Below are 61,972 nucleotides of genomic sequence, written 5' to 3' on the forward strand. Positions count from 1 at the left end.
ACTGCAAGTGGCATAGAGTCTCAATGGTTCATACACTGTTGTTTCATGGAATAGAAGCAGAAAAGTATTTATGTTCAGGATCTTTTAGGGGTATTCCAGATAAGTACGTTGTATCTATATATGTTTCAAATGTATATATACTGAAAAAGCTTTAAGCTTTTGTTTGTGACGAAGAATTTAACATGATTGTATACATGACACCTGTGTTCACTATTGCTCAATGCCATTATTTTACTAGCTGTAGCATTATATTTTTGTTAATCACATTTATTGTCAGGGGTTTTCTTAATGTCGAAATTATATGTTTGGTTTTGCAAAATATTTTGACAGTAACATCTAAAAATATTCAAAACTTACCCCTTCACTCAACTGCAGGATTCTTTTCTTTCTTGTTGTTTCCCAAATTTACCTTATCCCATTCCCCCACTTTGGATTATTACTGTGGGATTCTGCCAAGGGAAAACATCTGGTCTCACCTATGAGTCAAATCCACTTGGAATGAAAAGATTATGGAAAGGTATAGTAATCCTAGAGAAAAGGGTCAAGGAACACTGACTTGCTGCTAGTAATGAAATTAACTTGTGTGCAATGCACCAATTAATTTTTTATAACATAATTTGGAATGATAAAATCATAAAAAGAAATAAAACAGTACCAATGAAAGCACCGAGAGACAGTTAATCAATCCTAAATTTCTAGTATCCTGCCTTCAGGCTCACTAATTACCCATTTAAAGTGTGTTCTGATGACATAATGCTTTTAGTTTGTTTCACTGTGTGAATGTCTTGCCACTCATTCTTCTTTTGCATGAATTCTATTCTATTCTATTCTATTTTGTGAAACCCCATCTTGTGTGTGGCATTTGAATTCACTGCTCTTAATAAAATATATATTTTATTAAAATTTGCCTAGACTCTTACTGCTATTTTCTTTGACTATTCTGAGTTGAAAGGGCATTTGTAGCTATATCAGCCCAGGAGCAGACTAGCAAATGAATTGTGAACCACAGAGTCACAATTTCTCCCCTGCTGTTCTTTCATTCTGGGGGAGAAGTATCAATAGATTTCGTGGAGTAACTAATTCCCCCATGTGCTCTCTGATTAGGGGTGGGCAGAGGACAGAGTCAGGGTTTCCTCCACTCCCATCCTCTCCTCATCCATTTGCTTTCAAACGGAACCATTAGATAAGTAACCCTTGCTCTCCTCTCCATGTCAAGAGTCTCAGTCTGAATCCTTACTCACTTTTACTACTGAGTAAGGCTGACAGCCAAGCTAGGAGATTGATTTCAGATACCTTTAGGCAAATCTTACCTAAGAGAACCTTTGGGCCGAGTTTTAAGTGAAGCAAGTAGAATTTTGAACAAAACTTAGGTCAACTTTTTTAAAAGGCACTTCAAAACATCTTTCCAAATACTGATAAGAGAGAAATAAATGCAGCAGCCTCCCCAAGAACCAGAAAAATGGAGATCCATAACTCCAGCCTCAAGTGCCAACCCTCACTACTCACATCCCAGTCTTGAGCTCCCAGCTCTCTCCCCAAAAACCTGGGGCTTTGAAATCACTGAAATCTTGTCTACACTACAGGTTACTTCAGTATAATTTACGTCATTCAGGGTGTGAATAATCTACACCCCTGAGTGATGCAAGTTATACTGACCTAAGCACCAGTGTAGACAATGCTGTGTTGGCGGGAGAGCTTTACACAACTGCAATTCTTACCGTGGGAGGCACTGTTACTCAGTTGTTAGAGATGGGTCTGGGACTCAGGAGATTTGGAGATCCAAATTTGAGCAAGTCACCTCAAATTTCTCCATCTGTAAAAAGGGAATAATTATACTTAACCCCTTTGTAACACCCTTTGAGATCTACTGATTAAAAAAACCTCACTATATAGGAGCTGGTATTATTACTGAACAGATTCTCAAACCCTGATAATTTTTCAGAGAATAGGCCTCAATTCAACAAAGTTTTAAAAGCTTACATCCATCTCTTAGAAAATGGTAGTTAAACAGATGCTTAAAGTTAAGCACATGATTAAATGTTTTGCTGAATAGGGATGGATTGCTAAATTAGCGGCCTGGTGAACATTTTAATTTGTATATCTTCTCCTACTAAGTACTGTTTGTGTCCTGTCAAATAGACTTAATATACTTTCTGTAAAATTTGTCAAGAACAAGTAAATTACTCATGGCCCAGAGGATTTTACCTAAATAAAGCACAGTGTAATTACATTTAATAATATATACAGTATAAGACTGGGGCAATAAAGCTAGCTCTCTCCAGTTGTGTGACACATAGCGTACTACAGATGTTCTAAGACAAACAATCAAATAAACAAACAAATGCTTGTTTGAATTTAAGATATTTTGCCTTTGCTGTTTTTATTCATATGAAACACAGGATGCAGAAATAAACTCAGAAACATTGCCATGTGACAATTATTGATTCAAAAAAGTAATTCTTATTGTCTTCATTTTCATTCCCATCTCTGTGGGGCATATTCAATATCTAAAATGGATTATTCAGTTTGACAAATAAGGCTTATTGATTTATGACAAGGTCAAATTTTAAGCTTCGCAGTATGTTCTGAAGTTCCAAACAAATTATGTCTGGAAAAGAACAGAAGGTCTAGTTTTAAGAGGATATATGTGATTGAACTATTACTAAAAATAGTAACATAATGTATAACAATAATATTTCTCTATAAGGTGTTTTTCTCTAAATATTTTCCACTACATTGCAATTCAGCAGTTGAATTCCAGGTTAAATTAATTAAAATAGTGAGATGAAAAATTATATGAGGATTTGTATATGCAGTTTATGGAAATGAAACTCAATGTATGTTATGCTGGGTATTTCTAATTTACATAGATGTGCATTAACAAGAGGGCAGGATTTGTAATAAAGCAAAGAATCTAAACATGACTGTTTAGTATATATTTATACAAAAAATATATTGCACTGCTAGTCACTCAGGGCCAGATTGTGATCTGTGTACTTACATTGAATAGTCACATTTTTTTCCTCCACAGAAAATTCCAATGAAAATTTAAAATAATTTAAAAAAATCTTTCTCTGAAATTTTCCACTGAAAGTTTGACTTTTTTGTGAAAAATTAAAAGCTAAAAAATTATGGATAAAAACCAAATATTTTGGCTGATTGAAAATTTTTCACTGAAAATGTTCAGTTCAAAATTGAAAAAATAAATTCAGAAATGTCACTATGGTGCCTCATGGGAGCGGTGATCTGAATACTTCATGTCCACAATTCCCATATAGTACAGGGCTCCCTGGCCAGGGATGCATCAAAGTTCTTCATGATGCACCAAAGTTTCCCCTCTTGCTTTTTGGTTTTCAGGTGTGAGATTTTTTGACAAAAAGCAAATACTTTTTTTAAAAAAAATTAAAACAATAAATAGGCAATAACCCAATTTTCCTTTGATACAAAATTTTCAAATATTTTCAACTACATTGACTATTATTTTTTACCATGAGTGGTCCCACTGAATACCATTGGAACACTTGAATAGTAAGGTATTATTCAATGTGGGCCTCAATGATGGTTTTCAAGAAAGAATATGGAGCTGCACTCTAAATTTTGGGCCAAATTCTGGCGGATGTACGGAAAGTGTCACATTCTGTTCTATCTCTGTAAAATGTACTCGTCTATATGCTTCAGAAGCAATGTAAAGATTCTCCCCCACACCACACACACATCCGAACCCACACAATTCAGTTGAGTTCAGAGGCGGCAGGTTGCCCCGTAAATCTCATCAGACATCTTGCAAATACCCTGGCCATTTGTGTTTATCCCATTTTCAGTGAGAGAGAAGCCCCATGTGCAGTCCCATCAGGTATTGTGGTCCTGCTACAAATAGGAATAATTTATAATGAGGGCCTGAGTGCGTGGACCACTGTGTGGTCAAGTCAGCCAGCTAGGTATAAGTGCATTTGCGTACCCACTTCCCCTTAACCCCAATCCATTATACCTTACCACTCATGGAGCAACAGTCTTGAAAGGACACAATCTAGATGGCCAACGTTCATCTTGTGCTTCTGCTGCTGCTTTAATGCTTTCTATCATATGCATGTTCACCTTGCCAAACATATTTTCATCCTTTAACTGTAATTTGGATCTTCACCTGCATATGGATAATGATAAATGGTCTTTGCTATGGTATCAATCACTGCTGCATGGAGAAGAAGGAAAGGGTAAAGGTTTGGAATAAGCCTGTCTTTGACTCAACACAATTTACATTCTGCAAAGCAACATTTAGAAATGTTTACAGGAAAATTACACAGAACATTTTCTAATTCAAATTGAATGTAGTAGAGTCTGAAAAAATATTGTTTTGCCTTCAAGAAAATCATCATACCTCTATCAGGGCCGGCTTTAGGGAAAATGGTGCCCTGGGTGAACTTGTATTTTGGCAGCCCTGGCCCTGCTTCTCCCTGTGTTTCCCTCCCACCTCCCTCTGGCCCCTGCTGCCTCCCCATCCATCCTCCCATTGCTCCTGGTTCCCACTGCCTTCCTATCTAGCCCACCATCACCCCTGGTCCCTGCTGCCTCCCTGGGTCCTCCTCCTCCATCACCCCTGGGCCCCACTGTCTCCACCCCATTGCCCCAAGCTCCTTTCCATGGCCCCTTTGACCACAGCACCCTGTTGTCCATGTTGCCCACCCACAAGGCCAGCTCTGACCCTGACACAATTATTTAGATCAAGGCTAGCTATGGCAATTATTCTATGTTGACATATTTTCACTGACTGTATATGACAAATTCTAAATATATGGCACCCTTGCCTCACTCTCCTTTACTATTGGAACATTTTCTAATTTGGTTTATTTTCTGTCTTCATTTTCACTTTACAGAGCTCTGGATTTTTTGTCATTCTTGGCCTGATTGCTGCCCTTCTCTTTTGCTCCCTGGCCTTCCCAGCTGCTCGACATCCTGATAGACACAAAGAAAGAGGAAGATGAATAAGTGAAAGAAATCTCTTGCTTGAGGAAAGGTCCTTTTTTTTTTCATATTGCACCTCAGAATTAAAATGAAAGATACAATGGGGGCACTTAAAATGTTTATTCTGTTTTCAGGGATATTCCCTATACTTAAAGTGGAGAATACTGCTAGCTAATAATATCTCTAAAACTGGCATGAAATTTTTAAGTACTTCACTGTATCTAGTCTGAATAATTAGGAACTTACTGAATAAACTTGTGTAGCCTACAACACCCTCCAAACTCACCTCTCTCCTAATTAATGGTGTGTGGAGTTATGGTAGATGGACACATCTGCAGTCCTGAGTTCCAACCCAGGAGTATATGCTGAAGTCTCTAGATACAGTACCACAACAGGAGGTACTCTCTAGCCAGCCCAGTTTCGCAGACCTAAGATGGTTGGATAGCTGGGGTAAGCATCAGAAAAGCACTCAAACTTTGAGGTGCTATCAAAATGAACATGCACCTCCAAACATTTTATGGATTACACATAAATGATCATATTTGTTACTGAAGTCTTTGCTCAGTTTAGAGTGCTGTGTTTTTGACAGAGGCCTTGAATATATTTTTCATGAGACGGATGGAGAAATATCAGGATTTTGACTGAGTGTCCTGTCAAAAGCTAAGTAAGATCTTTCCCCATACCCACTAACACCTCTCTCCAGGCACATTCCTGCTATATTGTTGAGTGCCTGTAAGAATATTTCTTTAGACAGAATTACATTCAATTTTAACAGGAGTTTTAGACTTGCATTAATCTTTGACAGCACATTTTGTCCATGAAATACTGTTGTCCTTTATATATATATATATGTGACATTTACCATTTGGAGTAAATTGCTCATACTTCTGATTGGGTTCATTCGTGTATTTTGTTAGGCTGAAAATTAAAATATATAATTTCTAACCATTATATTATTCCTACATACACAATACCTTCTAAGGGAAAAGCAGCAGACAGCTTACTTTGAAATTAGTTATGTAGGCTGCAGGAGTACCTGTCAGAGCACTTGTGTAGATGAATTCAAGTTGCTTAGCATTTAATGAACTGAGATCCTACTCACCCAGCCAAGTACACTTGTGCTGTATGCCTGTCTCAAATGCTCATCCCATTCACTATCCTATGTGTACAGAATCTGCCAGCTGATCTTCAGGGTACAAGTAATGCATCTTATCATGCTGACTCCTTGTCATTAAAACAGAGGTACTGTAGTCTTTATAATGCCTCGCACGCTGCCATTGGAACACATTCATTGTTTGCACTGTTGAACCTGGTTAGTAGAAAGACAAAGAAAAGCATGTCTTTTCATGTATTTGTGAACAGATGCTGGGCACTTGTGCAGCCATGCTAAGCCAGGAGTTTTGTAAAGGTCTATGCATTTTGGAAAATAAGTCTTACATTACAAGAAAATGTTGACTGCCTCCAGTGGTGATAGGGAAATCAGTAATAGCAGCTGCTTTCTGAACAGAGTTAGGAAAGGCTGTGGCGATTTCACAAATTAAAGCTTGTGAAAGACACAAATGATAAATGAAACAGCTTTTTGTTCATGCCAAGAACACACCCTGTGTGTTAGAAAAAGAAACAACATCATAGAAAGATGATGGTACAGTGTATCTGTGTGAGATAGACAGACCTAAAGGAGGAATCTTAAGAATGCTAAACAAGGACTTGAGTGATACAGTGTCTTAAAGGTAAAACGTATCAACCTCTTGATATATTTTAGGAAAAGTATATTGGAAAAACATTCATGGCCCTGGTTCTGCAAGACCTATGCATGTGCTCAACTTTGTCAGTTCTTTACGCACAATGTGAAGCACAGGAGCAAGTCTTTGCAGAATGAGGTTCTAATACACTAAAAGGCTATCTGAAGCAATGTTCAACAGTTTTAAATTAATTAAAAATGAATACTGTAACAATAGCATGAGAAATGTTAAAACTGTACATTACAGAACAAATAGCCTAAAAGCAGAATGAAAAATTCAACAGGAACAACCTCTGAAACAAGATTTGTTGTAAGAAAAATGCTGTGTATTGATGTCAAAGATTCCCACAGTTGAAATATAAATACCCAAGCAAGCAAAAGCTGATGATAACATCACCTCTTCTAAACAATCTGGAAGACAGATAGCTATGGGTCCTAGAATTTCTGTTAAAGTAGAAATAACGAGAGTCCTGTAGCACCTTAAAGACTAACAAATTTCTGTGCGCATAAGCTTTTGTGGGCTGCAACCCACTTCGTCAGATGCATGAAATGGAAATCACAGATAGGAGGGATATATATACACCCAAGGGTAAGAAACAACAATGGGGAGGGCAAATGCTAACAAAGTCAAAGTTCTGCTTTGTAAGTTTCTATGTTAAAATAGAATTTTAATTACTCTATATTCAAAAACAAACTCCTGGCGTCTCAAGGGAAAAGCTGAGTCATTCTTCATGTACATTGCAAAAAAAGAGAATAGCCTGTGGTAAGCAGAAAACAGCATTAGTTATGAGCAGTCTGAATATAAATAACACAAAAAAGGGTTTGCAGTTAAAAGGGACTCCCCCACAGAAAGCGAGGGATATGCAAATCTGAAAAATTAATGCATAAAAGACAGTGAAGTTCTAGATAACATGCAGATGTTACCTACTCTAGTTGGACTTATGGAAAGTGATGTTGTAAATGTGGCTCTTCCACTCATTTGTCAAATATCAAATCTTGAAAGGAAATATAACTGTGGGGCTTGCACACTAAAATTGGATAAAAAGCTTTGGATGGCTTCAGTGGTTTACTTCCTACAAGCTCAAGAGACAAAGAACTGGATGCATTGACTGGCCTCTAAGTACTCTTTCAACTGTATATGGCCTAACTCATCACAGAAAGGCTGTTGTTTAAGTATGTCAGGGTAGACTGCTACAACACTACCGCTGTAATACCACCTTAATAAGACTACTTCTGTAATACTGTCTTTAGCTATTGCTTCCTAGAACTGAACTGATGTTTCTAGTTGTCTCAAGAGACCAGACATTTCAAATAATCACACTAGGCTGGAGAACTTATCTACATGCAAGTTCTGCTTTGTAAGTTTCTATGTGTACCTTCTTTATCTAAGTGAGGACTTGGTTATTCTAAGTTCAACACTTCAGAGAGTTCAAGGCTGAATAATAAAAAGCCTGTAAATGACTAAAACATACAGACTGTGATTTACAAAGGTCCTAAAGATGTACAATTGCAATTGACTTTCAGTGGGCATGGGTGTCTAATTCCCTTCTGCCCTTTTTGAAAATCCTAGCCATAATATGTACATAAGTTTCATGAAAAGATTCACCCTACATGTGTGGAAATAGTTTTGAATCAATAAGTGGCTAAAAAGTGCTGAGACTGGGAAAATTCATTACACTACTTCAGCATAGTGTTTCTAACAGGCAATTGTGCTTACATGCAGTGAAAAGATAGCTAAAAACAGCATGCTTACCTAGAGCAATTTGAGAAGAGATTTTTCAAATAATACACAATTTATAGCATCATGTGAAACAGACAACTTCACAGACAATACCAAAAGCTTAATTTATTAGTATAAACGTCATTTACTATGTGCTGAACTATTGGAGAAAGGGTCAATTTAACCGCTGGCATAAATCCATTGAATTATGTAAACCAGCAGGGAACTTCTTCCAAAGAGTTTAATATTTAGTTTGGATAATGTAAGCGTTTCTTTTCAACAAAGATTTGGGTTACAGATGACCTGTGGTAAATTTAAAAGAAATTAGAAGTAGTTTTCAGTCATGAAGGGCCTGATTCAAATCTCATTGATGTAAATGGAAAGATGCCCGTTTTCTTCAATGGGCTATGGGTCAGTTCCCAAGGGCATACCTGAGGTTGATATGTGATATTTGTGTGTGTATGTGTGAATGGAAAAGGAATTGTCATTATCTGGGAAGATAATTTTGAACAGGATTGATATTGAAATAATTAAGTCATTGTTGCAATGTCTAACATATCATTTTTTGTGTGATCTCTTGCTGACAGGTATCGTTTGATTTATACATAGTTTGTCTAGCAATAGATAAGCCCCTGCGGTTGAGTTATGTAGAGCCATATCGGTGCCAAACCTAGCTGCCCCTCCCCCTCCTCCCTGCAGAATAGCATAGAATTAAAGTAAGTTTGTCAGTTCGTTATAAGACTTTGATTTACTGTGATTTGAGTTATAGCTTCTGGATAAGTTTATCATAATGGGCTGGAAAGCAGCCCTGGGATTTGACCAGCTGAGAATTTCCCTGTTGTAGGGGAGCAGGTATAGCTGACTTCTGTGTCAACTGTCACTCAGGTCCTGTGCACAAGACATGTCACAGACAGCAGGGACAACATGGGGGTATGGCTAGAGCATATTGTGCTCCAGCTTTGCTTAGCCAATGTTCAGTCCCTTAGGGACTGCTGGCAGCTAGAAGAAGTTAGAGCAGCCCTCAGGCTCAGGATGGGGCAAGATCTATCTTGAGAATCAGGGAGCTTTACCAGTTTTTTGACAGCCCTCCCTCACTGCTGCCTGAACGAAAGTTTGGTGCAGCAGAGAATCTAGGCTATGTTACATTCAATCATTTGAACTTTCTAAACACCATCTTTGCTTTACTTTATGCAATTTCTTATTTATCTTTAAATTTTAATATTTAAAGATTAATTACATTGTTGTCACATCTGCCTTTTGAACAGCATTGGTCTTCTTTTTCCTGCAGGCAATGACTTGCCTGAGGATGGATTCTCATTTAGAAGTATAATTTTGCGTTGTTTCTAGTATCTGATCCATGGCATTTTCCTTAGGGGTTGCTATATATCAAAAGCCAAAATTAGAAACTTGAACAATATTCTGATTTGGGGAGGGGTATACAAACCCTGAGAAGTGTGCATTAGTTAATAGTGTTACCTCCAAGGGAGGGAGAAGAGCACAAGAGGTTTTAGATGGATTTAATTAATTACATATGCTATACAGGTATACCTATGTAAATACATACAATTGCACAATACCAACCATTGATTATTCTGTGCTGAATCTTCTGTGAGAGCACAGTGAAAAATTACTAAGAAGAATTAGACTAGCAATATTGACACAGTTGATGGCGTGGAGAGAATGTACTTAGATATTCAAATTCAAATTCAAAGTAGTTCAGGCAGTTCCAGATGTAATTATAATTTACTTTTGAATCTCAGAGTGCAGTGCATGTTGTTCTTTAAAGTAGCTGAGAGGGCAAAGGAAAACTAAGGATAAAGCACCTGCTGTTAAACAGTTAATGTAGAGTTGGACCAATAAATAGTCAGTGTTCAAATTCCCACATAGCTTTCACTGAAAGGAACAAAACATTTTTATCTTTCAGAAGCAGTGACTTAAGACTATGATGTGATCTTTCAAACAGTACAGCTTTGAACTGTGACATTTATTCTGACTTCAGTATTTGTTCCCATTCCTAGCTTCACACCAAAGAGGAATTTCATTTTGATTCACAGATATTCTTTTGTGACTTATAATGCAGCCTTTACCTTTTTTTTCTCTCCATATAAAAGCTTTTTCATGGAATTTGCTCCATTAAATTTCATGACCACTTCTGAAAGCAGAAAGTGTTTTATGATAACTTCATCTCTGCAACAAAGAATATATGTTAACAGGAATGGGTTTCAGCCACTGTGGATTCAAATATAAATAGTGGTCATTAGGCTAGTGATAACACTCATATGAAATCATTACAGAACTTAGCCATCGGACATAGAGGGTGAAATTCTGGCCCTATTGAAGTTAAAGGCAGTTTTGCAATTGACTTTAATGGGGCCAGGATTCCACCCTGAGTTCTATTTAATGCTCCCAATTTAAAGGCTAACTGGGACAGTGAAGATTTGTGTGACAATTCATTTCCCCTCCTTTCACCACAGCCACCAAGTCATATGTATCAGGTAAGCAGAGCAGCACAGGAATAAAGGGAAGAATAAAAGGATCCTGCAGTCTGATCAATGCAGGTGTACCTTAGGGCTCCTGAAGAGTTCTGATGAAGTCAAAGAAACTGATTGAAGAACTGGGACCTGTGGTGTGGAAGCAGCACAGTCAAGAAGAGGCTGAAGAGGTGGTTTTTTTAGTAATGCTACTTTGTGAGCATAAGGCCTAGAACAGATGGAGGCATAAACATAATCACTAAGATGGGAAGGGAAAGGGACATCTCCCCTCAACTTCCCTGTCACTTCCCCCCCAATTCTGCCAGCTTCATGCCAGGAAAGTTAAAAATGGAAAAGCTTCCCCTTTCTCTAAACATGCCCTCCTCCTACTCAAGGTCCTCTGGATCACACAATTGTCTGTTTCTCCCCCTTACCTCCTGTCCTAGGTTACATTGCTGTTGGCTGGCTCCTGGGACAAAACAGACCCCAGATATGTAGGGTAGAAGCTCTCAGCCCTTCCTCCGCTTGCCCTGCAATATAGGCTTCTCTCCCATATGCACAGGGGACTAGGAAGCATCAGGAGGTAAAGGAGTGAAGGAGAGTAAGAGAGAGAGAGTGAAGGCAGGAGACCCTGAGGATGGAATGGAGGAGAAAGGAGGTGAAGGACTAAAGAGAGATCTAAGGGAGGGGATATATCTTTAGAAGAGACAGAAGAAAACAGCTAGATGCTTTGTGTGCCAATTGGTTAGTGTTAATAAAGGGCTTTGAAGATGAAAAGTGGTTATATAAATTGTATTTTTAAATGATAGATGAATATTAGATCACTGACCAGTGATACATATTTAGACATTCTGCATATTTTGCAAAACTTTCTAGAACTCTTTTCAATGGTTCTAGAGAATTTGCAAACCAGAAGGTGTTCCTGCTCATATAAAAATCTTCTTTAAAATGGCATAGCTCTTCTAGTACTATAAAATCAGGTAATTGTTGGGTTTATGAGTTGTGCATGGATGAACGGTACTTAATAGCTTAATAGCTAAATTAAACAGCCTCTATTATTGAAAGAAATGAAAAGATGTCAAGCTAGTGAGAAAAAATATTGCCTGAACTTAGTGAAAGTAAGTGATGGAAATAATTCCTAAAGACACAACAGTTTTGAGATAGATTGAAAACTGAAAAGAGTTCATTTTTCATTTTGTTGCATTTTTCAGAACTGTCCACTTTCTACCATGACACCACAGTATTCTTGGTACTATTTATTATATCTTCTGTATCTTTCAGCATGTTTCCATCATGACAGCCATGACCCACAGAAGCAATTAAAGATAATTTCAAATGTTACCTGACTCTGTGTTCTGATAACTAGCCTAGCCCAAGAGTGGGAATGTCTGGGACAAAAATAATCTTTTTGAGCCCTCCAATTCTTTCTGTCCTGCAGGGTAAAATCCATTGAACACCATTAAGATCCTATTTAAAAATACCCACCCTCACTTTGGGACTGGTGGAATGACACTGATTTTGATTGAGACTGCCTATAGAGGATGGCGTGTAATCTACATCCTAGCCTAAGTATGGGCAGTGTATAGTAGAAGCAGGGCAAGAAACAGTTCCAGCTCTGAGAGTCCCAATCTAGTCTCAGCTTCTTGTTCATTCCAGGGAGTAGAGAAGGGCACCAGTCTTTTTACGGGTACAGATTACTTCCTTCTGTGTGCCAGCTCTGCTGCCCTGGATGGCATGTTGGTTCCCCCTATTCCCCATCCCTGCCCACGCATTCCTCACCAAGCTGAGTGGGGAAGGAGTAATAACAGCTTGGTGGTAGCAGCGGCTCTTATTACACACTTGTACATAGATAGGTGATATGAATAGCCTTTTACTCTCCTGCATCGGTGCACAGCAGGGCTCCCAGCATACCACAGAATGAGTAATTGTAGTAATATGATTTAAATCATTTATATGTGCCAGCATACCAAACAAATCCAAAGAAATTACAATATCCTTTTTTCTATAAAAGGATAAATAGAGCATTTTATTAACGCTTTTTGCAGCAACAAAAGTGACACAGTCCACATCTTTTCATTAAACACAGCAAAAGCCATGGTCACATTTTACATCACTTTGAGGCACAAAGCAAAATATTTTTTCCCTTAAGGTCAAGGTATGATTTGCATTTAAAAAAAGAAGAAGAAACAATCCTCAAGTTGTATATTGCAGTAGCAGGGCCTCCAATCACTAGCACAATACAATGAACAGATCAAAAATCCAAAATGGATTGTTACATACAATGATAATCATTTGATTTGAGGTGGGAAATGGATCATCATTGTCATTTTTAGAGCATTAAGAAGTGATCTGGTGTTGCTAAATTTAATTTGGTTTAGTTTGGTTTAATCCCAACAATCCCAAATGTCTACAACAAGCTAAATATAAAGGTAATATATTGACTAAAAGATTATGCACTTTATAATGCATTGCACTTATTGCTTGGTACACTAATGTTGCAATTCTTCTTGAGTTATGCTAAGAGAAGACAAGCATAATGAAAGTAGAAGTAGTGCTCTTCATAAATCCATTACTAGTTATTTGCCACTTTGGTTTATTGTGAGGATTGTTACTCATATTCAGCATCCACTATAATTATATTTGACAAATACAGTTTTTAATTCAGGGATTTGTAAAATAGCAACATTTTCTATAATTACACTATCTTCAATAAACTTTTATGTATTTATACAACTGTGCTACAGTGTGTCAAAATAGGAAAACTATCAAGAGAAGAAAGATACTTAAATTGTTCTCTGTTTCTTTCATTTAGTTCAAAATATTCTGCAAAACAAATACATCCATTTTGTGTAGGGCTACTTTCTCATGGTAATTTTCTCTTTGGATTACATTTGTGGGGTGGAGGGCATATCTTTTTGTAGGCTATATCTTTTTCTTCTAAAGTGATTTGCAACCAGTACAAAGTAATTTACTGTAACTAAAAGTACACTGAAGCATTTCTTGCAAAAGTTATTTTACAGTCTGCATGAAAATTCAGATTGAACATTATATATTGTTTTTATACTGGTTGGTAAATGTAAGGAAGAACATGATGCATACTATAATTTCATTATATTCTGTAAAGAATAAAAATAAGAATTTGTGTCTAAACATTTGATATAAAACATCCAAATAATTCCTTTATTTATCACAGAGTAGCCTGCAATCACAATAAACATACAATATGCCTAATTTTCTTCTTTTAGAGCCCGATCCAATTCCCATTGAAGAGAAATGTATCAATCTCTTATAGATGTCTAGGACTGAATCCTTTCTTCTGGAAGAAAGTCCGTGTCTTAGACCAAACACAGAATCTCTGCATTGTACTGAGTAAATGTGTATACTTAACACAATCAGTTTATGATCTCTTCCAATACAGTGTAACAAATATATAAGTGCATTTTTTAAAGATCAAGTAATTTTGGCTTTCTAAACAGACTATAAGATGTGCCAACTTGGTTGGTTAGTTGTGCTTTAATCCTTAATTATGAGCTTTAGCTCATGTATTCTGTAATTATCTAGTTGCCTCTATAGTTTTGACCAGGAAACCCTTAAAACTCTAATGGTTATAGAACGGATACACCCGAGTGGAGGTGATGACATTTCACAACTCATACAGATTGCACTTTAATGGTAATTTTTTTTTAAAACAGTTAGGCCTTCCTGTCTGATATGTGTTTACATGTTTATACCACATTTGTGTGCAAACAATCACAATGAATTTAATCACAAACACTACAAAATATATCCAATATTGAAATTTGTTATGAGTAATCTTCTCCTTCCTTATAGCTGTATGAGTCTTGGACTTCCTCTTGTACAAATTCTTCTTTCTTCTCCCAACCAGCTGGCCAACCACCGTTGAGCTGGGTCGTAGCACCATAAGACTTAGTGGTACCATAATTTACATAATTCTGAGTAATGTCCCCTGTCTCTTCATCAAGTTCATCTTCATGAATAAAACCACATTTCTCTTCACTTGTCTGTTCAGGGTCTGCCCAAGGTTGTTTCTCTCCTGAAGCAAATATGCCATAGAATATAACTCCTCCATAATGCACTAAAGCAGCAATAAGGAAGACATACTGCCACTCTTCACGTGTCTGTAAAGAAGAGGATTGCTAAGTCAAAATAGCACCACAGACTTGTTATCTGTTCTGAGCTGAAAGGGCTGAATAAGGAACGGAGGCTATAATTTTCAAAAGAGCCCAACTCCCAGACACCTAACTGCCTCAGGTTCCTTTGGTAATCCTAGTCTAAAATCTCAATTTGTCCAATTGAAGTAGATTTCTGTTACTTGTCTAACTTCTGTGAACATCAATTAATAAATCAACTCCTCTACCATGAATCCATACACACAACTCAATGTGACAAGATAACCAAAATATCTAACCTGATACACTGCTGTGTGCAGTACAAAAAAAAAATGGAAACCCAGCATATTTAAGCATGCTGAGAAATATCCCTTTGCTTGAGAAATCCTGCCTACTGGCATCTAGAACAGGAGGGGAAGTGGCTGAGGGAAAAAGAGTGTTGCTGGTGTGGTCCTGCCATGCAGCTACCTTAACGTACATTATGGACTGGACTGGCCCCAGTATTGGGGAAATGTAAAATCTGCTCAACTGAACTAAAGAATCTGGGCTGTTTCCAGTTCTAGGCCTCAATCCTGGACCCACTGTAAACTATGACCAAACACCAATTGACATTAAAGAGGATAAGTGGGTGTCCCTAGTAAAAAATTTCAATCAATTAATAAAGGAAAACACCATTATATTTCAGAGCATCATGAAACAAATGGACTGTTTCCAATACATTAAGCTTTATTACCTCTTTCCCCTACATTACACTTGTTCTCTCTTCCATGAGTACTTTCAGTCATGAGCTCTTCTCCTTTTGTACATTATTTTTAGTTATGAAAACTTTCAAGGACTATTTAATCCAGTAATGTTTTTTAAATATTGTTTTTTTAAAATGTCCAAATTCATACTTGAAATATGTGTCAAACCTGCTATTAATTTAATCTAAACAATTTAAACACTTGTTTGTGTGCTGGAAAGTGGTGTTTCCCTTATGGGAGTCTTCTGAAGGAAGTGGTTACGTTAAGAGAGGGTAATAAATATCCACATAAAAACAGTTACAGTCCAGGGAATTCAACAGAGCTGAGGAAGCCAAGGGGCAGGAATCTCCTGGCTGAGGCAGCATAAGATGAGGGTTGCTCAGAGATTTCCAGGAAGTCAAAAGATGGCTAGTGGATAAAGCCAAAAGTTAATGATCACTAAGACAAGTGATATGGAAAGTTGTTTTAGGAATGGGTTTTGTCTTTAATACTAGTGGGATTAAACTGATCATCTTGAATTTAATGAAAATTATTTTGAAAACTGAATTACAGGTTACCTTGTTCTTTGTCATTGCTCCAACAATTATCGGACAAACCATTCCTGACAAGGTCCCAACTCCATTAGAAATTCCCATTAGAATGCTGGCATACCTTGGGGCTATGTCTAAATGGTTGACATTGAATCCTGCAACACAAATATGAACTTGCTTTTCCACCATAAAATGCATCAATGACTACTTATATAGTGCCATATTTGGGGTGCTTTACAGGAAAATATAATGATGAGGACCTTACCCTAAGAGGCTCACTATATGAAGTCAGCCTAAATATATGAGATGGATTTGTGTTTTAAGTTTAAACTGAAAACAGCTTATAAAATTATACCAAAACGTATTTCTCCTCAAAAATCTGCTTTTTTTAAAAAATAAACACTGTGCAAGGAAAAAGAGAACCCATAAAATTATTAGATTTTGGGGAAAGTTCTCAGAGAGGGACTTGCAGTGTATTTCACATCCCTTTTATGCTGTAAATTAGATTTTTTTTTCTGTGTCACTTCCAATGACAGCCTGTATCACTTCCTCTTCGTGTTCTCTATATTTCTCTTCTAGCTCACACAAAGCATCAGGGTAATGACTGTTTTTGTGTGGGAGCATAGGATAAAAATTAATAAAAGGATACTATTTTAAAAGATTTTGTGTTTGCTTGATTTTTAAAAATTGCATTTATTTTCTGCAGTTCCAACAAGCAAATTCTTTTCAAATTTATGCTATCACTGTTCAAAGAGTCCTAAAAAAACCAGTGTTTCTAGGAAGTTACAAGGCTCTAAAATTCCCCCAAACAAACACCAGAAATATTTGAAAACAGAATCTGAAGACCAAGACTCCATAGAGAAAAGGTAGATGGTGTGAGGAGAACAACCATTTAAAAAAAAAAAAAAAAAAGGAGGATATATCCTTTCAGGGCACAATTTCCAAACAGAAGGTCTATAGTAAACACTGGACGCACCACAAATTTCTCTTAGTTTGGTATTTTGTTTGTTTCTTACTAGATTTAGAGGGGGTTTATTATAATGGAATTAAGTAATGTTTCAGTAGAAGAACTAGAGCTGATAGGTCTTGCACAATTAGTGGGTTTTAATGAGAGATTTGAATAAGGAGACAGTAAATATTTGACATAAAAGAGCATGGAGGCTGTTCCAGATATAAGGACCTGAGTGCACAAAAGGAGATAAACAACTAAAACAGGGACTTAGGTGCCTAAGTCCCAGTTTTGGGACCACTGTGATGCACAAAACGCCTGCTGAAACCCTGTATGCTCCTGAATTCACTCAACACCTAAGTTTTTGCACTAAAAGTTCCCTAGGTGTGTATGTTCCTGCTTCAGGGAATGCACATTGCTGCCTCCCTCTAGGCACTTATCTCCATCCTAAGCTCTAGAGTGATTTATAAACAAGGGGAAGAATAGGAGTTCAGCTGCCTAAATCTCATGAGGTGTCCAATCTAGTAGACTTGCTCAGAGGATGCCTACTAAATTAGGCTTCAGGCAAATTCACACACAACAGCCCCTAGGTGGGAAGAGGAGGACAAGGAGCTCCCTCATAAATGTTAGCCCGGTGGCTAGGGTACTCACCGGGGATGTGGGAGACCACCACTCCAAATCCCTTCACTGTTGGAGAAGGGATCTGAACAGAGATTTGCTACCACCCCAGTGAGATTTTAATCACTGAGCTATGAGATAGTCTGATGGAGGCACGCCTCAGTGTCTCCTGTTGAACCTGTTCCACTGTGGATAGAGTCACTGGAATAGGGGGATTGGATCCTGGGTCTCCCACATGAGTACTCTAAGCACTGTAGAAAACTACAGAGTTATTTTCATGCTTCTGCTCGTGCTCTCTCTTTCTCAAAGTCATTTGGGCTAGAAAAAGCTAGAGAAATGTGAGAATGACTCTATAGCTTGGCGGTTGGAGCATTCAGGTGAGAGATCCAGGTTCTGTGCGCCAATGACTGATTAGGAGAGACTGAGGGAGTCCCACATCAGGATATTCCATAGCTCAAGGGTTAGAGCACTCACATGAAAGAGACCTGTTTAAATCCATTTTCCTAGTGGAGCGGAGACTTTAAGCATGGGTCTCCCCCATCCCAGGTGAATACCTTAGCAACAGGGTTAAAAGTTATAAGGGAGCTTCCTCTCTGCCTCTCTCCGCGCCAGCCTCTTGCTAAAATGGTGTCAGCACCTGACTCCAAGAGAAGGTTCACAGCTGAGAATTGCTTGCAGAGATAGGTGCCTCCAAGCAGATAGGTGCCGAGCTCCAAAATAGGGGCAGAGCTTTGCACACACCCCTGTCGTCAGCATCTCCCATTGGGTAGCTTAGGCAACACCTGCCTAGCATGCTGGCTTTTGTGAATTGTTGTCTAAGGTGCCTATCTCTCCCACTTCATTGTATAGGAACTTAGGCACCTAACTCAAGCTGTGTGAATTGCAGTGATTTTCTAGGGATCTAAAAGTTAGGCATTGCGATGCTGAGCATCACAATGCCTAACTCCGTTTGTGCATTCAGGCCAAGAAGCCTCCTATGCAGATAGGAAAGGTTGTAAAGATGACAATGGGAAAATGAGGCAAAGGCAGATGACCCAGGTAATGCCAAGTGCATGAGAAGGGAAGTATGAGATGGCAGTATAGGCAGGAATGGAGCTGTGCCGAGCCTTAGAACAGGGAAAGCAGCTTCTGAATATGCAATATGTCAAGAAAACAATAACCAATTTTATTATTTTGTGATACGCAGTAGAAACAAAATGTAAAACTCAAGATAAATTGTAAGAAGGCAGATTCCAAAGCAAAATTTACAGTAATATCTTTTGTATTTATCTAGGTGTAGAGTATATGGGGTCAGGGAATGGAAATACTTGAGCAAATATAATATACACGATGTGGTATTCATTGTTCTTTTGTCTGAAAATGATAACAAATAACACTAGTCTGAATCCTGAGGTTCTTACTCAATTTTAATGTCACTGACTGAAAACTTAGTGAGGACCTCACATTTTCTTTTCCTTGAGATAAAATAACTTCCCCCGTTAGTAAAAATATTATCTTACCAGATATGGCAAATCCACTGAAGCCCACAGCGAGTACTAAGAATGAAATAGCCACTCCTTTACTATGAGAATATCCCACCACCAGAAGAAGAGTTGCTTCCATACCAAAACCTCGGGAAATAACAACAGAAAACTGCACATCAGCTTTAACTACCTATAAAAACTGCAAGCACTAAGGCACCATGCCTGATACTGCTATGGGATAAGCAGTGAAAAAACATTAACTCTTTAATTTCATTATTTTAGAAATGCCTCTTCATTAGGAATATAATTGGACAACTCCTTTCCCAAAGAAAGCACACATTTTTGCAATGTAAAATGACCTCTCTGTTCAGTATTTGAATACCAATTTCTTGTAACTGTCTGACACACTTGACCCAAAGACCTTGTGATCCAAATGCAGTACCTGCATTATGAAGGTGAAATTTGCCCTATGGCTATCTGTATTACAGGTTGAAGTGCTGCATAGGGTCTAGTGCAGTGCCTCTGCACAAGAGTGAATTTCACCCTCAAAATGTAGGAGACTTGCTGTAAGAGTTATATTTTTGTCATATGTCCAGTCACTAGAAATTGAGACCTATGAGTAGTTCAAAGAGCATATAACAACTTTTCAAGGGCATGCAGAAGTGTACGGTAGATGGCTAAAGATTACACACACTGGGCCAATTTTCACTCCTACTTAATTATTCACTTAGACTCTGTTGTCCACAGTTGTGGAGGTCAGTAGTGTAATAGTGTATTTATTTGGATGTATTCAGTTATTTGCATAAATGTTGTTTGGTGTACACTGAGTTGTTGGGAAGCCCTGTATCCTAATCTACTGCAAGTAACTTAAAATAGCTCTAAGTGTAAGACTAGAATTCTGCCTATCTTCCAATTCATACAAACATTTGTTTGAATTCTCTCTCATCTCTCCCTATTAAAACCACTGCTTTGTAATCTTTTTGTAATGGCTACCACATCTGTACACCAGAGGGGGTTGAATTTCAGTGGGGAGAAACTGAGCAAACAGGAGGAAGTAAAACTGGCATTTGTAGGGAAAAGACATGTCCGAAACCTCCATCCCATGGTGGCATCACCATTCCCTCAGTAAAACTCTGAGTCCCAAAGGCCATGAAGAAAAAGAAGGGTCAAGGAGCTGGCAAAGAAGCCTGGGAACAGTAACTCTACTGGGCATCTTGGGCCAGATTTTCAAAGACAGGTGTAGATAGCCCTTTTTAAAAACTCTAAAGCAAGTTAGTCATCAAACTCCCCTTGATTTCAATAAAACTCGGGCACTCAAGCTCCTCAGGGACTTTTGAAAATCTCACTAGGCACCTATCTGCATCTTTAGGTATCAAACTATCATTGAAAATCTGGCCCTTGTCCCTCTAAATAATTTCTCCATTGAGTGAAGTAAGAAGGCATATGCAGACAACCTTATATCTCTACTTGGAGGATAATTTCAGTTAGTATTCTTTTAATAGCCACATGTTTATCATACAAATCAAAGGTGAAAGTAATACTTAATATAACCATGGCTCCTAAATGAACACATGTGTTTTATTTATGGACTATATTCTATGTTACATTCAGGGTATACTGGGAACCTATAAGAAGAGTGACTTACCTCCACAATTCATTATCTTTCTCACAGTAGTAGTTGAAAGAATTTGCCTACTTCTTAGGAAGTCAGCAATCTGTCCCCCGATAGGCACAATAATGGTCATCACTAAATGTGGCACAGCAGATAACATACCCACCTAAAATAATGACAAATGGGAAGTGTTAGCACCATAATAAAATATTGATTTATCATTTTTGAAGAATCAGGCAATCAACAACTAACTTATTGATTCTCTACAAGTTCAAGGTAGGTGTTTAAAGCAAACATCTTGACTTACTTTATTAAATGACTGAAATTCAACAACATGCATGATTGTAACTCCCCATTTTCTTTTCTTAATGATAGCCAAGACAAACTAGGAACCATGCACAGAACTCTAAGTACTAAACATTACAGGATACAGTTCCATAGGTAAGTGAAGTCAAGGGTTTTCGAACAAAAAACATCAAGAAGCACTGAGGACCTGGATCTACATTCCTTGAACTGTCAAACTCCCATTGAGGCCAGTGGGGCTCTGCATTATGTAAGAAATTGAGGATCAGGCCCAGAATACTCCATGTTTAGAAATCATATGTAAGCTACATACTAATGACATACTCAGATGTATTTTTCTGTCTGTTGTCTCTATACACACACTACACTTCACAGAAAATCATTCATTGAAAATATATAATAAATTATGTATGCCAAGGTTAATATTAAAAATGGGGATTTGTGGGGGAACAGCATTTCTATTGTACCTTTTACAAAGCACACTATGATGAAAGGCAGAAAATTATCTCCTCCTTTCTTCAGCTTAAGTTTGAAATTTTGTACTTTGTTGCCGTTTACAAGTGAGGAGTGTAATCAGATGGCCAAATTCAGCCCCAATGAAAGCAGGTGTTACTCCCATTTAGTCAGATATTTAGAATAGAAAGTAGCTGCTGTATCTCAGGTACCACTGTAGGATACTGGCAGGTAAATGTTGGCTTTTTGGTTGCAACCACTCTCAATAACTAACTTCATGCAACAGAGATAAAAAAAATTGGTCCTCATCTCAAAAAGATTTTTCCCCTAGATTTACAGGGGGTGGACCATTCTTTGAATATCTAGCTCTTAAAAAAATTTGGGGGGATGAAACATTAAGACTAACTCTATATGAAGTGACCATTCTAATCATATGCTCAATAGAAGAACTACAAAAAGTTCTTAGAATAGCACCAGCTAGACTCAAATTTCTTTAACCCAGAATTTGAACAGTACATAGATTCACATGAAGACTCTAACATTTAATTTTCCAGATTAATTTATCTGCTGTACTAGAACAAGTAAAACATGATAAGCAGCCATATTGCTTGTTCATCAGTTAATGGAAAGGGTCCAATGGATTTGAACTAGAACTTCTAATATTTCCTCTTCTATCAAAATGTTAGAGGCAGTGTTAAATTTCCAAAGACCATTCTCAGTTTTCTTTGAAACGCCTCTGTTGTGTGATGTATGAAGGGAAAAGTGGAATCAAAACCAGTTTTTGGAGGTGGGGAGAGAGGTGATCAAAATCCAATTCTTGATATGGACCTGCATTTCACCACTAATCCCTTTTTGCATGTGATGTCGAAGTCTAAAATTCAATATGAAGTTTGAGAGGATGAAGGGTGCAGAATCCAGATCTGAATTTTGCAGCTCATGCCCATCTCTGACTGCCATAACATAATTGTGATTGTATCCTCTAACAAGTCTGTCACTACTTAGGGTTTTCAGTTTGTCATTATGATGCACACCATAGACCACCTGGACCTTCATAGTAACAACATGGATAGAATTTAGATCTTCCTGCTCCAAAACCTCAGGCCTCTACCATCTGAGCTAAGAAAAATCTCTGTTTGTTCTTCGCAGCCTAGAACCTAAGATACTCAGGTGAGAAAATATTATTCCATCTATCTATCTGCAAATTAAGGGCCTGATCTGCTAACTGAATTCCATAGAAAGGTTCCCATGGACTTCAATGGGCTTTGGATCAGTCCTTAGAGGTCAGATTGTGCCACTGACCCATGTAAAGGGTGACACATAACTGCATCAACCGTGGGGAGGATGTGAGGTGCAATTCCTGGCTGAGTGCCCCAGGGCATAGGGCACTGTTCAAAGTGCACCATTTTTTTGATGATGCAGCTTGCAGTATTACCAGCCTACTCTCCAGACCAGTACAAGGAGGTGGAGATTGATGGTCCTACTTTTCCTCCAACTTTCCTCACAGTCTTGGGGGCACCATGCTCTCCAGGGGATGCACTGATGGACAGCAGTTGTGACGGGCAGGGGAGGCACTTTGTATGCTCTACCCCAAACACCTGTGCAAAGTCCTGTTGCAATATGGCTCCAGACAGGTCACTATAAAATATTTCCTCTTAATTTTTTAGCTAATGCACAATGTGTACATTTTAGACTAATCAGAAGGGTACAATCCCTTTTCAGTTTTGTCACTTCACTCACATAAACTGGTACGTATAAAGAATGGTTATTTTCTGCACTGGAGAGGAGCTTCAAGAATTATAAAAACACTGGGAAAGATGTGCATTACACTTTCCTCCCCTTCAAGTAAAGAACTACAACCATGACTCTGATTATTGCTGCTCAAAAACTATATAATGTTACATTATGTTTAAATACCTTGCTTATTTCAAACCCAAACACCTCTTCAAAGTAAGCAGGCTGACTAATAAGAAGCAAATAAAAAGTCCAGCTTCTACAGAAGTTTGCAACAATTATTGCATAGACCGGCATAGAAGTAAAAAATTTTCTCCATGGCGTCTTGAATTTCTGAAACATGGAAAGAAAGGCACAGTTATTATTTTGTTGGTTAATAAATACAAAGCTTCCCTTAGCACGCATGCTATCTTAACCATGAGTAGTTCCATTGGCTTTAATTTCATAAAATAAAACATATGCATAAGTACATGGGAGAGCAAAGACTTAGCACAGAAACCTGAGCAAATGGACAAATGTCTACAACATTTTCAGTGAAGCAACTCACTGTCATTCATTTCTATTCTTCTTATACAAACGCTAGTAGTAGAATCTCATTCAATCTTGGCATGTCTGATTAGAGCCAGTCATAAATAACATAGCAACATCAGGGAGCAATGCAATCATTAAGGGCAGTTGGCTTTTTCTTTGTAAACTCGCAGCTAGATGCTCAGCTGGGGCAAATCAGCATAGCTCCAGTGAAGTCAGTCACCAGCTGAGAATCTAGCACTGTGTTTTTAACCCTATTGCCTGTATAGTTTCATTATGACATTCTGGAAGTTTCTTTAAACAGAGTTTCAGCTCAAGCACCGTTTTGTTCTAGTTTTTTAAAATAGTAAGTTTTGACCAATATAGGACGAATTGAAGTGGAGGGGGAGGGAAGACATTTCCTTTTTAAAGTGAATTTAGAATTGCAGAAAGTTTATGGATTTTAACTCTGCAACCCTATAGCATCCCAGGCCCAGATCCTCAAAGGCATTTAAGCACCTAAACGCCAGCCTGAGGCCCCTACATCCCAATATTAGTCTTCACTGCAGCTTCACATAGTCTCAAGTTTCTTCCTTTCGGTGTGGATCCAACTGCAGGATCTGTCCCTATCTGAGTATATGGAAATGACTTTGGAGAGATTTCATGAATGCAGCTAAAGGCAGGATTAGATTATGTGTTGAAAACTGGCATGGTTCCAAAGGGAAGTGTTGAAATTCACTCTAATACACGGAGTATGTGCACTGCCCTGTGCACCTATTAAGTTCCAGTTAAGATCTTTAGACAGGTTAAGTGAGACTTAATTGGTGGTGAATGCCCTGGGAAGAATGTCATACTGCATATATCAAAAGCAATTAAGCCATTAATATAGACTAATCACTTCCAAATATAATTTTCAATCCAGTTTTGAATTATGAAAGTACAAAGATATGAAACAGGAAATCTCTAACCCAAACCTGAACAGAATATGCTGACTTCTCTTTAAATAATATTTGAACAAGCCTTAGATCTGGTGTTTAAAATTTCAACCTGGAGGAAATTTTTCTAATCAAGAATGGGCTTTTCAAAAGCACCTGTGTCACTGAGGAGCATAAATCCCATTGAATTACAAACTAGATACTACAGCTGTCAACAATGGATCAAAGCTGAAAGCTCTTGATCATGGGGAAAATGGCTTAGGCCTGTGCTGAATTCAGAGCAAATGGTTGACCCAATTAGAAAACACAATAAAGAGAGATCTCTGAGAGTCACTGATAAAGGAAGGTAGGAGCAGGAAAGTTAGTAGTATAATAGCTGAGGCAAGCAAGTTAAGAAACAAATAAGGAAGTCTGATTTTCTTAAGCTAATAGGAGTAGAGCCTTTTTTAAAAAAACATTTTAGAAATTATAGGAAAGAGAAAGTGCTCATTTAGTGTGGCAGGTTTACTTAATGTCTGTTTGAAATGAGCCCATTTCATACCAGGATTCATATGGCACTCTGTCTTCTACAGGGTTACTTCTCAATGTCAAATTACATAGGACCCAAATAGCTGTTCACTGGAGGGCTGTGTAATATAATTGGAAAGATCCTCATGACTCCACTAGAGTCTTTCTTCTTGTAATCAACCTTCTGTAATGAAGTTAAAATTGTTTTTCAAAGCTGTGGGTATATGAGAACTACTAGCCCACTGCATCTCTGCAGTCAAACTATGTTCTGTGATTTAAAAACAAGAGTAGAAGGCACAGAATTGTGGAAACATCTCTTACTGCAATGCATAAGCTTTCAGACACACTGAACTTAGACCAAATGCTGATTCAACCCTATCTGATTCTACCTCTCAGCATCTCATGGTGCATCCTAATTCATCTGTTCCTCATTTTAACAGTAAAATGGTTGGGAAGAGAGAAAATGGGAAGGAATCAGGAACACTGCCCTGGGCCCAGAGACGTCATAAAGGGCCTAACAACCCAATTGTTTCCACATGGGGTGAGGAGCTAGATCAGGTGCAGCTAGAGTAGAATGTGAGGGAGAAACACCCTTTCCACAGCATGCTCCTGCTTTCCCTGAATATTAGGAAAGCTCCACAGAGGCAATGTCTGTTTGGGAGTTAATGCTGCTCCAAGGAGGATTAGTATCTTCAAGGTCCTCTCTATGGCAGCTACTCTGCACCAGTGAGGGAGACAGTATGGCTCCTGGAGGAATATCACTAAAATCACTCATAGTATAGATCACTTTTAAACACTAACTGAAAACTGCAACAGATGTAGATTAACTGAGCATCAGTGACTCCATAGCCTGGTATTCCTGTTGTGTTATTGTGAAAAGACAAACTCATTGGACATAGATTAATTAGGCTATCTAATAAGGATTAGCAAAGATTGAGTTGAGGCATACAGGAGGATGATGCAGAGGGAGCAGAAAGAGGGGCTGGTTGATTTGGGAAGGAAAGATGTGAAAGTAGTTGCAAAGGGGGATAATTGGGAAATGGTAGCTAACTGAATGGAAGCATAATGATATTAGCCAACTATGTGAAAGAGTTAGCTCAAACCCTGTCACCCTTACATAGAGAAGTCATTTACTCCATTTGTAGTCCCACTGAAAGGATGAAAGAGTTAGCGCTTGTATGCTTTATGTAATAGCACAAGCCATACAGAAAGTCCATCAGAAATGCATGGGTTTTGGGAGATTTGAATTGCCTAGTATGTAAGTAAGTACATCTATCTTGAATGGAGTTAATTCTATAAAGTTTCTTTCACCCCTTTTCTCCTCTTCCAAAAAGCTATGCTATAATCTGATGCCACTATATGTAAGGATAGACATATATAGGACAGTAAAGTTCTTACTTCCATTGCACCTAAGAGGTTGGCACTCTCTCCAATGCTCTCCTCTATGTATCTACGTTCTTCATCTGTGATCGTTGGGTGCTTTGCAGGACTCTCATATGACACCAAAAGCCAAAACATATACCAGACCATCCCAAAGCTCCCTGTTCAAAATGTAATGGAAAGAAAGACTTTGAAAGGAAACACAAACACACTAAAACAATCAACAAGAGGAAAAATACTGGCATGTTGCATTTAAATGACATTTGGGGAAGCCTTTATTAAAGAGTTGTTCTCCTACAGGGCCAAATCCTGCAAACACTTACTACTGGTAAAAGTGTTTGCAGAGTTGGGGTCATAGTGAGATTGTCATCTGATTGACAGAATTACTTTTGTGTAAATGAAGACTTACTGAGTTCCGAATAGCCATTGGTACATTGCAGTGCATTGAAACAGCTTCAGAGTTTCATTCTACTTAACTACAAATGAAATTTCACTCTTATGTCACTGTTAGTGATTCAGTACACTAATATTTTTACTTAAGATTGTGGCACTGTTTCACATTACTGTGTCAGTTTGAGTGAACCAATTCTCTGTTTATACCAATGCTGAAATGGTTTAACAAATGTCTACTCTAAAAAATGACTCGTGAAATTTTCTAGATTCTACTGGTGTGATACAGTAAGAGGTATGTGAAATGAACGGTGTTAATTAGTGCAGAGTGCGTATTCTGTTTTATTTCCTGTGATTACTTTGGTTAATAATATTATACCATGAGGAGGTATTCATTCTGGCTCAAAATCCTTTTAGATTAAAGAAACCCATAGGACTATATTCAATCCAGACTTTACAGCCCATGTTTTCAGTGGGGCTATACAGCATATAAATTTATGCATATAATATAAAATTTTACCCTTATGCTTTGGCTTTTCTCCTGACTTACAAATTCCTAATACAGCCCTAAAAATGATGGACACTTTGAAGCTTCTGACCCAGTTCTCTGCATTACTGCATGGCAGTTTTCAAACTTCCTCAAAACCTTTCCCAATAGTTCAGACCTACTCGCACTTTTTATGAGATTTTTCTCTAATTTACACGAGGTTTATATTGAATAATTATCTCGATTGGCCATATTCTCCATTGGTGTAAATCAGTATATCTTATTTAACTTCTAACCAGCCGAGGATCTGACCCATTGATCTCAGTGCAGCTATTCTTGATTTATATTGATGCCAATGGGAAGAGAATGAGGCATAGTGAATTGATGATTCTACATTTCCTATTAGTTTGAGCCATAATCATAAAAGTAATTGTCTTTCATTCAGCCTAAATTTCTCCTGTTTACGACCATTGCTTCTTATTCTAATTAGACAATTCTTTCACGTTTCCCTTTCCCCAACCTCTATTTCTCTAGGTTGTACATTTAGCCTCATAACTTTTCATTCTATGTTAACAATGAAACCTTTAAATGTGCAGACTAAATTCATTTAGTAATGGGGGTAGTGAACAAAAAATAGCATACCATACACATAAAACACAGAAGACCATCCAGTATATTGCACTAGAATCCCAGCTAAAGGCATAGCAATAACAGCTCCCGCATAGGACCCTATAAAACAAGAGAGACATGCATGAAAATGGAAATACATTCCCTATTGGAATATTTAATGTTGTTGTGGGAAGAGGAGAGAAGAGAGGAGGACAATATTAAAGGGTTGCTTACCACAAAAGGAAGTGGTTGCTAGCCTACTTCTTTCTAAAGGAGGGGCCCACTTGCTCCATATCCCATGGCAGGCAGGATAAGTGACACCCTGTGGAGTGGGCATTCCATAAGTTAACATGCTGATCAATTAGTCACTGTAGTGTTTATGCATTTATTTCTGTTTAAAGCTAATATAAAGAAAAGGATGATATATTAGTTATACTAGCATTTCTAGAGCACTGCATGAACACAATGTAACTCCCATTAAAATGGAAAAACTCCCAGTGATTTGAATGGGATTTGGATCAAGCCCTATATGTTCACTACACCATACATACTTTAATAACTAGTTGATCATCACAAGGTCCTGTGAAATACGTGGTTAGCATAATTATAGGTGGGGAAAGTGAGGCATAGAGGTGAAATGACATGCCAAAAGCTACACATCACATCTGTGCCAGAGCCAGTATTAGAATTCCAGACTTCTCCCAAACCCAAGTTTCTTCCCTCTGACCCACTTGAGCTATCCTAAACGCTAGCTACCTTTTAACATAATTGAAAATTACAATGAAATAAAAGCTTAAAATCAGTCACTTTCCCCTCACCCTAACAGTAGAAAACAAGAGCACTGTGATTCTGGAAAACCAGCAAATATTGCAAGTAAATGTTCTCATTGTCTTTGCTGTAATAAATTCTTTAAGCACGTATGACAAATGAAAACTGAATAATGTTAGTTGATTTCATTTTGAAATAGGGCTGCTCTCTTTTCAATACAGATTCAGCCTTAATTGTATAAAAAAATAGAATTTATGAAATTTCACTCAGAATTATTCCTATTTTTATGGACCATCCTGCAACCTTGCAATATACAGTAAGTTTTTACAAAATTTTCACTTAATAACCAGGAGAGCAGTAGTATTTCTTCCTTCTTTTAACATAACATTTGATCTTCAACTGAACATAATTTTAAAATTCAAATATTTGCATATATTGAGATTAATCTTTAACATTAAGAACACATTTGAAATGAAGAGGAATGGTCCTTTTTTGAACAAAAGCCCTGTAAAATTCCAATTTATTTTTTCCAAATTGGACATTTTTTGTGAATTTGCAACAAATTATGCAAAACTCCAATTATAAGGTTTCTAAATCCTTTGCAACCATTCTTCACAATCCTATTCAGAAGCTAATTTTGCCTCCAGGTTTCCATCAAAGAGGGAAAGAGGATATTTTAAAATGAGTAAAAAATATCTTTTTTTTTTTTAACCTCCTAGTTCTCTTTTTCTCTTTCCCTTTCCTTCAGAAGGTGTAAAGATCAATTACTTTTGAAGGATTGGGTCTCTATTTGTGCATGCAAATTTTATATAGTTGGATGCCTAGCTACTTAACTTGCACATGGAAATATGGCCAGTCAGTTACTACCCACATTACATACAGTTTGCGCACCCAAATCTAAGCCTTTTATATAATAAGACGTTCAAAAATTGGTGCACAAAAATGAAGGTGCACAATTTTAGGCATGGTGATCTGGAAATCATGTATTCAAATCTAGTCTAAAAATGTTAATGAGACAACCAAACTTACAATACAGGTCTGACCTTGCTCCTATTGAACTCAGTTGCAGAACTACAGAGGTCAATGAGAGCATGGTCAGAGCCTCTGGTGGAAACACAAACTTGATTTTAAAGAAAGTACTCATTCTCTGGTGCTAATCCACAAACTACCTTGCATGGGAGACCCCCGGATGGAGGAATATCCAGCCTTCACTTAAGTGGGAATTAAGTGGTGTATATGCCTCATGCTGGCCCCCTAAACAGGGGGAATTTTACCATGTAATGTTATAGGTGAAAGAAAAGATACATTAAAAACACAACCTAACAGTTCAAGTAGCTGCACTGCATTGTATTAAAATTCAGTTTTTAACTGGAATCCTATTTTTTCACCTGAAATAAAGACTCCTGGTTAGCAACTAATGAACATCCACAGTCACATTTTCTTGTTAATGTGACCCCAACTTTTTTCCATACCTCTACAAGACCCTGCAAGATCCGGACAAAGATGACACACCCATAATGCACCTTAGCAGCAGATGGTATTAGCATATTAAGAGTGGAAGTGAGCAATATAGCAGCACCAAACACCCTGTAAGAGAAAATAGAGGAAATGATTGCAATTGTGGTCAAAACAACAGAAATTTTCACACACACAAACACACGGGCACATGTGTTAAATGAACATTCTTTACAGAGAAACATTGAAATTACCAGACTGGAGCAGACTCACAGTCCATCTAGTTCAGTATTCTCTGACAGTGGCCAGCACCGGATGTTTCAGTGCAAGACAGCAGGCACCTCATAGGTCTCATCTTGATTTGTAATAGTTTGTGATTGGTTTAAGCCCTAAAGCGTGAGGTTTAATATCCCTTCCAAAATGTGTATCTGTAATTATGAAGACTGAATCTTCTTGATATCCATAGAGATGTCCAATCAGCTTTTTACTGTTCTGAAGTTCTTGGCTTCAATGACTTTGACTTCAGCAGCGCCCTATGGCATTTTGTTCCACAGTCTAAGCAAACATTGTGTGAAAAAATATTTCCTTCTATCAATTTTGAATTTCTTATCTTTTAATTTCTTTGAATGTCTGTTCCCTTGTTCTTGCATTATGAGACATAAGCAGAAGTTCTTGATCTACCTTCTGTACTATTATATATTTTTATCATGCCCCTCTTATTCATCATCCTTGTAATTTAAAGAATCCCTGTCTTTACAATCTCTCTACATATGAAAGTTTTTTCAAGGTCTGCAATCATTTTCATCACCTTTCTTTGAACTTCCTCTAATTCAGCAATACCTTGTTTTGAAATAGGATGAATAGTAGTACACACACAATTCCAAAAGAGGTCACACCATTGATTTATATACAGGCATTATAATGTTCTCTGTATTATTCACTATCCCATTTCTTTATGCATCCTCACATCTTGTTTCCTTTTTTGATCACAGCTACACATTGAGCTATGTACAATACCACCCAAGTCCTGAGCTGATACCATTAATTTAGAACTCTGTAATATGTATGAGTGGTTTAATTGTTTCCCGCCAGTGTGCATTACTTTGCATTTAACAACACTGAATTTCATTTGCCATTATGTTGTCCATTAACCTACCTTGATTAAGTCCCTCTTAAGTTCCTCACAGTCTTCTTTGGACTTGATTAACCTAAATAACTTTGTAATATCTGAAAATTTTGTTACCTCACTTCTCATTCCCCTCTCCCATTTTCCTTTGATAAATATATTAAATAACATTGTCACCTAATATGGAACCTCGAGGCATCCCACAGTTAACCTTTGGCTTCAATGAAAATTGACCTTTTATTCCTACTCTTGGCTTCTGGTCTCCTAGCCCAATTTGTATCCATCACAATGCCTTGCCTCTCATCCTATGACCACTAAACTTCTTTAGTAGCATCTAGCACTGGACCTTGTCAAAGACTTTTTTGGAATTCTAATTAATTGTGAACAGGTTCTCCTTTATGCACTACTTTACTGACACCTTTAAGAATTCTAAGAGAATAGTGAGACACAATATTCCTTTGCAGAAACTTTGCTGGTTAGACCCTAACATACTGTGATTTTCCAGGTGTTTTCTTATTGTCTTTATTCTGTTATATCTATTTAAATATAACAAAATATCCAAATTAGGGGAGATGTCATTGTTTTTAATATAGGGACATGGAATCTCTTCCTTAGGTACCATTTAAACATAATATCTACTTGGAAACAAGGGGCCTTATGTTGAAAGTGTAGAGTATGCATAACTCCTTTTGACTTGCATGAGTGCTTAACACCTCTGAAGATCAGGCCCCAAGGGCTTGACTCTTATTTCATGCTGGTGTAAATCAGTAGTAACTATTAAAAGTAACAGACTTCCACTGGTGTACCTGTCAGTGGATAACTGACAATTTAGCCTGTTAGTACTTAAGACAAAAAGATGTAAAATATAATAGTATTCAAACTCCTCTTCATTCTCTAAGAAAATTACCCATTGTAACATTCAGTACAATATCTGTTTGCCTGCAATCTAACTATATACAATACTGCTGATTAAGGGCCAAATTTTATCAGCCTTATGTTGAGTAGCATCTTACTCCTCAAATAGTTTTAGTTCTACTGTGTATTACTAAGCATATCAGAACCTAACCTTTAATAACAGTGCTTAAATAATTAACAATATAGATCTTCTCATCTTCAAAGTGGTTTGTGAATATTGTGTAATTAATGAATTCTACAGCATAGATGATTACATGACAATTTTGTGAAATTTTATATATTCTTGCTAAAATACCACTTGTTTCCATTACCTGCTCATTATAAAAGCTCAGAATTCTGATTTATGTTCTACAGCAGTGCTCAAAAAGCACTCAAATTTTCATTAACTAAATGTATGAAGTAAACCACATTTATCCAAAAAGCATTTCAACTTTTGTACATACCATATGAAACTCACAGCAATCATTTGGTTAAACCAAGTCATTTATAACCTTATTTCCTGTTGGGAATTCCTGTTAATCCAAACTCTAAATGGTGATCATAAGATTTAAAACCATCTGAATTATTAAAAAGTTATTTCTAGTGAGATTGTATGTATTGTCCATGATAACATCATATTTTAGGACAAGACCCAACAAAGAGGGAGCCATTCAGCTTTTCTACTACGGGAGTGTCTGCAGGACTGTACAAACCTCACCTATCAATGTTAGTTTCCATTACTCCTAGCTCTTGATATTTATTATGGGTCTGATCCAAAGCCCGGTGAATTCAATAGAAAGATTCCTCAATGGGCTTTTTCTTGTGCCCTATATGATTGTCTCTCTGTCTCTTGATTCATTATTTGGCTCTTTCTGTCACCTTGAAATTGCAAGTGGATTTGTGTTGACAAACTGATTCCTTTAAAAATGCCCATTGTTAAAATCAAATTTATTTTCTTTTTTCTCATTCTCTGCTTCCAGCCCAGATAGTGTCACAGAGTGAGTGCTTCCCACAGAGTTGTGGCACAGCACAGGATACTGAGAAATACATCCCCAGCTTTTCCCAGGGAGGACAGCATGAACCATGATAAACACCTGTCATATATGAGAGAAAAGGAGGTGCCCCACTCCACTAGATGATTATTGCCAGAGTGCAGTAAATGTCTGGCTCTGCATTCTGTCCCCTTCCTTCCCTGGCCCACACTCCTTGTCCACCCAGTAATGTTCTCTGTGCTGTGTGGGTGATGGGATGGGAGCTGGTAGCACGCTACCTTTAGACCAGCCCAGGGTCCGCTTTGTTCCATTGGAGAAGCACAAAGAGGAAGGGAGCCAGTGGCCAAGAATGGGCCATTTATTTATGAAAATATGTCATGCTAAAATAAATCATAATGACCTCCAATTACATGACATCATGCCATCCCATCCAGAGCTGATTGATAGGGGAGAGGTCACTTAGGCATTTGTCAGCATTATCTTTGGCTCATGACCAAAAGTTAGTAAGAAGCAGACCTTAGTCTGAACAAGCAGGAAGGAATGATTAGTTACAAGGAGGAACTTCTTCCAAAGATATGTTTGTTTCATATATATATATTTAAGGCTATAAACTGATAAAAATCCCTGAATAGGAAATTGAATATACTGTAGTTTTAAATTTGACAAATGGTAAAGGGCAGCTGTACAGGAAAAGGCCTCTTGGCCTTTGTGGATGCACTATTTAAATAGCTCTCAAACCCCCCTTTTCCCTTCTCTGTTGCTATCTCCTATCAACCCTTTAAATAATGTATAGCTCCCTGCAGGACATAATTATGGCATGGCTTGGCAACATTTTCTACACATTTTCTGTATTTTTTTTCTAGATGAACCATTTTGGCCTGAATTCTGTATTAACTCTTCATTTTTTAATGTATAAGTTATGTTTCCTTGTTGATGAATCCTTCAAAAGCATATGCATTTCATTTCCTTGCATTTTAATCAGATCCCTCCCAGATGTTCACACTAAAATTATTTTTTTCTTTTTACAAATGTGAATAAATTCAGTCTCTCAAAAAATTTGTTTAAAAATTCATTTTTATTATTGCTCTAGAGTAGTTTTTTTAGCCTTTCTAGAGCTATAGACTGTAACTATCCTATGCAAGTGTGACAAAAACAGAATGCAGGCTGAGTTTTATTTTAGCCATGGGGAGGAATAAAGGGCTGTTTGGTTTTGGTTTCTTTCCTTTTGTTTTCCGAATAGATCATTTAGCTAAGTGAGTTGTTCAATAATAATGCACATCTTTTAAGTCTATTCTTTCACTGATGCGTCTCTTTGGGCTAGACTCTCAGCTGGTGTGAATCAATGCAACTTAGGTAAAATCAGTGGAAATCACCACTTCTTTCAGCAGTCAGGCCAGGAAGGAGAGAAATTACCACGTCCTTATAAAGAAGTAATTCCAAAAATTCCCTCTGACAGGAGATTTAGCTACCCTCCACAATCCTTCTCTTAACTGCCACCATCTTTTCTTGTCTTCCCCTTCCTCACTGCTCCCCATCCTGCTTGGTTTTTCAGGTCACACATATATCACCTCACCATTTCAGAGAAAGTCAGTGGCACTTGGGCTTCTAAGTCACTTAGACACTTTAAACTTTTTTACCCATGATCTAGAATCTTTTGCAGTCTCTCTTTTGGAGCCTGATCCAAGCCCATTGAAGTCAATGGGGGTCTACAGCAATGGCACTGTGGCAACCAGCACAAACACTGCTGAAACACATCTGGGAACTGACGGGACTGTGAACAGCACCTAGAATAATGGGGGGCCTGTAGCCTAGGGGACGATGCACTAAACTGAGTGACAGAAGATCACAAGTTTATGGTCTCATCTCAACTAGTTATAATTTTGGGCACTTCATAACCCTTGTTACCAAACAAGACCTCAAATGTAGAAATCAGTCAAGTATTAACTCCACATTTTACAACTAAGTTGCACACAGTCACTTCAGGAAAAGTTGGGACTAGACTGCAGGTCTCTGATCAGGTAGGCTCAAGTCTTATTCAGAGTGAGTGTGCCAAACCTTTGGCTTTGATTATCTTATATCCAACCACTGCTGTAATCACTAGATGCAATCCTCTCCCAGAGCCAGGGATGGAACCCAGGATTCCTGAGCGCCACTGTTGCTGGTGTCACACACTGGTAGGTGTGAAGGCTAAGAGGTATGCCTCTTTGTGCTACTGTAATACCAAGAGTAACAATAGCAAAAGCAATTTTAAGAAGGAGCTGGAATAGTTGAGATGGGAGTGGGGGAAAAGAAAAGATGATGAAGACTCAGGAAGGAAGTGATTAAAATGGAAAGAAGTTGCAGATGGAGCTAATATTTTTTTTTCTTTTAAACTGATTGGTTCATTTCCCTCCTTTTGGGAAATGAAAGGTAATAAACGTTTTTCATCTGTGGTTTCTCATCCCTGCAGCTCTGCAGCTCCACTGATGTTAGCCGCCTTTGGCGTGCAACTGGCACTGTACAATTACACAGCATTGTGGAGTACGATAGAAACTGCTTGCTGCTGGCTGGGAAGAAACACCAGATCCCAAACTAAACTGAGAATAGTGGTAGTACAAATGCATGCCAAAAAGAATTCACACTGCTTAAAGGCAAATGGGTGGCAGATTGGATTAAAGACATGACATAGGAGAGGAGTGCAGGTTTGGAGGTGTCCTTTGTGGTATTGATAATATAGACATGTGTTTAACTCCAGGGACTGTGAATGAGAGCTATTAGGGTGACACTCAAAAGCTAAGAACCACTTCTATATGCTTACAGATTAGGGGTCAGATTCTCAGCTGGTGTAAATTGGCATAGCTCTATTGACATCATTCATTGATAGCAATAGAAAAATGCTAGATAAACCATATCTGTTGTGCTTCGACTAAAATGTCTAGCATTATGTAAAAACCCTATGAAAATCAGAAAGTAGAACCATTTTAAATATAAATAGGCTCATTTTAGCTAAATATTGTCCTATTATAAAAGAAAAACGTCAAAGTTTTCAAAATTGAATTTTTATGGTTATTTGAGAAGAGACTATTTTTAGATTAAACCAATTAGCATCTTGCGATATGTTCAAAAATAAAACAGGCCATTTAATGAAAAAAATGAATTAAAAAGCTATTTCTAGGTGACAAATGACAGAACAAAATTATGAACATTTTTCCATGACATTTATTTAAAAAATGTAATTATTTTACACACCTAGCTCCCACTGAAGCTATTAGAAAGACTCCCATTGACTTCAGTGGAATTGGTTCAGACCCATAATTATTGCTAAACTACAAAAGGGACTAAGAGTATTTCCCACTCAAAAGCTGCCGACCTCCATTTTATTTAAGGGGAACTATCTGCTGAGATGAAATATTTTATTTCCAAGGTTGACCTTGGAAAAAGAGAGGCAGCTATTCACATCTATATTGTTACAACAAATTAAATCAATATAATACATGGCATTTTATTCTGACTGTGAAGCAGAAGCCGGAGAAGAAACAGCCCCAGTAACTATATCACCAAGCAAACCTAGATTTAAGTTTAAGGATCATAAAATAACAAATACTATATTACTTAAGCCTCTCACTGTTTTAATTGTAAAATGATAACACAAATAAAGCACTGATTTATTCTTTTTGGGCCAAATCTTTAAGTTCTAAATCTGGTGAACTGCTTACACATTTATTTCCTTATTTTCTTAATGAATTACCAACAGTCTATTTGTTACTTACAAACTGCTAATAGTCTCCATTTCTTGGAGCTTTCATATTCATAATCTGTCTTGCACACTGCTGTTTCTGTTCCTGGACTGGTCGGCTCCCATGCTTTTCAAGATGGGTATACGAACACTTCCAAGGTGCATGTTTGTCTGAATAATATGTCTTTGTATAAGTATTCACAGTATGCTGCCTTGCCACATTTGTTCTTGAAAACAAAAACAGAATGTTTGTGGAAAGACCAAATGAATGAATAGTTTTTTATTGAAATGAAGGTTTGCAAATGTGTTTTTGCTGGTTCTATTCAGGCAAAACTCCCAGTGACTCAATGAGGTTTTTGCCTATTTGAGGTACTGAATAGAAACTGAAAAAGGACTTCAAGATTTAGTGCTATACAATTATTTAACAATTTCTTTCTCAGTGCATGAGTTCCCCTTTGCAAAGTTTCTCCAAACTCTTCCATCAAGGTTTGGTGGGAGTGTTGCCCCCGTGGAAGAAGCAAGGTATTTGGCATCCAGAACTGTGGATGCTCTGGTGGATTGGGAAGATGCCTATTATTGCACCTCCTCTTCCTCCCAGATGATGCATGTTATCCACCTTTGTGAAAAATACAAATATTGACAAAAAAAGAAACAATTTATATTTTTTAAATGCAAAATCTCCCAGGGCCAGATGCTTAGAAGTCCTTGAAGTCTGCTTGCTGAGCACCTGGAGAGGGAATATGGGTAGCTTTCTGCTGTCTTTCCACCAGGCTGATTTTGGGGGAAGCCAGGTCTAGTTCATCCCCCAGTACAAATTAGAGCAAGGTGGCTCTAAACCTGCCCAGTTGACAATGTTCCATAGGGCTATTCTGCCAAACCACAGCTACTGGAGTGTAGCATCCTGTGCCCAAAACCTATCCTACCTTTTCCCATCTCTGGGACATCAACAGCAGAACACAAGCAGCTACACTGTCTTTACATGATTTAGGAAATCCCTTGTGTAATCCCAAAACAGCAATTTTAAGCCAGCCTTCCATTTCTTTTTCAGTGCAAATACAATTCCAGGTTATCTAGCGGGGCCAGAATCTGGCCTAAAATATTCATAGACCTGTTCCCATTAAAACTTTTACGAGAATCATCTTGCAAATCATCTTGCCACCATCGTTCTGTCTCTACTCCTACACTTCTTTCTCATTGGGCAAAATCCTGAGATATACTGGGGACTAGCTAAACACTTATATCTCCCACAATTTTTAGTTGTCAGTTGCACATTCCTTTTCCACTGCTGCTTCACTAAGAGACCCCACACTAAGAGGGCTCTGGGGACAGCAGGCCTTATGGGGAGTTCTTAGCAGCATGGATGGTGATTACAGGAACTGTACTTTCAAGGGGAGGCAGGGGGGGCAGGCGGCTGTGTAGAGGCAACAAACCTCTGTGTGGAAGACCATTCCTCCTGGTGGATCCTCTAGGATCTACAGATTTTGGGGGCAAAATGCTCTGCTCTTTCATGGGGAGAAGTCTACCCTTGATGGATTTAAGGCAAGTATTTAAGCCTCCTCTTATCTCCAGTCTAATTTATTTGTATCAAGTCTAAATCTGTCTGAGTTTGCATCTATGTAAAAGTATACAAAAATCTGGTTTAGAGCATTAATATTTCAGTGATCTGCACTTGTTTTACATAACAGTCCATCAAGTCATATGTGGAAGAAAGAACAAAACACCCAAAAGCTAACTGATTTGTCAGAATGCGCCTAGACATTACCTAGAAGGGCTGAACTGAGTGAGATAGTGGGACTCCAGGTCTGAATTTAACAATCCTGTGCATCAACAATGCATAATAACTTCGGTCTTTATTTCTCTATGAGAAACATTTATTTTTCACTTAGAAGCCAATGGCAAAATTCCCACTGACTCTATAGACCCAGATGTGGCCCTATGTGGCTATCAAGCTGCCCTCTCCATTGTTCGGTCATAGGCTGGTTTTGAAATGTGAATGTATATTTTTGGCATTGCGGGGAGACATTTATTGATCCATGAAAGGGTAACACTCAACCCAGTGGTTTCACTTTACAGCTCAGTAGAATTTTCTCGGCCTAGCTAACATCTTGACTCATTCCTTCTAATACATTAACTTTGGAGTGCCTTGGTCCTTACATATATAATCTGGTAGATCATTGTGCAAAACAAGAGCAGCTCATTCAAGGTTCCTTATTAAAGCTCTTGGTCTCATCTTCTTCTCACTTTTCTCTCTTGGCTTAGATGCACTTGCTGTTTTTAGAATTAGTTAAGTGTGTTTTAATCTCAAATACTCTGTAGAGTTGTTTTGTGATATATTTAGCATGTAAAAGACCCAGAGGTATATCATCTAGCTAAACTATATGTTTGTTTATACTGCTTTATCCCTATATTTTAAGAAAGGAAGCCTTTGTGTCATTCTGTATAGACTATGTCCATGTTCTCTGCTTATGTATGCCACAGAATATTTGGTCCCATCTTCAGTTCTAATTTACAGCCTACTCTTGCTCTGATTTTGGATAGTGATAACTGCACATGCAGGGCTAAATGGTGAATTCAGTTACACCGGTATAACTCTGAAATTAACTCCATTGGAGTGAATGGAGTTACTCTGGGTTTAGTAACATAAGCATTATTGTCATTCTGGTTCAGATCAATGGTGTGGCTAGTTTCATGTCTCCAACTCCAGTTTCCTGTCTCCAACTCTGACCAGTACCAGATGTTTCTCAGTAATGGGAAAAGTTCTGTTCTAACCCCTGGTGGTTAGTGTTTGATTATGTCCTGAAGAATGAGGTTAGATATTCCTTAACATTTTTTATTCCAATTAATATAATTGTAGATTATATATTTTTTTTCATTTTAATCCTTTTCTGACTCCTACTACATTGTTTTCCTCAATAATATCTTGTGACTATGAGTTCCACATGTTAATATTATAGTGTGTTTTTTTTAAAAATGTATTTCCTTCTACCAGAGATAAAGGGTTGCCTTTTGGTTTCACTGTATATCTCTTTGAGAAAAGCTAATTAGGAGCGCCTGACTGACCTTTTCTGTACTCTTCATTATTTAATATGCAACTATCATATCACTTCTTATTCATCTCATCTCTAAACTAAATAGTCCTAATAATCTCTTTAATCTCCCTTAATGTGGATGCCTTCCCTTGCTTTTAATCACATTGATTGCCCTTCTCTGGACCTTTCATATTTCTGTTCACTCCCTTTTCAAGATGGAGTGACCAGAACTGAATCCAGTTTTCAATGGGAAAGCTATACCACTGAGTGATTTAGTGGCATTCTGAAATCTTCATTATTATTCTCTGTTCCTTTCTTAGTATGGCCTGATATTTTGTTTGCTCTATTAACTTGTACTCTGCACTGAGCAGATGTTTCTACTGTGCTGCCCACAATGGCAATTTATACCCATATAACTGATGGCAGAATTTGGCCTGCAATGGCTGCAGCTACATGCACAACCCTAGGCATGCAATTGTTTGTTTTCTGCAGGATCACCAGGATCTCTCACTACTGCATACGTATACCTTTATTCTTAAAAGAGAGAGAAACTCCCCTACCTTTCATACTCTTCCCATATTTACTGAACTAAGTATTTTAATCAAGAAGAGCATTCCCCACACCCGCTCCCAAACAATCTCAGACCAAACTAATACACTCTGTTTAGTTTTGTTCACCCTCCTCTTCCTATCCTTTTGTGTTCTTCACATCATTTCCAGAGCAATTTAAGCAAAGACTGGAGCTATCACCAGTATAGAAATGTGCAATATGGTGAATACCTTTCTGGTGTTTATCAGCATTCTTAGTTCTTTCTGGGTGAAATTCACAACACTCATGTAAACCTCAAAGAAAAAGCTTTGTGTGTGAGAACTACTGGGTTTGTTGGGACAACCCACAAGCATGGTACAGCCATCCCTCGACACCAACACTTGCCTTGAATTCGGAGTTGTGACCCATATGAACTATGCATAGGTATACTGGATCTGTGTAATCATGGACACAACTACTCCTCACTCAGCCCACATTGCTCCCTTAACACTAGGCCATCCAGAGCTCACATGGCCAAACTAGTGGGTGAATTTCACCTTATGTAGAGATTCATAAGGGCTTAATCCTCCACAGAGAAGGTGTAGAGTATGTCTTCACTGCAGAGTAACATAAGAATGGCCAAACTGGGTGAGCCCAATGGTCCATCTAGCCCAGTATCCTGTCTTCTGACAGTGGCCAGTTCCAGACTCTTCAAAGGGTCTAAACAGAACATAGCGATTTATCAAATGATCCATCCCCCATCATCCAGTCTTAGCTTCTGGCAGTGAGAGGCTTAGGGACGCCCAGAGCACAGGGTTGTTTATAGCCACCGATGGACCTATCCTCCATGAACTTATATAATTCCTTTTTGAGCCCAGTTATATTTCACAACATCCCAAGGCAATTTATATTCTCAACACTTAAGTTAGTCCTCTCAGGTTACCCTAGCACAAGCAAGAGCATCCAGACTGCAAAATAACACTCAAGTTCCTGTGTCCACACTGGCACTGAACTCTCTCATGTGTGGCACTAGGACTTCTGGAAGCACCACCCCATGCTTCTTAGCACCTCAGTAAGATGAACTACTCTATTGATTCTTTACTAGTGAATTGTGGGAGAACTTGTCTTTCTTTTCTGGCACCCAGGGAGAATTGTGGGAAGGCAACAGAGGACTAGTGATACTCATGTGGAATTAGCCTGTGTGCACAACATGGAGTAGTTGTGTTAGCAGCTGAGGAATATGCTAACTCAAGTTTCAGTCTAGACCCCCTCTTGGGCCAGCCAACTTGAGTTAGAAGTACCACTACACATGATTTAAGAGGTTTTTTGTGTGGACAGGACTCAAATTAGAGAGAAGCCAAAAGTTATAAATTGAGTTAACTCCGCAGTGAAGACAAGCTGATAGAGGGCTGTGAGTATAAGCACAAGGTAAAAAAAGTGATGAGCAGATCAGAGCATGCAGGGGAAACTGATCCTCCATTCAGGAGAATGCTGGTGTGTGGCTGACTGTCTAGTAAAGGAAGTAAGACTGAAAGTGGAAGCATATACCTAAGTGCCTCATTTTGCATAGGATCATGCCTAGACCCAGGTCTCCTCAAACAGGCCCTTTTTCCACCTTCACCCTGCTGCCTTTTTTACTCTTTACTCCTAAGGATATGGCAGGGGTGCACAAGCGATTTGAGATCTACACTGCTCATTGGTGCTGAGAACTAAATAGAGTGCTTAACACTATTGTGCTGACATGAAGTTTTTGCTCACACTGGCACTGGAGTGCAACCACCTTGTTTTCTCTGCTGTATGCTCTGCAAGGCCTTTCAGGCTGAATTTGCAAAGACCCCGATGTCACATATTCTGAAATAGTCTATCAAAGCATTTAAGCACGTGCTTAACTTGAAGTCAGTGGGAATACTCACATGCTTAAAGTTAAGCACGTGTGCTTGGGACCAAGGAGAGAAACAGTGTCCCATGGAATTCCAACTTGGGTATTATATCTCCACATCAGCATGGGGACACAATCCAGCCTTAATTAGAACTAGGTATAATTTTCAGATTGAGTCATGACTTCTATATATAGACAAATTACCGTCCATCACTCTGCATTGCCCACCAAATGCAAACATTTCCATGGGTTAGATGGCAATACAGGAGAATGACATTCAGCATTGTCATTGACGTGTGTGATCTTGAGAATTTGGTCAATTAACTTGGTCCAAGAATTCCGAGACACATATTTGGAGATACTGTTTTAAATGCTTATATTCATTGCATTAAGAACACAACCTTTTTCAAAGTGAATAGTAGGTATATCATTAAATTGATATAGTCCTGACCATGAAGAACAACAGAACTCCTCAGTAAGTTTAAGACTTATACCATTTAAGGTTTCTCTTCCAATCTTACTTTATTTACTCTTCACTAGAAGCATTGAGAGAGAAGATAAACTTCACATTTCCAGAGATTCTTCAAGATGGATCTATAAGGTCTGATCTCCAAGTTGTCTTTAATGTGTCTTAACATTGTCAGAACATAATGATGGCATTGCATCAGTCTGAAGGTATTTCAGGAAACATTTGATGCAAAGTTAAACGTGTTTAATTACTTAAACAGGGATAGGATGACTCATGCTCAGAGTTGAGCACACGCTTAATTACTTTGCTGAAATGGCCTCCCTGTTCAAATGAAACAGAATAGGCCCAGCAAAGCTGGGAGTGTTCCATGAATACCAGAAAAGCTTACAAACCTCTCTGCTAAGCAAAACAAATACAAGAAGCTACCACCACAATTAGAGTGAACTCTTTTATCCCCAATGTCTATGTTTTGTTTGTGCTTGTCCATGGCGCTGTTAGTCTTAAGGCTGGTCCTGTTAATATGGTGTATCTGAATGAGCTGTGCCAGAATGGCAGTTTTGCTTGTCATCTACAAAATGTGATGAAACTGGCTATTTCCCTTCATGTGTCTGCATGGGATGGGGGAGGTGTCTGTGTGCTTCTCATACTAAATCCTATTTTAAGCCTTTTGTGAAGCATTAATATGTAAAAGCTGATCCTTCCCCATCTAATCCAATCTAATAAAGGCTTGGATGCATTATTAATTTTGTCACACATCTGAGGCCCCCTTTATCAAACAAAAAACCCCACCCAAATCCCTTGGTGAATCATTAAATTGTGAGAATAGCTTCATCATTCATGACAGAAAAATGGAAAGACCTAGAGCCATATGGCAGAAGAAGCAGCACCACCAGCCACCCTCATGAGTGATACTTAAAAGGCTCTGCAACACAGTGGAGTGACAGAGACTTCTTGGTGATTTGGTGCTTGGCTGTTCTGTCTGGAAACAGAAAAGGCATGCACCTGTGCCTGAGATCATAGCCCAGTGCAAGCTGCATGGTTTTGAAGTGAACATGAAAGATGGGGTTGGCAGGAATAACCTCAGGTGTTATTTTATAATGCAATTATTTTAGAAGGGCAAAAATTAGAATTTGCATTACCAAACCTGAAATCAAACATTCTTATATATCCCAGTTACAGCATGACTAATCTGTTGTTTGCTAATTATTAAATAATCTATGTTAAATATAAGAATACTTCGTTAATTCTATATAAAAAATGTGTGGAATAATTTATCCTGCAAAAGAGGGAATAGAAAGACATTAGGCTGAAATCACACTTTGAATTCAAAATACCTTAGTTTAGAAAGATTTGGCTTTAAATTATTATTATTATTTTATGTATTTACTAATTAGTTCGGGAGAGGTGAAAACAATAATAATTTCACTTTCACTCTAATGCCACAGCTCAGATTAAAATATTTCAGACCTCTTGGGAAGAAATGCATTGATATATCTGTCTGGAATACAGCTCAATTTATTCATGCAAGTAATCCCAGTGGAATCAAAAGGATTGCTTGCTATGAGTAAGGTGATCAGAATTCAATCCTTACTGCTTGGGTGAATTGGATTTTAAAAACTGAAATGAAAGGAAGAACTTGAAGTCACAGGTTGCTTTATATATTTCTATTTAAGTCATCCATAAAAAAATACTATAGAATTTAATAGAAATTAAACTAAAAAAGGGTTCTATAGAAATTCAGTAGAGTTCTGTGAAATGACTAAAACCATATTAGGCCAGCTACTTTAATTGAGCTATACCCATTTACACCAGCTAAGAATCTGACCCATTGGATTTAACAGAGAATGAAAGCCTTATGTCATTACTATAGAATTTCATATGTTGTTTTTAAACTGTTATTTTCTCTGTTATATTTTATATGATTTTTCATAGAGGAAAATTCTAACATTTGAACACCCATAATTTAAAATGCTTACAATCTTTTGTTCTATCAACAGAAGCCTGTGACTCTTTTATAGTTTGATTTTCAAAAACCGAATTTTCACAAGCAATGACTGTGATAATTGCTCATGATGAATGGATATTTTTGTGCTCATGACCAGTGGTGCATCTGGTTGGCCTCTTGGATGCTCAAATCTGAATTTTCATGTACAAACACAAATACTGTTTTCCTATATTAAGCATGAAATGGCACACGTGGGACCAGATCCTCGGTTAGTGTAAATTGGCATGGCTCCATTGACTTCAATAGGCCTACCCTGATTTACACCATCTACCTAGCTATCAGTGATGAAATCAATCAGTGATGAAGTCAAAGGGAATTTTGGTATTAACTTTGATGGGGCCAGAATTTCACCCAAGGTTTTTAGTCTATCTTATAAGACTATGGTCCCATTGTTTCCTATTAAAAATCCTACTTCCAGTATCATAGATTATTGTGATTCTGCTTCGTAAATGCAGCAAAACAACATGCAAGTGATACAGAAGACAGGATATTACAGTTCCACACATTTTCACTTAGGTGCTACAGCACAACAGGTACATGAAATCACACATTATTCTCAGACCTCTGTAGCATTCACAGTGGTGTGTGTGAGTGGAATGAGAAGCCTAAATTCAGAATTTCATTACTTTTCTAGTTTAAAGGCAAACTACAGATCATAGAGGTTATTTTCAACACTCTGCACTTATGTAGTAGTGATTTACATCTTTGAAGGATGCACAAACAATAGCTAACCCTCACAGCACCCCCAATGTGATAATCAACATTGGTTCAGTTACAGATACTGGCTTGGGTATGGAAGACACAAGGAATCTCTCCTCTACTAGTATGGGACTGTCCAAGTTATAGGAGTACCCCTTCCATGACTCCGGATTTGCACAAAGACCAAAAGGGGAATGGGAGTAGCTAGAAGGAGTCATGCTCATGTGCCACCCCTCCACCAGCACTATGCCTTGGAGTGGAGCCAGCTCAACAGGGAAATAGTTAACATAAATTCACTCCCCTTGTGTGCCAGTGAGCTCTGGGAGGAGATCAGTCTCCCTGGCTCAGAATTCTTTCTTCGGCTTCCCGTTAGACTGTACATTCCCACACCAGGCACAATGCAGGGCCTGCCTAAATGGCGCCATTGAGTCCTAAGTGAGGTTTTTTTTCACACCATCAGTAGTGTTAGCATCAAGATAAGAACTCAGGAGTTCTTGTCCTCCTCTCCTGTTTTCACCCCATTAGACAATGGTAAGAGGTAAGATCCTCTGCAAGGTAAGAGCCTTGTTTTGTAAACCTGTAGTCATGACATGTATCACTTTGGTCCAGATTCTGCATTACATTCCAGCTACTTTACTTTGCACTACTCAGGTGATGCAAAGGGGCCAGATTCTGGTTGCCACTCATTAGTGGAGAATTCCATGATGGGAGTGGGAACTCCCAGTAGAGTTGGCTCATGTGCCAACTACTCCCCACCCTACACTACAATAGTGGAGAGAATACATGGGAAGGAATTTTGATAGAGCTCCAGTACACTATCACAGTCTTTCATTGGTTCATTGGTTCCCATGTTGGACAGTACACTATCACGGTCTTTCATTGATTCCCATAGGAAATCTGAACTTGTAGCATAAGGTAATGCAGTTCTTAAGCTATTCTAATGAATGCTGGATCTGGACTGGCACAGAATAAGTGATTGTAACTAGATCCCCAATATCCTCCTATTGTATGAAGAGAGTTCAGACTCAAGGGACGATTGAGCTGTTTGACTTAAGCACAACCATTTATATGTGTTAAGATTTGCAGGACTTGGCCCTAACGTCCTATGATATAGGATTAGTGAAACAAACTGCATCAGCTTCTTCTGACTATGGTGTAAAGGTGATACTTAAAAATAATCAGTATGGTATCATTGCTGTGCTACAAATGGACAGTGAAATAAATTATTGAAAGACAATTTCTGCATTTTGTACCAGTATATCCCACCGTCAACATGGTTATAAAATACCGAAACATCTTGTTCATCAATTTTCAATTTTATATGACATTTTTTAATTATGAGAGTTCAGTAACTCCCAAACCACAAATCATATTTATTATTTAACAAAGTTCTAATCAGTGTAAAGTACATTTGCTTTAAAAATATCTATGGGTCTGAGATTAACCATGATCAGCTTCAACCAAAGTTATTTTTATGACCTACTTATAAATTCTGAGTGGCTAGGGTTGGAGAACAGTCAGCATTTCATGGACACTGTGAAATGCTGTCAGTCCCTAATGTTAGCCACTCTTGTGGGAGCCACTCTAATACTGGCATTCAAATCTTTAGAAGAAGCCAAATGAGATTTTCTGTGCTTTCAACTGGCAGTAACTTGCATTGTGAATTATGACTTGGTTAATTCAGCAATTCAGAAAACTGATACCAAAGTTCTGCAGTGGCATTTTCCTGGTTTTACTTGTAATATTCAAATGATTTTGTTTTAAAAAATACAAATATAATTATGTGCTTATTTCATTCCCTCATCCCTTGGAATGCATTTTGCTGTAAGTTATCCTCTGGAAATCCAGAGTGAATCCAGTAAAACCAATAATAACGAATACGTTCCATTTCTATATCTTTGGGCAAGTGGTATGAGTCTGAACCTGCTAGTTTTGCATGGAAGTTGTCTTTAACATCAGTGGGCATGGTACTGTAACTGATCTATAGTATACTTGGGCATATGCATTTTTCTAGTGTGGTTGTTGGATTCCATCTTTCCTCCTTAGCCACTGCAACCTCAAGGGCCCTGCATCGTGACAACATTTCCTCCCGCTAAAGATCTGCATATATCTCTCTGCAAACCCCATGAATTCCATTCCCAGTGTAAATTAGCCAATGGAGAAAAGTAGTGTTGTTCAATATGAGGCAAGATGTCCCCTCCAGAAGTGAGCTCACTAGTTCTACAACATTCCCAGAGCTTGAGGGTCTGGGGAGAAAAAAACCAAGGTTAGTCCTGAACTCAGATTCCTATGTGGCAGGGCACTGCCACTAAAATCCCAGAATGGCCTCCTGTACTCCATGCAATTAGTATCTTAATGTTTAATGGATGGAAAGATTATCTTCATTTTTCATGGAGAACTTCACGTTGAGGGAGTGTGAAGCTGTAATAAATCCCAGCCTCGGGACGCTGTATTGTGCAACCCTAAGTTCCTGTTCTCTGCTCTGATTGGGTGCATGGTGATGTCACATCAACATCTTCCAATGCAAGAACCTCTTCTGGGAGGAGAGATGTCTCTAGCATTGTAGCCGAAGGGATCTCTGTTCCATTTTTAGCTACTACACAGGGAGATGTAAGTTTGAAACTCTTTATTAAAAACTAGCTTTGGCACTTAGGGCCTGCTCCTGATTTTGTGAAGTGATGATTACATCCTGTGAGTCACTAAATGCATTGACGTCAATGGGAGTTGATGGTGTTCAGCACACTAGAGGATCAGGCCTGAATTATACAATCCCCAGCACTTGTTGACATCAGAGGCAGTGGAGGGTGCTCAGGAGATGACTAGCACTTAGAACAGGGGTTCTTAAACTAGGAGTTGGGGTCCCGAGGTTATTATGGGTGGGTTGCAAGCAGTCAGCCCCCACGCAGGCCAGGGCTGCATCTGTCAGCCCTGCGCATGGCTGACAGCCAAGAGCCCTTTGGATCTGAGTGGCCAGAGAACAGCAGCTGCTGACCAGGGGCTCTGAAGGCTGTATACTCCCAGCAGCAGTGCAGAAGTAAGGGTAGCATGACATGGGGGAGAGGTGACCTGGCATAGGGGGTTGTCACTTTTTTGGAGTGGGGGCATCATCACAGCCTGAAATATTTTCAAAGGGGGTCCCAGCAAAAAAAGTTGGAGAACCCCTGCCTTAGAAACACTTTAGAATGCCCTTCAACAAAGCAAATCAGAATGAAATATACAATGTCCACCTCCTACTACCATGCAAATAGTCCCATTGACTTCAAAACTAAAAATATTATTGGAGCCAGTTGAGGACAATTCAAAAATATATTTCTAAATTGTCAAAGACCCATTATTTTCTTTGCCAGTCTTGTAATGTATTTATTTTTGCATAAAAACATCATTCTAATTATACTGACAGAAGGATTTCCTATTTAAAAACAGACACTTCTTGAAGGAAAAATTCTCACTGTTGCAATGTGAAATTAATCATGACCCAAACTATCATGCAAAAATAAACAGATAAACAGACCCTAGAAATCTCTATTCAGTCCTCCTTGTCATGGGACACTAAATGTGAACCTGCAGAAGTCACTGGGAATTATATGCATGGTAATAGATGTGAGATTGAGGCTACAAAAAAAAAAAAGTGAGCCAATGCATAACAACTGTCTTGATTACTGTAATTAGCAAAGAAATCCATGAACCCAGGGAAAGGGTTCTCCATTAATTGACCAGATGAAAAATAAATAGCACCAAGGACTTGGCTCAGCATTGATGATTCTTGTTTGGCAAGAAGTAGTGAACACTTTAAAACTGGGCGAGATCAAGATGATGGTTTGGGGGACAGCGTTAAAGGCCTGGCTAATGTGATGAGGTTCAGAAAAATAAAAATATTCTTCTATTTAAATTGAGAATTAATGGACTGTGGAAGAAATCCATGAACGTATTTTAACTGGAGGTTGATTTCTTCCATATTTTATAAATTAATGACATTCTAGAATTATGCACAAATCCTTGTAATTAGAGCTACAAATGGGCTGCTGAACTGAGTTTTACTGTCAAACCCGCATACTCAGCAGCACCTTGTCAATAACAAATTAAGTGTCCAGTGAATCCACCTTTCCTTTCCCTGGACATCCTGGAGGCTAGGAGTCACTCTTACTTTCGTGCCTTTCCCATCAACTTGATCACTGTCTCCCTCTCTCTCTCTGACAGGGAATCATTTCCTTTCTTTAAAACCATCTTTTCTTCTTTAGCTCATGGCTGAGTCTGTGATACCCTCTGTGGAAGATGGCAAATTCTATTGTATTGCAAAGTATGAAGCGCACACCTGAAATTAGTTACCTAGCCTCAAAGCCAGTAGCAATTTCTCAGCTGCTCCACACAAAAACCAGTGTCCAAGACACATAACGAGGTTTATAATGAAAATACTTTATCATCTACTTAGATGCGATGGTTCACCTCTAAGTGGATATTCCACTGGTTCCAGTTGGTGTACTTCAGCTGGCATGTGGCGCTACTGATTTTATACCAGATAGACTTTGAAGTTACTAGAGGAGCTGGAGATCACCTTGAAGTTAACAGAGCTCTGTTAACCTACAACTGATGAACATCTGGCCTAGGGAATTTGTGCGTGTGTGTGCATTATATGAGGCTGTGGTATAAACTATGAGAATGCAGGGTCCAATCTTGTAGTTCATACTCTTGGAAAATTCCCATGGGACTCCATTGGTCAAATTCATCACTGATAGAAAATGATGGAGATAAGTTACACATCAGGTATAATAGGGTCAGAAGTAGGATGTAGGTAACTTACACTGATTTGGAAGTCTGCAGGTGTGCAGAACAAGTGTAACTGACTCTGAATTACTATTCTGTGGGGATCAAATTCAGTCCTGGCCTAAGTAGCCACATCTCACTTTGACTTCATTTAGGCCTTAGGATCATTGGGAACGGTGTGCATATAAAAGAACTAGATTCTCATACCTTACTGTGGAGCACTTTACTCCTCAAGTAACCCATTAGTTTCAAATGAGTACATGAGTGGCAGAATCTAGCCCTAAAGTTCGAGAACTTGCTTTATGTGTAAACTTTCTGCTGCTGCAACTCACTTCTGTCCCTTGACATTTTTATTAATGTTTCCCACAAATTGAATGTAAAAATCTGTGCAAGTTCCACTAGTCTGCCATTTAAGACTACTTGAACATGTTTATAAGGCACTAGTACATCAGTTGGATGTGTAATTTACACCATTTCCATCACTGGTGAATTTGTCCCAGAGACTTCCCTGGCTATTACAACTAGTGACTTGATTCTGCTCTCTGCTGTGCTGGTGTAAATCCAGACTACCTTCATTGAAGTGGCATTTGGTTTTTGGTTACATATTCCATAATTTGGTTCACATATTCCAGATTGCATATTCCACTACAGAATTTTTCCTGGTGACTTTCAGGGCTTTTCCAGCTACTGGATCCAATTCTGATTGCAGTTCTACCCTTTATAAATCTGTATTGATTCAAATTACTTAAATGGAATTACACTAGGGTAAATGAGAATAGAATTTGGCTCTCTGGGTCAGATCCTGCAGTCTTTACTGAGGTAAAACTCCCATTGCAGTCAAGGAGTAATGGACTGAGAAAAGATTACAGGATTTGGCACAGAAAGGAAGACAAAGGTGGTTCATTTGAATGGACAGAGGACTTTTAGGAGATGATTTATTGTGATTTTTTTTAAATTGCCTTTTATATTTCTGATCAATTAACAGAAAGATGGGGATGAGGACATTTTAACTGAAAGATGAAAACATATTGGGTTACTATATATATATTAACACTGTGCTTTTGTTTTATTTACAAAATCAAGGACCAAAACTTCAGCTGGTGTAAATCAGCATCAATAGTTTACTCCAGTTTACACCAGCTAAGGATCTCACCAGTCATTCATTTATCTTTTAATGGAGCTCTCTGCTTTCAAGGAAACTGCAGGCTTGGCAAGTATATTTGTGTCCTTATTTAAAAAAATAAAATAAAAAGCATATACAATGAAGTTCTCTCACCAGGATAAGTCTCTCTAATCGTCCCAGTACTACCTTTGATGTTACACACGCCTGAGAGGAATTAAAACTATATATTCTCCTTTAATATCCATTTGCACCTAGTCCATTGCAACTCAAGAAGCGTGGCACTAGGACCTTTCTGCCTCTCCAAATGATGACCCTGTGGCATTAAGGATGGATCTGAATGCCTCCTGTGTCTTGAATACTCAGTGGATCTAATTAACAGGTGGAATCACACTCTGGGTGCTTGAAATATTGCCAGACACCATAGAAACGAATCTTTAAGACCCTGCACCATCTGCACTTCCTTTTCATTGTGCCAAGCTCATTGAAACATGTTTTTCTTCCATTTTATTCAGAGTGGACTATATTCAGTCAATTAATATCTACTGATATCTGCTATTTTTCCTTTTTCTTTTAAAAAAGCTCGTGTCTACATAAATGGATTTGTTTTTCAACCTTGAAAAAATTATCTTGAGTGATAATGTTAGTGAAATACGGGACTTAAATTAAAAAAATATATAGCAACTTGATTTTAATACACATTTTATAGGACAAGAAACAAACGAAATCCATATAAACTCAGAAAACATTTAAAATTGTATATAAAATCTAACAATACCAATATTCATTTTCATTGATTTCAAATGTTTGTTTCTTGCCCTTTAAAATTATTTTATTATGTCCACGACTACCGAGGAGCACAGACGTATTTCAATGCGTCCATGCTTTTCAGAAATATGTCGTTGAAGAGACACGTCTATGTGTCTTTGAGCTAAATAACAATTCCTTGCTGTATAACTATTGCCTTCATGTGCTGCAGTGCCAGCTAGAAATGCAGGCTTGCAGAGGCAAATTGTTACGTTATTTGGCTTGCAAGTCATTGCTGATACAGCGAAGCAGAGTCTAACATATTTGATCCCGTCTACACCATCCATAAAGGCTCCTCTTACAGTGAGTGGAGTTTTACCGAAGGAAAGCGCCCATCCGCTATTGCCCCCCAGTCTCCGACAGCCTAAAGAAGAGAGGAAAGCTGCCTTTATACCGAATTCAACAGATGACAATTGTAGGAAGCCATCAGCACTATCACTAATGAACCAGACACCATACTCCATCGGCCTTTCCCATAATGTGCTGCGTTTATACCGGCTGTTTAAACAGTCAAGATCTAAACATAGCAATCCGATGTAGAGTTTATATACATATATATATATATATTTATATTAGATGGTCATTACCTGTTAGCTGCTAGCCTGGATGATATATATCCCCCAGGGATTTGAGTGATTATATAGCCCCAGAAAAAAGAGCCATGGATCATGCCAACTGTTTCAGGATCCCAATTAAACTTCGCTTTCTTCCAGTGCAAAGAGCAAGGAGAAGGGGAGAAAGAAAATAGGAAGGACGTAAGCAGACTAAAGCATTTATTATGAATAGTTTAACGCTAGGCAGTATTTGGGGAATTTCGAGTCATGTTGAACATGCCATTTACTAGCCAGAAATGGGGCCAGGTGCCAACCTCCAAAATAAGAATCTCTTTACTGTCCAATTGGTCTCCAGAACAAATGTCCTAGAATAGCTACAAAGATCGGGCAGTGGTAATGGAGGGGCTGTGAGGGACAGGATTTATATGTCGTAATGGCTATTAACCCTAATTTGAATTTTGGAGCCAAAGATTTCCCTGAATCTCCTAGGGAAAGGGGTGGCAAGTACATTTTTTCTTTCTGATCCAGTCTTGGGAAGAAGGTTACGGGGGAAGGAGAGACTCTCTCTCTCTCTCTGTCTTTGAGACACACACACACGGACAGAAGGAGGGAGTCAGATGCAGTATCTCTCTCTCTATACACACACCCGAGCCAGCTTCGTACATCGCAGGTAAACTCACAAACATGGGATTTGCAATGGAACCCATCTGATATGAGATGGCAGCTTTCGATTCCCAATGAGCCCATAATGATTCAGGTCACTTACTTGTAAGGATCCAAAGATTTTTTCGCTGCAGCAGTTTCCTCATTCCCATGTTTGTGAGTTTACCTGCGACGTACGAAGCTGGCTCGGGTGTGTGTGCGTGTGTGTGTATGTGTGTGTGTGTGTATATATATATGGGCTCAATGGGAATCGAAAACTGCCGTATCTGTCTGTCTACCTCTCTGTGTGTACACATGTGTATGTGTGCATACACAAATATATTGTATATATTATATATACATGTATGCATTTATATTTCATATACTCTTGTTTTTCTGTACATCTATTATATACGTAGGGTTAGGCACCTTATAAGTGAAAGATACGTTTGCTCACTGGGCCATAGATTGCTTTAAAAGTGTTGTTAACCAGAATTCATTCACCCTGATATTTCCAAACTTTCCACCACAAACCCCTCCCATTTCCTTTACAGAACTGTGCAGCCACTTCGGAGTCGTTTATTCATGCTAATCTCTACTACGTGCATTTAGTTTACGAAATGATTGAGGTCCCCCAAAGCTGGGTATAAAAGCAAAATATCTGCACACAAGTTTGTGCCACGGAATGACCTCTTGGTCTGGGAAAGAAAGAAAACAAAATAGGCATAATCGATAGATCTTTTATTCCCCCCTCCCCCCAATCATTTTTTTATCCCACATTAGTTGTTGTTTCTGTTCTAAATAAAATATGACCTTGGCCTGAGTCAGTTCGGCGTAGGCTGCTTCTACCCAGAAACTAGGAGATTATAGCAGGAGGAAACTATATATTTTTAATTATTATTATTATTTATTAGAAGGATTGGAAATATCATAAAAATCTAAAGGGGTCTGTGTTATTTATTCTATTTATTCTTTATTGTTAGTTGTTCTGTCCTCGGGATATTGTTTGTGTTGAGGGATTAAAGGGGAGTGATTCCCACCTCTTTAATAATTTTTCCTCCTCGGTGGATGGTGCTGTTATTGACCATATCCACGATGGCTACTCCCAAATTACAACGGATTCCAAAAGAGATGCAGAATCCCAGTCCACTCATGATGGCAATGATGTACCTCCGGGGGAGCCCAAAGCAGGTACAGTCGCACATTGGGGCTTTCTTCTCGGGCGCTTCCAGGGGTTTCCCATCTTCTGTGAGTTCGATGTTGTCCCCAGGCTTCTGTTTCTTCTCTAGGACTCTGCCCAACACAAGGGGAAAAGACAAACAAGAGACGTGAAGCCAACTCGCCCGAAAAGGTCACCTGAATGGCAAAGTCACTATGGATAGAAGAAGGGATTTTCTTTTTTAAAATCACCTTCAGTTGTTCTTTAGCAACGACCTGTGGGACTCATAATTATTCAGCTCCCCCAAAACAGGGAGGAGCAGCAGATGAGAACTGTTCATCTCTCGTTCAAAATCTCGGTTTAAATATGTTGGCTGCATTAAGAAGAGCTGCAACCACTGCAGAGGCGCCATGTTGTCTAGTTCAAAGGGGATTGTTGGGAACTGAAAAATGATCTTGGAGGTTTAACTTTCTTGTGATTGCATTATCATCATCAGGGGAATTAGTCCTAAAGTGCATCCTGATTGTGGATGCGGGGGCCTAAGAAATGCTACCAAACTGCAGGATTATTTCCATTTATTCCAGATCTGCAAAATGGCTGTCAGACATTTGAACGAAACATGCCAGTGTTTGAGAAGTACCCATCTGCAGATGACTCAATACCCTTGCAATATTAATAACTTGCGTTCGTAACGATTACATTCACTCATCTGCACTGTGATCATTAACTAGATTTTGTCTGTGTCTGCTTTATGCCTCGCTCTCTGTGTGCACCCATTCAATGAAATATTAAATCGAAGCTCCCCGGGGTTTTAAATGTAAATGTACAAAGGCAAATTCATACATTCATATTTACACATGTTGATATGATATAACGAATCCATGCAGGCATTTGCACCCACAAGGCAGGCTTTAAAACATTTACATGCAATTTATTTTGCATAGGACAAAACAAATCTTAATATGACTTTTTGAGGGAAAATATGCTGGGTTTAGCGCTAAAACATTTCCCGCATTGAGTGGCTTGTTTCTGGCTGCAGACGCAAAAGAGACAGACTAAATACTTAGAAGTGCATCCATCCCCTGCAGATCAGGGGATTTGAGAACTGCATTTCGATAGAATGCTGCCTTGACTCCAAGCCTGCCAATCCTTGCTCACGTGAACAATTCTCCGCAGGTGAGTAATCCAGCCCAGGTCAACTCCCCTGAGTGATGGGTGAGTAACGATTGGCAGGATTAGACCCAAAACATTATCCAGATTATGTCTAAGGACAGTAGAAGCCATGCCCTTCAACACGTCCTCAGTTGAATTTACTCTTATTATTCACTAGTGTAAGGCTTACTCACCTGAGGAAGGGTTGCAAGATCCCCTTCCTCTTAAAATGTAATTAAAGTAGAACAATGTATTTCCTATTTAAAACTGGTTCATTCCAATGATAAAATCTGAGCACCAGCTTTCGCCCAGAATTGACTTGATTCCCTCTGAAATGAAACTAAGAGCTTGGGACATAATAAACTGAATGTCCCCACTGTAAATGTACAGTTAGAAAAATACGATTTGATTCTCTGTAGAGTGGCAAGTCCTGCTGGAACATCTATTAAACCCTCGGAAGGTCAAAGAGTATCTTCTTTAGAAAATTCTTTAAAAAACTTATTTTGATAAATGACCGACAAGGTATTGTGAGATGCAGGTTTATTTTCATCTCAATCGAAGAATATTCAGTGCCGAACTCGATCCTCGTAGTTATATTCGCAGAGAAGAGAAATACATTTCCCATGATAGTCGAGAGACCCTTCTAATTTATGCCAATTTTCACATATTTTATATTTTTTCAGTCAGTTTAAAACGATTGAATTTATGCAGGCTGGTGGTAAAATGACCATATATTCCTAGACTCTAACTGTACTAGTTTCTATAAAAACAGAAACCATATTTTTACCTTGATAATTAAGCTCGTATTTCCCTGCCTCTCAAAAATGCATGGGAAATTGTAAATCCTGTAACGTTATTATTGGAATAATATTATGCCTGTGTACAATACCGCCGCAGAGGTGGAGAAAAATAATATCCACTGTAGGTATTAAGACAAATCCGCATTTTTCTTTATTCTGAACATCTAATAACATTGGAAAGAATGGGATACTTTGTTTTAAAGCGAAAATGTCCTACAATATATTGAATCGATTCTCATTTTAGAGTTTTTTTTCTCGTAAAATCATATTTTAGAAGTTCCCAAAGTCGTCAGATTTCAGAAGGGCATTTATGATGTGATTTTTCTCGAGGAGTGGTGTGTTCACATTTGGTGTCACTCCACTCCAGGTGTGTGGGTGCGTGTATCTATATTCACACCCGAAGACGATGGAAATACACACAAACACGTACTGGATGAATTTTATGATTTCATCCATTGTGGTTCTGCATTTTCTATCAAAGAAATGGATCCCTTTCTATGCAGACGGATAAATAATTGAAGGCATCTCTCGCAATATATTTGTCCTAGCTTCAGAGAGAGAGAAATCGTTCGGTTATCAATTATTTATGCATTTCTGTGTTTTTCTTCCTCTGACTGGCGGTTACACAAGGGAATCGGTTAATCGAAATCAGAAACGATTTTTATATGTTTAATGCTCTGAGGAAAGTGAAAAGGATCCTACGAGAGTCCTGCTGAATTGCAATGAAATAAAAATACAGAGAGGCTGCTCTCTGTCGATTCCAGTTTTAAAATGGGATCAAATTTCTCGGAAGATGGGGGAAAGCTCTTAGAACATATTAAAAAAACCACCCTCCACAAGCCAGCTATACGAGTTATGCAGGTGCCTCAGTGTAATCCTATAGCATTAGTTTGTAGGATCCGGATCATATCAAGCAAATCTTTAAATAGCTATTAGTCTAGCCGCAACCAAACGTACACAAATAACGTATCTGCGAACTGATCCAGTAATGTTAGGTTAAGGAAAGCCTCCCATTATTTCCAATCAGAAATCCAGCCCTCTGGAAGAACTCGTTCTTACCTGTAGAGTTGACCGAGCGATTTCCCAGCAAAATTCTTCAGTCCCTCCTTGCCAGGGGTCAAAATCCTTTGTTTTACTGACTCCATTCCTGCAGAGGTTTGGACTGGGCTCCACTCGGCGTTCAACGGGCGCTGCTATGAACAGCGATGCTCGCTCATATTGGTTTAATCTCGAACTTTTCCCCCCATTCAATGGGTATTGGTGCGTCTCCAGATAAAGGGAGCGTGAGACGAGGTGCGTGTGTGAGAGAGATAGACAGAGTGTGAGAACCAGAGGGGGAGAGAGAGCGAGCTACATGCAACCCACGGATTTCCTACCAGCACAGAGTTGGGAGACACGAATAGAAAGTCTTTCCGAAAGTGCAGGGCTCATTGGCAGAAGGTGGAGGCAGTGCCATGGCTGATCTGGGAGGGGGGGTGACCCTACTTGCTAGGAGAAGATGGTCCCGGGTTTAAAACAAATCCTGGTTTTCTGCTGGCTGTTTCCCTACCTTGCAGGGGCTGAGCGATGGAGGGTTGCTCTCCTGTATCAAGCCAAAGAAGGAGGCAAAAGTTCCCACTGCCCGGCACGCGCCAGCCTAAAGGAACCTGCTGCTGCGTTCCAAGCCCTCGGACAATGGCAGCGCTAGCACTTCGTTACCGCGCGCAAGTCAGTGCAGCGATCTAGAGTCTAGGCTGGGAGTTCGCGCTCTGGGGCTGGTGATCCTAATCTGCCCGGCGCCCTTTAGCACCCCGGCGTGTGCCAGAGTGATTTCAGCACCAGAGACAGCGCCATTGGCTCTCGGGTGGCTCCCGGCTGTTCTCAGCACCACGGAGAGCGCAACCGGGCGCTCCCCCTGCCTGCCAACTTTCTAGGGGGACTGGGAGGATTCATTGAGGGGGGGCTTGAAGACTGGATGCTATGGAAACCGAAGAGGAGCCGTGTCCTCGCCCCCTTCCAGGTTTTCCAGCGGATGATGCAGTCAGTTATCAGGGAAAGTGGAGTTTATGAGACGCTGACAATTTACTTTTGGAGTCTCGCGTCGACCCCCCTCTTCTGACGCATAGCCTGACCCTGTTTGCAGGGCAAGGACTACAGAGCATTGCGAGGGAGTTTGCTGCATGCAGAGGCTACTGGGCTTAATTCAGTTGTGCTGTGAATGTAAATAAAGGGCGTGATCGTCTCGCTAAAGACAGTCATTCAGAGCTTCTGGGGAAACAGGGCACCAATGGCACAATACATCTGAAGATTGGTACCAGATGTAATCTGACAGCTATATCTCCATAGATAAATAGAATCTGTCTGTCTGTCTAAGGTTATATTTTATTTCTAGCTCTCTAATATATTGTCATTTAGATCTATATATTAGACGTGTATATGGCTTCTTACTCCTATCCATGTGTAATTTTTATACCTTTTGTGTTCTGTACTTTAATTATACTTTTGTAATAATCCACTAATATAACTTATATATATATATGCACCACTTGAATGATCAAGGTATGTTTTGAGAGTTTGGACATCTTGTCTTTCCAGAATCTGGTAGTAAGACAAGGTGGGTGAGATACTATCTTTTACTGAACCAGCTTCTTTTGGTGAAAGAGACAAGCTTTCAAACTTATACAGAGATCTTCCTGAGGCCCACTGCAAATAGAATTCAGTAGTCATCTATAAGCTTTAATCACCTAGCAATTGATTGTACATGTTAAATGTAATGTGTATTTCTAAATCATGATGACTGCATTGATCTTAGACCTCTTTTCAATATGAAATCCATTTCAGAGTTTCTATTACAATGTTTGTTAATTAGAAAAAAAAAAAAAGGAAATTCCTAATTCTATGCCCCAAAACAATTTATTTGAAAATGTAAGGCCTTGCACTTGCTTACATTCTTTGTAACAAAAGTTCATATAAATAAAATATTTTAAAAATCAAGGTGAAAAGAATAATTTCCTAATAAAATGTATAATTCTGCCACAATATTCTAAAAACAATTGTTCTGGATTATTTAAATATTTTTACTAATGTTGCCCCCTGGTGGAAGGACAATGATGTTTTATATCAGCAAAGCACTTTCATTTCCACAAGGCCAATTCTTATAACACTGCAGATACTGTAATGTTTATAGTGGTATTTCAAGCATGCGAAAGCACTTATAAAGTACCACAATAGCAAGTACATTTAAACTATATGCTCCTAAAACAGGGGTTCTCAAGCTTTTTTTTTTTTTTTTGCTGGGACCCCCTTTGAAAATATTTCAGGCTGTGACAACCCTCCACAAAAGTGATGACCCCCCCCCCCCCCATGCCATGCCACCATTACCGGCAGGTGCGGGGGGCTGACAGATCACTACCACCCTATAAGCACCGCAGAATCCCCTGAGGGGTCACGACCCCCCAGTTGAGAACCCCTGTCCTAAAACAAGGATACTTATTCATGCTGTAATGCAGTTTTGCTAAAGCAGGCTAAGTATTGGATGTGGCCTTCAGTGCAGTTTCATTAAGGAGTCTTATTTATATTTCTCCATTGGTTTGGTGAAGGAAATTGTAGGATTTATTGCAGTCTACATCGCCATCCATAATTTTTATTAACTGCATCTGTTCATTGGACCGTGTTGCTTCATTGCAGCAGTTTACCACTGCAGATATTTAAGATAACCTATTTATTAATAGAAATTTTCAAGAACCAGAACGTATAGAGAATAACTGTCAGTAATGGGGAAATGTTCTAGACTCAGATTCAGAAAAGCATCCCTATTCAGGAAAGCATTTAAGTGCATATCTAAAATTAAGAATGTGCTTTTCTGAATCAGTTTTATGGTGTTAAACCTCTGAGACAGAGACTATCTTTTTGTTGTTCATTTGCACGGTTTGTACTATGAAAGGGCTCTGAGCCCTCATTGCCACATTGTTATTCCTTAGCATTGCCATATGGTTATTATACTGCTGTTACCAAAGCCTATTCAATAAGGAGGGCTCACTGTTTGGGAGACTTAAATAATAATTAATAAGGTCAGTGTGTAACCAGCCTAATGGCACTCAAGAATAGTTGTAGAGGCCTTGATGTGCTATTTCAAACCTAGTCTTTACTTAGATAAATACACTTTGCAATCGACCCATCCATGGGTGCAGTGGTAGTTCCGAAGTGGGCATACAATGCCTAGTGTATACTATATTAGAAGTTTCCTGAGTCATTTCCCAATGAGAGCTCTACTAATTGTTTCATTTGCAGTTCAGGAAGCACTGTGTAGTAAGAGGCTATGATGGGCAGTGCTATAAAACATGTCCAGACCAATCAGCCTTCCAAATATCACTAGAGATTGACCTATATAATTGGTGGCCTGAAGATATGAATCATTATTAATTATTATTATTATTAAAGTCTTTCTTGTCTGTTGTACTCAGAAGCCTCTTGTTTAAGGCCTGATCCAAACCCCATTGAAATCAACGGGAGTTTTTCCATTGACCTCAGTGGGCTTTGGATCAGGCCATTATGCAGTAAATACTAGTTTATGATATCACTGCAAGAGTTTTGCACACATTGGCTGAAAGCAGATAAAGCTACCTCAAACAACCCAATAAGGATACTGTTCTCAAAGAAGTTCTTGGAACAACTGGGGGATGATGTGTGAGTCCAGCAGGATGCTTCACATCTCTGCAGTTTTTCTCATGGGATTGAATGCAGACAACTATATTCATGATTCATTCTGCACCTTTTGATCAGGCAATGTTCCCATTACCTGTCAGTGGAAATTTTTTTTCTGACTGAGGACTGCAGGTCTGTTTGTGCAGTATATGGGGCATTTCAGGCAAAGAGTCTCCTTATATGTCTTCTGACTGAGTGCATTCTTAATGAAGTAAGCAAAATAGAAGTTAAGAGATCATGATTGTGTTTTTCAAAACTCAGTTTTTCATATTAATATCTGTCCATCCTTAAGGTTTTCTATAGCACTCATCATAATAGTATCTAGAGATTTATAGAATCAGCCTGTTAATGTACATCTGACTCTAAGATTTTGCATTTGGGTGTCTGAATCAGTTCGCTAAATTTAGTTGTGTCCCTGATGAACGTAGCACAGTGTTATCATATTAATTATCTGTAGTCTGCATAAGTGAAATAAATTGGTGATTTTTGATAAATTT

The 61,972-nt window shown here is 38.5% G+C and overlaps 1 protein-coding gene across 1 annotated transcript; it reads right to left on the reverse strand.

Moving 5' to 3' along the window:
• Nucleotides 1-12,825: 12,825 nt before the first annotated feature.
• Nucleotides 12,826-59,798, reverse strand: SLC17A6 (solute carrier family 17 member 6). Its single transcript, XM_067558176.1, has 12 exons — nt 57,852-59,798; nt 54,722-54,974; nt 53,073-53,191; nt 30,479-30,593; nt 28,473-28,560; nt 28,272-28,358; nt 26,771-26,913; nt 23,607-23,756; nt 20,970-21,102; nt 19,361-19,471; nt 16,322-16,449; nt 12,826-15,030 (listed from the first exon to the last, which is right to left on the reverse strand). Exons 1-12 carry the CDS (start codon nt 57,935-57,937, stop codon nt 14,695-14,697), a joined length of 1,749 nt encoding a protein of 582 aa, XP_067414277.1. The 5' UTR covers nt 57,938-59,798; the 3' UTR covers nt 12,826-14,694.
• Nucleotides 59,799-61,972: the final 2,174 nt, after the last annotated feature.

This window comes from Emydura macquarii, unplaced genomic scaffold (genome assembly GCF_026122565.2).
Source record: "Emydura macquarii macquarii isolate MOO-44397 ecotype Brisbane River unplaced genomic scaffold, CSIRO-AGI_Emac_v2 contig_1876, whole genome shotgun sequence".
Taxonomy (NCBI): Eukaryota; Metazoa; Chordata; order Testudines; family Chelidae; genus Emydura; species Emydura macquarii.

Coding starts and splice junctions, on each gene's coding strand:
- SLC17A6 (XM_067558176.1), bottom strand. CDS start 57,937: ATGGAGTCAGTAAAACAAAGGATTTTGACCCCTGGCAAGGAGGGACTG. Junction 26,914..28,271: donor TTCTGTGTTTTATGTGTATG/GTATGCTATTTT, acceptor CATTTTGAACAG/GGAGCTTTGGGATGGTCTGG. Junction 21,103..23,606: donor TTGGGTTTGAAATAAGCAAG/GTATTTAAACAT, acceptor TCATTATTTTAG/GTGGGTATGTTATCTGCTGT.